Source organism: Eubalaena glacialis, chromosome 1 (genome assembly GCF_028564815.1).
Source record: "Eubalaena glacialis isolate mEubGla1 chromosome 1, mEubGla1.1.hap2.+ XY, whole genome shotgun sequence".
Classification (NCBI taxonomy): domain Eukaryota; kingdom Metazoa; phylum Chordata; class Mammalia; order Artiodactyla; family Balaenidae; genus Eubalaena; species Eubalaena glacialis.
The window spans coordinates 137,908,272-137,980,360 of NC_083716.1; positions in this window are offsets into that span (position 1 = coordinate 137,908,272).

A 72,089-nucleotide genomic window follows, 5' to 3' on the forward strand; every position below is an offset into this window, starting at 1 on the left:
TCTTTCCAAAAGTCACCTCATTAACGTAAAAACACACCTTTGTTGTCCTTATCACTTAGGAAATTCCAAGACTTTTAGGAGATTTGTGGCAGGAGCAGGGTTTGAAGACTGAATATATACTTTTTATTGTAAATTGCAACATAACACTCACCAAAATAGCTTTCAACATTATAGACTGTGAACTCTATGAGGAAAGACAACTTGATTTAGCCAATTAAGTTTTTGGTGCTGTAGTTTACAGAAAAAAATATAACCCTGAATTGTGGTGCTAATGCCACCTGGTTCAATTTTCTCTATCAGCTGACCTCAACTTCATAATCCCATACCTTATACACAGTTTTGTTAACTCCAAGAGTTTGCTTTTGTAACAGGCCCTCACAAACAGTAAAGTATTAAGGACATCACTGAAAAGAAAAATTCCGTTGAGATAATTTTTAAGTGCATGACACCTCTGCCTCCTAGTAATCCTAGTTCCTTCACATAAATTGTGTTCAAGTGAGAGAATATAATTTTATTTATTATTTTTTAAAATATTTATTTATTTATTGGGCTGTGACAGGTCTTAGTTGTGGCATGAGGGATCTTTTTGTTGCGGCATGTGAACTCTTAGTTTTGGCATGTGGTATCTAATTCCCTGACTAGGGATCGAACCTGGGCCCCCTGCATTGAGAGCACAGAGTCTTAGCCACTGGACCACCAGGGAAGTCCCAAGAGAACGTAATTTTAATAATAAATCACAAAATTGGATGTGCGTTAGCAAGCTGGGGAAAAAACAAATTCCCGAAGTAGCAACCAGGAGGATTCCCTCCAAGCAGGACAGAGGAAGACTTTGCTTGGGAATTTGAGCAGCCCCAGAGGAAAGCTCTAAATACACCAACATGAGGATTTCCACAAGGAAATGTCCCCGCCAGATCACTCTACATAAAGACCACAGTTTAAGCAATTCATCTGCTCTCAGAGTTTCCATTTGGGTTTCTAATGTACCACTCTTAACTATGAGCAAACAGGCAAGCAATAAAACAGGTAGAAAAAAAAGAAAAAGAAAATATGAATTAAGTGGAGAGAAGAGAAACATTATTAAAATAGCATAAGTATCCTCAGAGCCATAAGATATTGCATTCATAAACTAAAATGGACGCTTTGAAAAAGTAACATTCAAAGAACTAATAGAGATATTTTGAAAATTGAAACTATTAGAGCAGAAAAGAAAAATTCACAAGATTTAGAATATGAAGTCAACAATTCTCGCATAAACTAGGGTAAAGAAGCAAATAAATAGGAAACAGTGAGGGGGAAAAAGAAAGGAAACAGTCCAAGAGACCTGATAGAAATTTCCAAAAAGAGAAAAAGTCCATAGAAAGGATAAAGTCATGAATAAAATAATTTTCAAAAGATTAGCAGATCTGGAGAATATAAGTTTGCACTCAAAAGGGATTTACACACAGAGTGCCTAACATAATGGAAGGAAACAGAGCCCATCAAAGTATATACCTGCGAAATAGAGGAATATTGACAAGGTGAGAGAGAAAGAGAGAGAGAGACAACCAGGTTTCAAAGAAAAGATAAGAATTTGAATGATTTCAGTCACATTTGGGCCTAGAAGACAGCAGAGAAATACCTTCAAAATTTTGTGAGACGCCAGTTTCCAATCTAGTGTTCTATACTTTGCCAAACTATTAAGTAGAAAGATGATAGAATAAGGGAATATTCACATATGTAAATTCTCAAAAAATGTTTCACATGCATCTCTTTATTAGGAATATGCTGGAAGATATATTTCACCCAAACAGGAAGTAAACAAACAAACAAACACTCCCTTCTTCCCCAACAGGAGATGGAACCCAGGAAATAGGAGATCCTACAAAAGAGACAGGCGAAGGGAATTAAAATGATAGTGAAGTGTGTCCAGGACCAAAGGTGGGCACAGAGAGGAACGAGTCCAGATTGTAGCAGCTTAGAAGTTTCCAGGAAAGTTATTTTTTAGTAAGAAGAGAAAATTCGGAGAAGACCTAATGTGTTTGGATATAATAAGAAGTTTATTATACAACAGACGGAGGCTTTGGAGTTGAATTAGTGAAGAGTACATATAAAGTTGATAGAATATGAAAGAGAGAAAATATTAGCTCAAAGTTAAACAAAATGTACAAGAAAAAGTGATCATAGTATACTGGATTCAGTCCTAAAAAACAAAACCAAAATTTCACTCTTACCAAGTTGAAAGGATGTGTATGTGTGTGTGTTTGTGTGTGTGTGTGTGTGTGTGTGTGTGTGTGTGTGTGTGTGTGTGTAGTGGGGGTTGAGAAGGGATTGTGAAAAAATATAAATCCTCACCTTCCAAAAATGAGAAGTCAAAAGGTAATTTCAATGAGAAAATACAGGAAGTAGAAACATGTATAAACATGTTACATGGAGATACAGAGGTAAACACCAAAAGATCAAGTTGAAAAATTCAAAGCGGTTGCCACTTGGAAGCAGGAAGTGGGATGGTAGAAGCTTAACAGAGTCATTAGAAACTTCAAGCTTTGGGCCAGTCTTTCCATAAATAACAACCTCAAATAAAGGGAGGAAAGAAAAAGGAAGTGAAAAAATAATAAAATCTGGAAGAATATAACGAAAAACGATTCTATGCCTTTCTCTATGGCTTGAATATGTAGCAACGAAGGTATATCATATTTATAATAAAAGACTTATTTTTAAAATTAAGTATATACATAAATAAACAAGTAATGCACAAACACACTGGCCTAGACAGCCTATGGTATAGTGAACATATCATTATTAGCAGCAGCTTTTGGAAACAAAACCTTATTGTTCCTTTCATTTTATCATTATGAGATTAACATTTTAAAAGGCAAAGAAGCATAAAGACATAGAAATTTTCTCCCACTGCTGTAAATACTATTCTTCTCTCATTGCCTTTCATGTGACAGTAACATGTTCTCCAATGATCACAGTGATTTGTGTACTTGAATAGTACTTTTACTTAATTGCCTGATTCTGCTCATGACACTTCTTTTAAAAATTAGACTAGTTTTCTGATATGGGGGGAATTTTCACATTCTCTAAATTTCACTTTTTAAGGTGTATTGAGTATCAGAAAGTTATAGTCTTCCTATCTTAATACAGACATAGACTTTGGAACATGATGAGACAGGTTTAAATACTAGCTCTGCCATTCAATAGCTGTGTAACTCTGCTCAGATTATATTGTATTTCTGAGTTTCAATTTCCTCATTTAAAAAATGGCAATTATAATGCCTATATTGTAGGTGTATTATAAAGATTATAAATAATTTGCATAACACAGTAGGTGCTCAATAAATGATTACTTTTGCTATTAATTTAGGTTAGCTAGGAAAGGGAAAAAATGCATCTTATATCCAAATTTTCTAAAACATGATGTCTCAAATTGATAGAGATCATGCTTTTTTTTGACATAAAATACAATGGAATAGTATTGGGGTGTTCTTCATGAACTGCAAACAGCCTGTTTTCTGTTTCCCACAGGAACTGCTTTGGGGATGCTTTTAGGACAGCCTGAGTGGCATATTGGTGGTACTAATGGTATAAAGTATTGATTTGGGTTTATATTAAATGCAATTTTATTTAAACAGGGGAACCCCCTCCCCCCCACCCCCTCCAAATACACTCTCTGCATAAAGACAGAAGTCTCCACAAAATATTGAGAGGTAGAAGTAGGGAAGGGTGCATTTGTATGGGATGTTGACATCTTTTATCTATATAACTATGTATAAGTGAATAGAAAACTAAAACACTTTAAATCTAGATTTTGCTATTAAGGACAAACGATGAAAGCAGAAAGCTGAAGACCCAAAGCTGTCAGAAAAATCTGACTAAGCCTCATTAGTCATTTAAGAAATAAATCATAAATAGATCACAATAGAAAGGCTGTCGACTCTGAGGGACTGCTGAGCATACACTTTGTGCATCTTTGTGCATATTTAAAGTGATGAAAGGGAAAAAACCTACAACCAAGATTACTCTACCCAGCAAGGATCTCATTCAGATTTGACAGAGAAATTAAAACCTTTACAGACAAGCAACAGCTAAGAGAATGCAGCACCACATAACCAGCTTTACAACAAACGCTAAAGGAACTTCTCTAGGCAGGAACCACAAGAGAAGGAAAAGACCTACAATAACAAACCCAAAACAACGAAGAAAATGGTAATAGGAAAATACATATCGATAATTACCTTAAATGAAATGGATTAAATGCTCCAACCAAAAGACACAGACTGGCTGACTGGACACAAAAACAAGACCCGTATATATGCTGTCTACAAGAGACCCACTTCAGACCTAAGGACACATACAGACTGAAAGTGTGTTGATGGAAAAACATATTCCATGCAAATGGAAATCAAAAGAAAGTTGGAGTAGCAATTCTCATATCAGACCAAATAGACTTTAAAATAAAGACTATTACAAGAAACAAAGAAGGACACTACATAATGATGAAGGGATCAATCCACAAAGAAGATATAACAACTGTAAATATTTATGCACCCAACAAAGGAGCACCTCAATACATAAGGCAAATGCTAACAGCCACAAAAGGGGAAATTGACAGTAACACAATCATAGTGGGGGACTTTAACACCCCACTTTCACCAATGGACAATTCATCCAAAAGGAAAATAAATAAGGAAACACAAGCTTTAAAGGATACATTAAACAAGATGGACTTAATTAATATTTATAGGACATTCCATCCAAAAACAACAGAATACACTTTCTTCTCAAGTGTGCATGGAACATCCTCCAGGATAGATCTTATCTTGGGTCATAAATCAAGCCTTGGTAAATTTAAGAAAATTGAAATCATATCATGTATCTTTTCTGACCACAACGCTATCAGACTAGATATGAATTACAGGAAAAAATCTGTAAAAAAATACAAACACATGGACGCTAAACAATACACTACTTAATAACCAAGAGATCACTGAAGAAATCAAAGAGGAAATAAAAAAATACCTAGAAACAACTGACAATGAAAACACAATGACCCAAAATCTAAGGGATGCAGCAAAAGCAGTTCTAAGAGGGAAGTTTATAGCAATACAATCCTACCTCAAGAAAAAAGAAAAATCTCAAATAAACGACCTAAACTTACACCTAAAGCAATTAAAGAAAGAATAATAAAAAAACTCCCACAGTTATCAGAAGGAAAGAAATCATAAAGATGAAATCAGAAATAAATGAAAAAGAAATGAAGGAGGGCTTCCCTGGTGACGCAGTGGTTGAGAATCTGCCTGCCAATGCAGGGACACAGGTTCGAGCCCTGGTCTGGGAAGATCCCACATGCTGCAGAGCAGCTAGGCCCGTGAGCCACAACTACTGAGCCTGCATGTCTGGAGCCTGTGCTCCACAACAAGAGAGGCCACGATAGTGAAGAGGCCCGCGCACCACGATGAAGAGTGGCCCCTGCTTGCCGCATCTAGAGAAAGCCCTCGCACAGAAACGAAGACCCAACACAGCCAAAAATAAATATAAAAATTAAAAAAACAAAAGTTAAATAAAAAGAAATTAATAAAACAATGCATAAAGGCTGGATAAGGTGTGGAGAAAAGGAAAACCTCCTGCACTGTTGGTGGGAATGTAAACGGATACAGCCATTATGGAGAACAGTATGGAGGTTCCTTAAAAGCTAAAAATAGAACTACCATATGACCCAGCAATTCCACTACTGGGCATATACCCAGAGAAGACCATAATTCAAAAAGATACATGTACCACAATGTTCACTGTAGCACTATTTACAATAGTCAGGACATAGATGCAACCTAAATGTCCATCAACAGATGAATATATAAAGAAGACGTGGCACATATACACAATGGAGTATTACTCAGCCATAAAAAGGAACAAAATTGAGTTATTTGTAGTGAGGTGGTTGGACCTAGAGTCTGTATTACAGAGTGAAGTAAGTCAGAAAGAGAAAAACAAATACCGTACGCTAACACATATATATGGAATCTAGAAAAATGGTACTGACGAACCTAGTGACAGGGCAGGAATAAAGACACAGATGTAGAGAACGGACTTAAGGACACAGGGGGGAAGGGGAGACAGGGACGTAGTGAGAGAGAAGCACTGACATATATACACTACCAAATGTAAAATAGCTAGTGGTAAGCTGCCGCATAGCACAGGGAGATCAGCTCGGTGCTTTATGTCCCCCAGAGGGGTGGGACAGGGAGTGTGGGAGGGAGGCTCAAGAGGGGAGGATATGGGGAATATATGTATACATATAGCTGATTCACTTTGTTGTAAAACAGAAACTAATACAATGTTATAAAGCAATTATACTCCAATAAACATGTATTTTAAAAACCCACAGCATTGTAAATCAACTACACTTGAAGATATTTCTTTAGTGCAAAAAATTTTTTGAATGTAAGTTTTATTGTGTGTGTGTACCACAGGTTAAATATATATGAATTATGTCAAATTGATTACATTGTTTTTCAAAATAAAGGATTTCTGATACTTTACATCAGCTTCATAATATAAATGCAGAAAAATTATATTATTTTTTTCTAAAGTTCAGAAATAGCCATTTTGTTCATTCGGTACACTATAAACCACTAACTTTATTAAAAAGGGATTCGTGACCGACCTCTTCCTTCCAAAGAAATATTTCTCCACTCACACAAGTTTAATAGAATGTTCCGCCATAAACTGACTTCCCACCTTAGAGACACGAGATTTGCATCCTGAAATCTCTTTCTTGCAAAAATGTCCAATTAGCATCCTAGCATTACAGAAAAGAAATGCTTTTTTTCCAGATCTCAAATTCCATACAACTTTAGTCAAGACATCATGTATTTTTTCACACACACACACTGTATTTTATTTTTACAAGAGATAAATCAACTGACACCAAGCATTGTAAATGGATGACCACAACAAAAGCAACAATGATTGCAATTACCAAACACGAAACACACTCATACTATGTCATAATATTGACATTCAGTCCAGTAATCCTCCACTGTAACAGCTCCTTTACTTTGTAGTGAAAGACATCATGTATTTTTAAATTATCAGCACTCACCTGAGGTCTTTAAAAATCAACAAAAACATAATTTTGTGTTCTCTTTCATTTATCCTGGTTCTAAGTGGTCATTTCTAAACGAAAGTATTTAAGTATGTTAACGTCATCTTATAACATCATATTTCAAATAACTACCGTCTCTCCAAAGATGAAATATGAGGAACTCATAATTAGGCTCTCTAAAGTTTTACTCTCTGAATCTGTATTACCCTTCTGCTGAACTCCACACTGTTCATTATTCTCTGAGAATATTCTTTTTCTTGTATGGCCATCTCACATGCTCTTTCATTTCATGAAGTTTTTTCCTACAATTTTATGCCTAGTTTATTTCCGAGAAAATGCATTATTTCAGAGTGATATTTATAGACACAAAGACTTCTCTATAATTCCCTCAGAGTTTCAAGAACTCCTTTTTCTTTTTTTTTTAATACCTAGATTCTGAAGCTCTCCACAAAGCATTATTAAAATTGCATTTACATAAGTATCTACATATTAATCACACATTAATGCATTTACAATTGTATTATGATTTATTGTTAATTTTGGAGCATAAACGTAGCTGTCTTATTTACCACCCTCTTGGAAATCACTTTAACATTTGCACTTAGGACTTGAAAGAGAATGGATAAATAAAAACCTGAAGAATATGCAGGTACAATTTATATATTTCCCATAAAATTAGGTGATTATCTAAACTTTATCCAGAAAAAAGAAGAGCCCAGATACTCTGCAGGCATGATACTCGAGAATGTATGGTCTTCTAGCAGGAAAACATGCAGCAATCCATGTGGCAGAGTTTACCTGTGACCAGCTGGGGTTAGTGACCTATGCATTCCTTACATGCAACATATCAGGAGTGGAAAAATGGAATTTGTCAGTTGTGGCAATAAGTATAATGAAGTTTTGTAGCAGGTCATGCTCATATATTCAACACAGGTACAGTCAAAATTTTGCTCAATTCTGATAAATCTAAGTCTGTATCTGTTACCATGTCTTTAACGAGGAAATGTCAGAACTGACTTACCAAAAAAAAAAAAAACTGTTTTGTTTGTTTGTTTGTTTTAATTACAGTCACGGTGAGTAAGACGTAGCTCAGAACAGCTAATGTGACTTAGTGATTCTCTCATCAGGAAATACAGTTTCTACTTCTCTGTTTATTCTCCACATCCTGTAGTAAGTAAAGTTTCAATGATAGATAAATCTACAGGGCGAAAAGAAAAGAAAACTTACATGTGTGGATAAGATCATTTTGAAAGGTTGTACCACGTATGTCAGTGTTTCTGGGGATGGACACAAACCAGAGCTCCCTACTCTGACATTTTCACTGATGTCATTCCCCTTGATCCTCAATTTGAAAGTGGATAAAAATGTTTTCTATGTTTTCTTCTTTAAGAAATTAAATAAAGAATGCTTTCTAGACATGATTCTCTAATGATTTTCAGTCAGTGGTCATCAACAGAGGAAAAGCACAGAATCTCATCCTCACAGAAGGGTGACATTCAGTCAGGTAAGAAAATTCTCCCCGAAATGAGAGCTTCATCTTTAACATGCAATCAAAGGCTTTCACAGGTTCTTCATCACTCTGCACTCAGCCCTACCATATGGGATTCGCTCAGAATCTCACATCAGATGACTGACAAACATGTCATAGTACACTGATCTGGTACCAGATCCTACCTCTCTTAATCATCTCCCGCAGGGACATTGGAATATTCTAGGATATTTCCTGGAGCCCTCTACTCTATACAGGTACACTTCCAAGTAGAAACAGAGGCTTTGATTTTCACTGGGACCCCTGCTCTGTCCAACCAACCTCTCTAGAAATATGATCTTCTAATCTCTCCTGATTAGATCATTTCAAGGTCTCTCCCTGTGCTAATTTAGTAAAGGTAAAAGAGAAACAAGAAAGAGCAAACTATGCAGGGAGCAATATATAAGATTCCTTTACTTAATGTATTTACCTGATATACCCAAATATTGAGAAATATAGATTCATTTCATAATGGTCAAGAAAAGAGGAGGAGGAACCTCCATTCCAACAGTATATATAAAATGGAATCAATATTGCATAAGCTTCTGCTTAAGCTTAGGTACGAGGTACTAACTCTTCTCATAAAGAAGCAATAGTTCTCCATCATTTGAAGCACACTGAGGACTCAGAGAGCTGGACACTGAGGGTGTAGTCTCCTCACTCGAATTCTGTACCTGCATCACAGAGCCATGAAATATTCCCAAAGAATTATTAAGGATGGTGGGGGGGAGCCAAAATAAAAAAGATGAATCCATAGTCTGCCCAACCATCTGTTCTGCTGGATATTACCACCATCTTGGCCCGATATGACCTTCCCACTTCTCTCTGGGCCTCCCTACTTTCCACCTCCGTCCTCTCATTATATCTTACCTACACTTGGAAATGACTCTAGTTTTTCCACTTATCTTTATCAACAAGTAATCCAAATAGCAACTCTGTATATAACTCTTTAGAAACATCAGGTCTGACTCAGTAATAACACATGACCTTCGAAGTCCAAAGTTTTCCTAATTCCCTTTATTATTTTTTTTCTAATTTCCATGTACTTACACTCTTAAGACCTCCACTGTTCTCAGGTTCGTCTTCCCTGCAAAATCTGCCAACCTAGACATAGACTTAAGTACCACCCTCTAATTATCTCCTAGGGAATCCAGTTTTTAAAAAAGCCTCAGCAAGCCTTATGGACTTTATTAAAGACTCTTTAAGATAACCCATGGGAGATAGCAGTACACCCACAGATATCTATCTAATACACCCTCAGAGTAATTTTTTTTTCTTTTTTATAAAGTCTCTTCTGGCCAATGAAGACTCTCAGCTCTTCTTCTTCAACATATGCAGTGTCTCACCCTTCTGATTACTCTCTGCTCTATCCCAGGTCCACTCCCTTTCCTGATATTACATTCTTTCCCAATTGTGTATGTTGGTAAAATCAAATAACATAAAATATAACATTGTAATTATTATAAAGTGCACCGTTCAGTGATATTAAATACATTCATATTATTGGGCGATCAACATCACCATTTATCTTTCTAATTCTTTTCTTCGTTTTAAAACTGTAACTCTATATCCTTTAAACATAACTTTCCTTTTTGTTCCATAACCACCTGAAAAGCATCATTACCCTCCCAATTTCTATGGTTTTGACTACACTAAGTACCCCATATAATTGAAATAAGTAGTTGTATTGTTATGACTCACTAAAAGTCACAAAAATGGCATTTTTGGTACATAAATTTCCTCAAGATTCATCCATGTTGTAGGATATTCCTAGATCTTTTCCTTCTTAAGCCTGAATAATATTGTATTATATGGGTATACCACACTTTGGTTATCCAGGAACTAGTGGATAAACACTTAGGTTGCTTTCATATTTTAGCTACTGTGATTATTACTGCTCTAAACACTGGAGTACAAATATTTCTTTAAGACCCTGATTTCAAATCCTTTGGGTATACCTCATAGTAAATTTCCTGGATCATGTAGTAATTCTATTTTTCAATATCTGAAAAATTGCCATACTCTTTCGCAAAGCAGCTGTATCATTCTACATTCCCACTGGCATAGCACAATGGTTCCAACTCCCTCACATCCTCACCAATACTTGTTTTCTGCTTGTGTATGTGTGTGTGTGCTTGTCTGTGTATGCATGCACACAAATATATAAACATGCATTTAGTGATATGGAGCATCTATTCAAGTGCTTAGTCATTTGTACATCTTTTTGAAGAACCATCTATTCAAGTCTTTTATCCAGTTTTGAATCAGGGTGTTTGCTTTTTGTTGAGGTGTAGGAGTTCTCTGTATATTCTGAATAGAAATCTCTTGTCAGATACATGGCTTTCAAATATTTTCTCCCATCTTGTGGGTTGCCATTTTATTCTGTTTACATTTCTTTGATACACATTTTTTTAAAATTATGTACTGCAAATTGTTTATTTTTTTGTTAGCTGTACCTTTGTTGTTCCTTCGTTTCATATTGAGGAAAACACTGCCAAATCCAATGTCATGAAGCTCTTATCCTGTGTTTTCTTCTAAGACTTTTTATTTTATTAGGTCTTATATTTAGTTTCTTGATACGTTTTCATTAATTTTTGCATATGATGTTAGGTAAGGGTCCATCTTCCTACTTTTGCATGTTGACAACATGACTTCTCAGCACCATTTGTTGAAAATACTATCCTTTCTACTTTGAAAAGTCTTGGCAACTTGTCAAGAATCATTTGGCCATATATCAGGGTTTATTTCTGGGTGTTCTACTCTATTCTATTGGTCTTGAATAAGGTAGAAAATAGTATAACCTACCCAGGTTGATGAAGAACATAAAGAAAGACCAGGACTGAGAATTAGGAGGGCAATATAAAACAGCAGGGAGTAAAAGACAGCGTGAGAGAAGATCTTGTATTTACGAGTTCATGGAAATAGGATCATGCTAAAACCACTAAACGCCTGACTTTGAACAATACGGTAAATATGCTAGCAAGAAACATAACACTTACCCATTTCTGGGAAATATAGTATGGGCATAAAGATAAACTACACACAAATAGATTAAACAGGGAAGGGTTTTCATGGTGTGAAAATATTGTGGGATTTGAAATACAATTTACTTCTGTTCTACCATTGTCTCTAAAATTTATCAAAGTGTATATACAAGCAATTCCAATTCTGGTAATGTGCTTGACAGGTTTATATATGAACTTCAGCAGACCAGTAAATGTACATTCATAGTAGGACTGTTCCCTAAACCAAAACACAAAACTCAAAAACTGGAAATACTAGAGTTCACTTTTTCAACACACATACAGATGCAATGATGGTTAACGGTCCAAAATCAGAAAGTGAGCATGGGTGGAAGAGGTTAATCCCTAGGCTGGGGTGGGGTGCAGAGCTTGAGGGTAACACAGGTAGAAAAGGCTTTTGTCCTATCCTTGATTTTTGAGGTATGGAAATTCACAGGTCACTACCTTCATTTCAAAATGAATGAATGCACTATTCAATTTCTTTAAACAGGCATAGTAAACATGAGTGATAATAAATTTCAAACTGTCGCTAATCAAATAAGATACTAAGAAAAATTAAATAATATAATTTAAGAATGAAGTGGACAGATTGTCCAAGATGATAGCATTCAAAGACCCAAAGCTTGATGCCTCTCATGGGCACACCAAAGTCACAACAGTTTATAGAACAGCAATTGATGAAAAAGGCCGGGACCTACCATAAAAGATGTTTTACAGCTAAAGACATAAGGAAGGCGCCTCAACAAGACAGGAAGGAAGGGCAAAATCTCAATAGAGTCAAGACCCATACCACCAGGTGGGTGGCCCACAAATGGGAGAATAATTACAATTTCAGAGGTGCTCCCAGGTAGCAAGGTGTATGAACCCAACATCAGGCTCCTAAGCCCAGGGATCCTGTTCTGGAAAGAAGAGTTCCTAGAAAGTTGGGTTTTGAAGACCAGTAGTGCTTATTTTCCAGAGAGCCAGAAGGTTGTGGGAAATAGAGATTCCACTCTTAAAAGATGCTCACAAAATCCCACATGATCCGAGAATCAGAACAGAAGCAGTCATTTGAAAGGATCCCGGGTCACACCTACCTCCTGATCTTAAAGAGTCTCCCAGAGAGGCAAGAGACAACTACAGCACAGCCTCAGGGACAGAGACACTGGCAGCAGCCACTCGGGGGAGCTCCTTCTACCTCATGGACACTGGTACCAGCAAGCATAATTTCAGAATCCTCCCTCTATCTTTTTAGCCTCAGGACCTAGCCCTACCCATTTCCACCAGACTATAGACACAAGTACTAGGATGCTGCAGGCCAAGCAAATAACTGAGCAGGGGCATAGCCCCATCCACCAGCAAACAGGCTGCCTTCAGACCCTCTCACTGCACAGCTGGCCTTGGACATGGGTCCAGCCACCAAAAGCCCCAGGACCAGCCTCCACACCTCAGTGGACACGCACCAGCCCCAGAGTCCCTGGCCCCTCTGACAAGTGAGCCTACTCTGGCCTTGGAGTCAGCCTCACCATCGGCAGGTGATTACTGCACAGGGACTGGATGGAGCTTGGACCTACCCAACAGCAAACCTGCTCTAGCATTGGGATCAGCCTCATACACCAACAGGCACACACCAGCTCCAGGGATACCACAGCCCAGCAGCCTGTGTGACCAGAACACTCACTTGCAGGCCAGAAGCAGCCATGGACTCAGCTGGGTCCTGACCCTGCCCAGCAGAATGCCAACACAAGATTAGGGATACCCCAGACCCTGCAGATAGCTGTGTCAGGAACACTGATCCAACATCAACTCTGCGACTCCTGGGCCCTGCAGCCAGAACTCAGGACCTGTCTCTTCCTGCCAGTAGCCAGCATAGCCCCAGGACCAGTGACTGGGCACTAGCCCTGATATCACCTGGACTGCAATTCTACCCATAAGTGAACCAGCACTAGATTTGGTGTCCCCCAGAGATGTGCAGCCAGCTGCCTTATGATTTAGTCTCACCAAGCAGCACAGACAGCCTCCATACAAGGCAGAGCCTGGCAAACAAGCAGTCTGGGGGCAACCAAGCCTACCAGACCACCCACAGTAGTCAGCCCACCACAACAGAAGAGCCCAAGCAGCCCACATAGGGGGTACACCTAGAACATATAATTCTAATGACCAAGGGACAGTGGGCTGCTGGGACACATAGGACCTCTCCTACAAAAGGCAATTTCTCCAAGGTCAGGAAATATAACGAACCTACTACATACATAGCAATAAAAACAGGAAGTTAAGAAAAATGAGGTGACACAGAAACACGATCCAAATGAAGGAACAAGATAAGAACTCAGAAGAAAATCTAAGTGAAGTGGAGATAGCCAATCTACTCAAGAAAGAGTTCAAGGTAATGACGGTAAAGATGATCAAAGAACACAGGAGAAGAATGGACAACCAGAGCAAGAAGTTAGAAGTTTTTAAAAAAGAGTTAGACCATTAAAGAACAACAAAACAGAGATGAGGAATGCAATAACTGAAATGAAAAATGCACTAAAAGGAAACTACTGTAGACTAAACGATACAGAGGAATGAATCAGAAAACTGAAGGACAGAGTAGTGGCAATTACTGAAGATGAACAGTAAAACAATAGATTAAAATGAAATGAGGAAAGTTGAACAGACTTGTGAAACAACATCAAGTGTACTAATATTTGCATTATACTGGCCCCAGAAGCAAAAAGGGAAGAGAAAGCAGTGTAGAACATACCTGAAGACATACGAGCTGAAAACTTCCCTAACCTGGGAAAGAAAACAGACATCCAAGTCCAGTAAACACAGTAAGGCCAAAACAGGATCAACCCAAAGAGGACCACACCAAGACTCACTGTAATTAAAATGGCAAAAAAAAATAAAGATAAAAAGACACTATTAAAAGGAGCAAAGGAAAAGCAACAAGTTACAAATATGGGAACTTGCATAAAGTTATCAGCTGACTGGGAACTTGCATAAAGTTATCAGAGGATAACCTCTGCATGCCAGAAGGGAGTGGCATGGTATATTTAAAGTCATGAAAGGGAAAAGCCCATAACCAAAAATACTCTACCCAGCAAGGCTCTCCTTCAGATTTGATGGAGAGATCTAAAGTTTTACAGAGAAACAAAACTAAAAGAGCTCAGCATCGCCAAACCAGCTTTATGAGAAATCTTAAAGGGGCTTTTCTATGTGAAAAAGAAAAGGCCACGACTGAAACATAAAAATTAGGAAAGGAAACTTACTAAAGGAAAAACCTCATTGGTTAAGGCAAATATTCAACAAAGGTAGTAAATCAACCATGTACACAGCTAATAGGAAGGATGAAAGAAAACAGTAATAAAATCATCTATATTCACAATAAGAAGTTAAGGGACACACAAAACAAGTAGATGTAAAATATAAGGTCAAATTCAGTAACTGCGGGGGAGCAGAGTAACAATGAAGGGTTGGTAGTGTCCATGTGAAATTAAGAGCTCAGCAACTTAAATAATCACACACACACACTCACACACACACACATACACAAAACTGAAAGAAATCCAAACATAATATTAAAGATAGTCCTCACATCACAGATGAAGGGAATAGAAGGGGAAGAAAGGAACACTGAAGAAATTAAAGAGGGATTCTAAAAATACCCAAGACAAATGAAAATGAACACACAATGATCCAAAATCTATGAGACACAGCCAATGCAGTTCACGGGGGAAGTTATAGTGACACAAGCTTATTCTTAGGAAACAAGAAAAATATCAAATAAACAACCTAACATTACACCTGAAGGAATTAGAAAAAGAAGAAAAAACAAAACCCAAAGCTGTCAGAAAGAAAAATTAAGAAAACTATACCATATGCAATCACATCAAAAAGAATAAGATACCTAGGAATAAACACACCTAAGCAGGTAAAAGACATGTGCTCAGAAATCTATCAGCCATTGGTGAAAGAAGTTGAAGGCAACACAAAAAGATGGAAAAACATAGCATGTGCATGAACTGGAAAAATTAAAACTCTTAAAATAACCATACTACCAAAGACAATCTACAGATTTAATGCAATCCCTATCAGAATACCAAAGCATTTGCACAGAACTTGAAAAAGTAATTTTAAAATTTGTATAGAAACACAAAGACCCCAAATAGCCAAACAATCTTGAGAAAGAACACAGCTGGAGGCATCACGCACCTTGACTTCAGACTATACTGCAAAGCGACAGTAATCAGAGAGAATCGTACTGGAGCAAAAACAGACACAAAGATCACTGGAAGAGAATAGAGATCCCAGAAATAAGCCCACACACTTATATTTAATTGATTTATGACAAAGCAGGCAATATGGAGAAAAAACTGTCTCTTCAATAAGTTGTACTAGGAAAACTGGTCAGCTACATGGAAAAGAATAAAATTAGATTATTTTAGCACACCATATATAAAATAAATGCAAAACTGAATAAACACCTAAATGTAGGACCAGAAACCATAAAACCCCTAGAGGAAAATACAGAACATTCTTCAACATAAATGATAGCAACAGTTTTAGGTTCAGTCTACTCAGGCAAATGAAACAAAAGCAAAAATAAACAAATGGGACTTCACTAAACTTAAAAGATTTTGCACAACAAAGGAAACCACAGACAAAATGAAAAGACAACCTGCTGAAGGAGAGAAAATATTTGCACATGATAAGAGGTTAACACCAAAAAGATGACTAAGCAAGGGTTCATATCTAAACGACAGAAACAGCACATACAACTCAATATCAAAAAAAACACCCAAAATCTTTTTTAAAAAAATGAGAAGACGTAAATAGACATTTTTCCAAGGAAAAAATACAGATAGACAGCCAGAACTCACAAAGATGCTAAACATAGCTAATCGGCAGTAAAATGCAAATCAAAACTATGAGATATATCACCTCAGTCTTGTCAGAATGGCTGTCATCAAAAAGATCACAAATAACAAAGGTTAGTGAGGATGTGGAGAAAGGGAAACTCTTGTACACTCTTGATGTGAATGTGAAGTAGTGCAGCTACTGTGGACAGCAGAATGGAGGTTCCACAAAAAACTAAAAATAGAACTACCATAATATCCAGCAGTTTCACTCTTGGGTATATCAGAAGAAAATAAGAACACTATTTCAAAAAAATAACTGTACCCCAATGTTCATAACAGTGTTATTTGCCATAGCCAAGATATAGAGTCAAACTAAGTGTTCATCAATAGGTTAGTGGATAAAAAAGATTTTTTATGATGACTTCAGCAAAAAATGAAATTTTGCCATTTGCAAGAACATGGATGGACTTGGAGGGTATTATGCTTAGTAAAATAAGCTGCAGAGAAAACAAGCATGGTATGTTATGAGAAAACAAGCATGGTATGTTATCACTTACACGTGGCATCTGAAAAATTGAATACAACAACAACAACAAAAAAACAGACTCAAAGATTAAAAAACAGACTAGTGGTTACCAGCAGGGAGAGATAGGGTGGAGGAGCAAAATAGTAGTAGGAGATTTTGAAGTACAATCCACTATGTATAAAATCAATAATCTACAGTGGTGTACTGTATAGCATGGGGAATATAGCCACTCTTTTATAATAACTATAAATGGATAAGAACCTAAACATTTATGAATCACTGTTGTACCTCTGAAACTAATATAACAATGTAAATTAACTATAGATCAATAAAATATAAAGTAAGGAACAATAAAGGGGAGACAGATTATTAGATAGAAATCAATTAAATAAACACAAGTTTTGGAAATCAAGGAATTAAAACACAACATGTAAGACACAACATTAGCATTTAAAGTGTACAATCTATTCATTTAAAAGAAATCATTTAAGTGGTAAAAAATGGTACCCATTCTCACAATTTTGTATATCTAGGATAAATTATTATCTACAAAAATATGTTACAAATATTCACTCAAAAAGAAAGAGAAAATTTGGATAAACCCATTTTAGTATACAAATTTAATATCAAAGTCTCTATGTAAAATTGATTTGAATAAGTTCTGTTAGCCACTTCTAGTTTCTTTGTGATGTAAAATCTTCTAAAGCATAAAAATCAGCCTTTCTACATTATTCCATTAGACATACATGGAAGTTAAAAGAAATGAGAAGACAGAACAACCAACCAGGAAGGTGAATTTACTGAGAAACAGTCATTCGTTCTCCCTCCTCCTTTTCTTTTCCTCCTTTTCCAGGTCTCTTTCGGTTCCAATCAAGAGAAGTCTTGAGAGTTCTGAGAATATTTCTTTGAGGGCTTCAAATCACCATACCTACATCCTCTGACACAACTACACACACGAGAACAAAAATAAACCTCTGCTATCTACTCATGTAGGAGGGATTCATGCAAAATTAACTCCTACATGGAGACCAACAGGTGAGTTTTCTACCTGTTCTTTATAACGTCCTTCCATTATAGTAAATCCCACACATTATGAGGAAGAAGCGGTTATGTGAGCTTTTCCTTGAAGTCAAAAATCTTGCATTCATTTCAAGTACCTGGTGATCATAGGGTACAGCCAGGGAAGGTGCCATCCCCCCTGGGGGTGCGGGGTGGCGGTGAATGGGCTCCCCCACCCATGCACCTCCTGATGTACAGATTCTGGAGAAACGAAGGGCGATCACACCGCAGTCAGCCTGTCAGGCTGTCGGGCCACTGGGCAACCCGACCAGCCTGGAAGTGTCCCATCAGTTGCTGAAAGCAAAACTCTGTCTCCCCTGTGAAGTCAGGCAATTTGGGCCAGAGAGTCAGAGGATAATCAGAGGTAATCAACTCCTCCTCTCTGCTCACCTCCTTGGGGTTACAGCAACCCCATCTCCAAACCCAAATCTGACCCTGGAGTGCCAAACTGGGAGTGGCAGGTGGGCTCTGCCGGTGCTTCAGCGCCCTCTGGAGGTTGTCTGCTCTAATGGCAACTCTCAGCCCTTCGTCCTCTTCCTTCCCTAGTCCTGGGGGCTGCCTTGGCCTCCTGCAGCTGCTGGCCTGATTTCATTCTTCTTTTTTCTCCAATTACAATGAAGTGTCTTACAGAGGTTTGGAATCTCTTGAAGAAGGAAGATCTTTTAGTCAATACACCTTAACTGTGAGAAGTTGGTATCAAGAATGAACCTGAAATACTGTACTTTTCTCCTGATGATTCCAAGGAGAGACAGCTTAAGTTTTCTAAATCATAAGAAGAACCAAGGTAAATATGATATTCTGAGCCAGAGATGAAAAAGCAGTTTTTAGCACCCCTTCCTCATGTCATTTAACTGGGATTTAAATCAATCAACTGCCACTGGTTTTTAAATCACATGACCCAACTTTAAATCAATCAGCTGCTTCCCTGTAACTCACGTGACTTGGCTTTGAATAGTAAGACATGCAGAGGTATAAAAATGATGTTCTGAACAATAAATGGAAAAACAACATTTTAGAAGGTTTTTTTCTTTTCGAATGGACCATTCATTGTCTACAGAATAAAGGATTCTCTTGTGGATTTCTTGAACTGTAAACACATACAATGTCTCCGTTGGCTTCATTGACTTAGATTTTGGGGGTTTTTTTGTTGTTGTTGTTAACATATTTATTGGAGTATAATTACTTTACCTTGTTGTGTTAGCTTCTGCTGTATAACAAAGTGAATCAACTATTCATATACATATATCCCCATATCCTCTCCCTCTTGTGTCTCCCTCTCACCTTCCCTATCCCACCCCTCTAGGTGGTCACAAAGCACTGAGCTGATCTCTCTTGTGCTATATGCAGCTGCTTCCCAATAGCTATCTATTTCACCTTTGGTAGTGTATATATGTCCATGCCACTCTCTCACTTCATCCCAGCTTACCCTTCCCCCTCCCTGTGTCCTCAAGTCCGTTCTCTACATCTACGTCTTTATTCCTCCGCAGCGACTCCTGCTAGGGATGGATACTTCCTTTTATGCTCAGGGAAATCCCCTAGTTTGAATATGATTTGAGTTTGATCCTGTGAAACCATCAGAACTTCCCACCAGAGATAAATGAGGAGATTCTGGCCTTTATTAGTATGCACGATGAACATGGGTGTCCTGGCTGTACTTGCCAACCCTCCTATTTTACCCACCTATTTTTATCCACCTTCCTCCCTGTGAGTACCTTTGACCAACCCTGAGCTCAGACTCCTAACCTATTCCAGTGATTTTGTCAGTCTTTCTTTAAAAATGGACAGGTAATAAAATGAATTTAACCTAGAAGCAGCAGCTCAGTAAGGGAAATAAAATCATCAGAAGTTATCTAATCACAGCCACAGCCATCCAGGGCTCTGTCTTATCTGCTGGGTCATAAGAATGGTACCTTCCTAAACTTGAAGGGCATCCAATCAAATAAGAAGAGGTGTTGCTCACCTCTGGCTCTTGGAGGGATTGCTAGGCAGTCTACCCAGTGTATACTAACTGCAAAACACTGTCATGGTTGTGAAACACCTATGTTCCAGGAAAGCTTTTTGGGGTGCATGGGGAAGGTTTCTTTTTGACATCAAGCAAAAAATAAATCACCAAGCTCTTTGAGCACAGGGGTTCTTAAGAGGGCAGTAGAAGGAAGGAATGGGCAGAAAAGATGATCTCCAATGAAGTGAAGGACAATTTTTCCAAAAGAGTAGGATTTAGTCTCAGTTTAAGGAGAACACTTTTAAATAGCTGGGACAGCTCCAAACTGCAGTTTAGGGAACGAGTGCTTCAAAAGAACAGTGCTTTAAAAGTCCTGGCAAGGCAGCAAGAGGATGAAGAGTTGGTTTTGCATAGTTTTGAACACAGGAGTAAAGAAGCAGAGGCATCTCTGACTAAAAGGCCCTGAGATCCTATGGCATCAACGGGTCAGTTGCAGGGGCAGGGGGTGTGGGGGGCGATATTTCTCTCTCAACGTCTCCCAGGGCAGCCACCCCTCCCGACCCCACCCCCCCACTCCCTTCACCCTTCCTCCCTCCACTGTTGGGTCCCCAGGGACAGCACTTCTCAAGCTGGAGCGCTCAGGCACCATCTCTGCAGTCTGGATTCTTCCTGGAGCCTGGCAAGCTCTGGGACAGGAAGGCGGGTCTGCAAGGCCGCTGCGGTGCAGTCGGACCTGGAGGCCTGGAGGGGAACTGGAGCGCTGAAGCCCACCCACGTCCTTGAAGCCGAGGGAGGAACACGTCCTCCTAACAGTACTTCTCAGGGGTCAGCGTGCTCCCCACCCGACGGTGATCCATACTCACTTGAGGCAGCCAGGACTGCCTCTAACTGGCCCCCTCGATTCCGCCTTAAGTGTCCTCGCACATGTGTGATAGCGTAGGCCCCGGATCTCTTTAGTCAGCTGAGGCCAGTGCTGCTGGCATCCCTCCAGTCCCATCCCCCAGCCCCTCCCTCTGGGACTGTATCTAATAGAAGAAAGAGCACAGAGGAATTGGCTGAATCAAGGGGCCTGGGAGCCTGGGTATGAGTTTGAAGACTGAGAACCTAAGGCGCAATTACATATTATTGGAAACTCTTGTGGAGTGTGTGGGGGGAGGTTAGGAGGCTGAGAGGCTGAGTCGACCTGGTGAGTCCAGCCCCAGGACACCACACAGCCCTGCCCCCCTTTCCCTGCCATCAGACAAGGGGTGCCGCAGCTCCAGCCGGGACTCTGCGCTTCCCCCTCCCTGATTCTCCAGAAGAGCAGGTGGCCCCCCTCTGAGGGCAGGGGCAAGACAACGGACCAAGTCCCCCTGCACTAAGGCGCTACTGGAAGCTCTTCCTGAACAGCAGTGCTGGCTTGGAGCGAACCCGTGCACCGCCAAAGTTGGTCTCGTCCTGCAGCTGAGGGACGCAGGCTTTAAGTCAGCTGCCTTGGCTTTAAATCAGTCAGTCCCCCCTTTAAGTCAGGTGACCCGACTTTAAATCACTGTGTGCCCTTCAAGCCTGCAACTTCAAAAGTTGGGAACTTCACTTTGATCCCAGCACCTCACACAGCTGAATGCACACTGTAGTCACCCCCAAGCCTGGCTTAGGGGCAGGATATAAGGTAAGGGGATGGGCTGCACACATGGTGAGGAGGCTGCACTTCATGTACCAGAAGGGTCCAGGTACTCTGGGTACAGCAAGCAGTGCACGATACAGCAGATCCCTGGCAAAGCTGGTGATGCACAGGGGGAGCAGGCACACCCAGGCATGCAGAGGTTCCAGGCCGGGAGCTGGGGCACAGCCAGCCGGGAGGGTGTGAAAGCCGAGGATCTGAGCCTTCTTGAGAAAGGCAGACACAGAGGATGGATGAGAAACAAAGACCAGATGAAACATGGATTTGAAAAACACACCCTGCTCTTGAAATTGGGGTGGGGGGCACCCCAGATTTGAATCTTCTTACTCCCCAGTACCTAGTGCTTTGGCATTTGCCCAATTACTTATAAAATGTGACTGATAATATCTAACCCATAGAATACTGCATTTGGAGTGGTTTTGCGTGTTTATGTTTCTATAGTGGAATAATCTTTTCCACAAGAAAAATGTACACAATCTGACATAAATTAAAACCCCTCTTTAAAAAGTACTATATTGGACTTCCCTGGTGGCACAGTGGTTAAGAATCTGCCTGCCAAGGCAGGGGACATGGGCTCGAGTCCTGGTCAGGGAAGATCCCAAATGCCGTGGAGCAGCTAAGCCCATGCGCCACAACTACTGAGCCTGGAGGCCACAACTACTGAAGCTGCCTGCCTAAACCCAGTGCTCCACAACAAGCGCAACAAGAGAATCCACCGCAATGAGAAGCCCATGCACCGCAACAAAGAGTAACCCCCGCTCACTGCAACTAGAGAAAGCCCACACGCAGCAACGAAGACCCAACGCAGCCAAAAATAATTAAATGAATTATTTTTTTAAAAAAACTACTATATCCTTCTATACATCTTCTCTGGGAAGAACAGAGAGAAGGAGTGGGAGAGTGAGAAAGACCAATACTTAGTGCATATCCCTGATGCAGGTGCTCTGCTGCCTCAGATAGTTTTATCCCCACTTTACAAAGGAGGAAGTAAGCTCAGAGAGGTTTAGTAATTTTCCCAAAGCCAAACAGCTATTGAATGGCAGAACCAGGATCTGAACCAAGTCTGTTACCTTCAAAGCCTAAGCCCTCATCACAACAAAACTCAATTAATATTTACATTTATCGAATTACATTCAACCTGGGGAGTTCTTGGCACAGTCCTGAATAAGAATGAGAACGAAAGAAATAGCATTGTTCATCCAGTCAACCAAAATTTTTGAAGCAGCTGCTAGATGCCTGGCTCTGTTTGGAGTTCAGCAGTGATCAAGACAGGAAGAGTCCTGCTTTCATGAACCATGTAGTGGGGAGGAGAGACAGGTGCAACTTGGGTGAGGGATTTCACCTTGCTGGGCCTCTGTATTCTCATCTGGAAAATGGGATGGGTGTTTCTCATTTTCTGGGATTGTCCAGCCCTCACATTCTCTGATTCCATAAGAAGCATTTGTTTTCCTGTTTCTTAAAAATTCAATCAGGCCATGAGCTCTGATGAATGTCGTTAGCTGCTCCCCAAATCACTCTATTTCCACCCATTTCCTGTGATCAGGTCTTTCCCCCAACATGACTCATAATCAATCAAGTCACAGAAGCTAAGGGGCACCCAGCAGAAGAATTCCAACCCTGGCTCCTCAGGAGCTCTGCGGTCTACCTGGCCAGGTAAACTTCACTCACCTGGCACAAGGTGGCCATCCCTGGTTTCGCATCAACATGATCTCAGGCACAAACCTCCTTGTTTTTCCATTTTGTCTTTAAGTTACTTGCTGAAACAACTGCACAAATATGAAAAAGATATAAAATCAGGCATCCTCTGCCCTCAGTGCCTACTAATAAATGATTTTCTGCCACTTTAATGATAAAGATACAACATTTCAGCATTCCGCTGCCCTTATTATTTTTCATTTTGTTGATATTTCTACTGAATACATCTTTCAATATTTTAACAATGGAACATGTATTTAGGTTGTTCCACACACAGCCTTTAGTGGTAAGGGTTTTGTTGTTATATTTCTATTATGTTTCCTTTAAAAATCATTATCCTGTTTAAATGGATTACGTCAATTTTATACGCATTTATCATATGATATTGATGAAATTAATACATAGAGGGCAGTAGTACAAATTGATTGGAATTGAGAGCCTCCATTAGCACACTTAAATATAAATATTATATATAAGCCAAATTACATGCTGAGTGAGATTCTCCTACTCTTTTTCACTCTCTGCCCCTCAAGCCTGTGAGAAATGGAATATTTCTTGCCATATCAGTAAACAAAGGAAGTCACAGTCATCAGCACTTGCAGCCCTCCAATGTGAGCCGGTGGGCCCTGAGGAACTCAGGATAGGCAAATACAGAATGCAGGCCCCAGAGAGCTGAGGTGCATGTCAAAGGAAGGATTTCAGTGAGCCCAGACGCTTGCATCTTCCCATACAAAGAAAAGCGCTACATTCCTCACCTTGGGAGAGTGGGTTTTCCTTAGTTAACAATCATCTTTTGATGTTCCCCATTACCTGCGCCATTGCCCTCACCTGTCCCGTCCCCCAGTACGTTAGCTCAGGGAGGAAGGAGCGCAGAGAGACTCGGCTAAACAAGGGGCCTGAGAGCCTGGGGATGTGTTTTCAGCCGCTTTCCCCGCAGTCAGGAGGAGGGGCGCTGACGCTCCAACCGGAACCTGCGCCTCCCTTTCCCCGTTTCCCCTCAGGACGCTCAGGCCAACCCACTCCCCACGCCCACCAGGCCCCGCGAGCCAGGCCGAGGGCAGGGGCGAGAGGAGGGACCGACGTTCCCCGGGACCAGAACGCTGGGGGCCGCTCTTTCTGCACAGCAGCGGCGGGTGGCAGCGAACCCCTGCCCCTCAGAAGCTGGTCTTGCACTGACGCCCCGGCACCTGACCAGGAGTAGGGTCGACGCCCACTTACCCGGCCCGCGGTCCCCAGGACTGTCGCGGCTTCGGCCACAGGGGCCCCTCCAGAGCCAGCAGCCTCAGTGAGGCCGCCCTCCCCTCGGGCTCCGGGGCAGTTCCGTGACGGCAGAGGGAAGAGACCCCGAGCCCGGAGTTCCAGCTCTGCGGAAACGCGGGCTCCGTTCTGGGCGAGGAGGTGGGACCGCTCTGCCCCGAGGCCTTCCGGGAGGGAGGGCGGCGCCGGGGGAGGAGCCGCCTGGAGCCGCCAGGAGCCCTTCCGGGGGTCCTGGAGGGGCGGCCCGGCTTGGGGGCCCCGCCCACTGTGGCCGCAGCCCAGGCTTTTTCCCTGGAATCCTACACAAAAAAGAAAGGTACACAGTCTATAGTAAATATTCACAAATGATTGTTGCTGCTGTGCTTACTATTTATTAAAGGTGTAAAATCCATAAAACACCTTAAGTTCAAAGTTAAATATGAATTTTTACCTTTCTAATTATGTCTCTGCTATTCCCAACTGTGGTTAATGAATCAGAGACTGTGGCATCACTAGTTAAAAATGAGCTTGAGAAAAAAATAGAACTCAGGCCCACCAGACCTACTGAATCACGATCTGCACTTTTACAATCTCCCCAGTGTACTTGTGTACCCATGAATAGTTGAAAGGTACATTTCTACCTCGACATGTCTTTTCTGTCTGAGAAATACACACATTTTATCCAGTTTGATATAAATAAAACACTCAAAAATGCATATGCCTGTGTTGAAACCATCATTTTATCATTTCTTTTCCAGGCAAGTATAGTCTCTACACTGGTTTTGTGGATCACATGCCATACTCTTTTCTTGTAGTTAGAAATAAGGTAGAAAAAGTTACTTTGTAAATATATATATATATATATACACACATATATATATATATATATGTATATATATATATATATATATATATATATATATTAGTGGATAATTGAAGACAGTCTTCTAAATTAAAACCAGTTCTCTTAACTTGCTGTTTTCTTCTTGGGTCACATTATGAACTCTTCCCGTGGCCACATGGCATGTGTACTTTTAATTTCAGGGACTGCTGACATTCCAGGATGTGGCCATAGATTTCTCTCAAGAGGAGTGAGAATGCCTGGACCAAGATCAATGGGAATTGTACAGGGATGTGATGTTAGAGAAGTATAGGAACCTGCTCTCCTTGGGTGAGGATACTTTCCTTCCAGAATTCCTTATCCAACCACAGGGTTTAGAGTCCTTCATTTGTAGAATGTCTCCTGGAATCTTCTGCTTCCTACAATAGGGTTTCAGATTGCAACGTTTCAGGAAAGATTGGGAGTTTGTGGGTATAATTTTTCTTATTCTTTTAAAATTGCTGCCTCCCTTTTAATATACTTTGTAACTGCTTGGGATGTGTCTATATGAACTGTGTACTATATGCTTCTGTTATAGTCCTTACAATATTTTATTGTCTTATTTTCTGTAACAATTTTCCATGGATTCTTTGGGCTTAATGTATATTAAAAGGGAGACTGCAATTCTGGGACTTCCCTGGTGATGCAGTGGTTAAGAATTCACCTGCCGATATGGGAACATATGTATATGTATAACTGATTCACTTTGTTATAAAGCAGAAACTAACACACCATTGTAAAGCAATTATACTTCAATAAAGATGTTTAAAAAAAAAAAAAAAGAATTCACCTGCCAATGCAGGGGACAGGGATTCGATCCCTGGTCCGGGAAGATCCCACATGATACGGAGCAACTAAGCCAGTGGACCACAACTACTGAGCCTGCACACCACAACTACTGAAGCCAGTGCGCCTTGAGCCCGTGCGCCATTTATTTTTTGGAGAATAAAACCACTGCTGAGTGATTAAAATTTAGACCAGCTAGTCAAAATACTTTATCACCTGTTCTTCTAAAACACTGATCAACGGAACAAGTTTTACTAGGGATTACAGTGTGATTGTATTCTGGAGTTCATATGGGCAACATGGTTTATGACCTTGATGTTGGATCACGACATTTCAATGGTATAACTGCTATTAATTGTCTGTTTGTTCAACGATTAAAGTCTCACGTGATCTGAGTTCAGACTGGAGTCATCCTGGTTGGTTTCTGTCTATTGCAGATTTCTTCCAGTATGAAAGTACAAGAGCAATTCGGCTTACTTTACAAAATGTCTTCCAACTAAATGATGATATAATCTACATTCAATTAATTTATACATACCCTACTGTAGAACAGGGTTTGTTACGGTGGCAGAGCCCGGTAATTATGTAAAACTGAAACTTTTTCTGCACTGCTTCAAGTCCTCTTCCTAAGAATATGTTTATAATCAACATTCTTTCACAAAGTCCCCAATTTAATTCACCATAGCATTCCTCATATTAACTAAATGGAGAATCCTAGGCTATATACAAATCCAGAAAGGGCCAAAAATCATCAGCCCCCACGGATTATTACAACCCATTGTTGAGGCATTCAAATTACTTATTAAAGAACCACTATGTCCATCAACATCATCAATTTATATATTATTGCCCCAATGCTAGCCTTAACCCTGGCTCTCACAACATGAATTCTTCTTCCCATATCTTATCCACTAATTAATATAAATGTAGGCATATTATTTATATTAGCCATATCACACCTAGCCATTTATTCCATCCTCAGATCTGGATGAGCTTCACATTCAAAATACTCACTCACTGGAGCTCTAGGGACAGTAGCACAGACAATCTCATATGAAGTAATGTAGCAGTTATTCTATTCTCAGTCTTACTGATAAATGGATCATTTACACTTTCAACAGTAATTATTACACAAGGACAACTATGACTAATTTTCTCCTGACCCCTACCCAGAATTTGATTATATCCGCAGTAACAGAAATCCAATGAACCCCACTTGATTTAACAGAAGTAGAATCAAAACCTGTATATAAATGATAACTCTCATCCACAAATATATTGAGGGAAGGCAACGAAGAGGATTGGAAAGCAAGACAGAATTGCAGGAAACCTATTTCAGGAGGTAGATTCGACTCGCATTTAAAGCACATGAAAACCGGCAAAACGTCCACAATGATGCGCTTGGCCAAAAAGGGCGTATGCGTTTTTTCCTGAATATATTCAAGAAAAAACGCATACGCACTTTTTGGCCAACCAAGCAAGTGGGAAATGCAAATCAGCACTACAAAGAAGTCTCACTTCCTACTGGTCAAAAGGGCCATCCTAAAAAAGTGTAAAACCAGAAATGCAGGACAGGCCAGGGAGAAATGGGAGCTTTGTTACGCTGATGGGCGGGATGTAAGTTGCCAATGGCCACTCTGGAGAAGTGTATGGTGTTTCCTAAAACATCTAAAAAAACAGCTTGAGAGCATAGGGCACTTCCACTCATGGTCGTACAAATTGGGAAAACTAAAAATCAACAAGACACAGCCACCCCAAACTTTAGGGCTGCTCTGTTTACAAGAACCTCCACTTCAGTACACCTCAAATATCCCAGGAAAGAGAAAAATGGATAAAGAAGTTCTGGTACTTATGTACAATGGAATATCACTCAGCCATGAAATCAATGACATAAGGCTACTAGCAGCATGATCAGTGGATTAAGGTACGATGATTCTAAGTGAAATAAGTCACACAGAAACAAACACTTATCATAAGATATCACTTACAGAGGGAATGTCAAAATCGCTACACATGAACTGAATTACAAAACAGAACAGAGTCACACATTTAAAAAACACACTATGGCTGCTTAACGGGAAAGGTGAGGTGGGGTGATGCATAAAACAAGGGTTTGAAATTAGTACAGATACCATTCCGAAAACCAAATATATAATAGACAAGACCTATTCCTTGCTCAGTGAACTGGACTCAACACCCCCTATTCACCGCACAAGAATATATCTGAGTAGTAAGAATCTTAAAACCTATGTATTGATATCTCTCTGAAAGTGCATGAAGTGGGTTTAAAGAGGCATAAACACAGCAGTGAAAATCAGCTAAACCCCATTATAAAAATAAATTACAAAAAAAACAAAACAAAGACAGTCAAAGAGAGAGAAATTCTTACAAAATTCATTCAGGGGCTGTGATACAACCTGGATTGACCATATCTATACCCACAGCTGAATGAGACATAAGGCTGGACACTCTTGGGGCTGAGAGGATTGGTGAGGTTGGGGGAACAAATGCAGACCCTTTAAAGTACTACTGCGTGGTACCCATTCCATGGGTCCCAAACCTCCAGGTTCAAGGGAATCTTCCTACAGCGAAAACATGCATGGGAAACCCAGAGGATGGTACACCGTGTGATCAGGAAAGGTTTCTAAAAGACACCTCATTACACATCTCCTGGTGCTCGGGTTCGCCATTCCAGCCGCTTTACTAACAATCTCCCCACTTGGAGAATAAGCACCTTTAACCTCCTGTTTCCTACAGGTTGCAATTTGACCTGAGGATGAACGGGAAGAGGGGGAACCAATGAGAGACTAGCTCTAGGTGTTGGGACAGGCACAGGTCACTCTAATTTCCCATCAGGAAGAAGAATTAACCACAGGCTCAGCCTGCCCCCCGGAACCAGAATAGGGCCTGAAGCAATCCTGCCGTTTTGCAGCCAGCTCCCAAAAAAGCGAGTTGAAAAATGGAGCTCAGGGGCACTGCAATTCACAGAACTGCAGAGTTATAAATGATAACTATCGTCTAAAAATATATTGAGGGAAGGCAAAGAAGAGGATTTAAAAGCAAGGCAGAATTGCAGGAAACCGATTTCAGGAGGTAGATTCGACTCGCCTTTAAAGCACATGAAAAGCGGCAAAACGTCGACAATGATGCCCTTGGCCAAAAAGGGCGTATGCGTTTTTTCCTGAATATATTCAGGAAAAAACGCATACGCCCTTTTTGGCCAACCAAGCAAGCGGGAAATGCAAATCAGCACTATAAAGAAGTCTCACTTCCCATCAGTCAAAAGGGCCATCCTAGAGCTTCCCTGGTGGTGCAGTGGTTTAGAATATGCCTGCCACTTCAGGGGACACGGGTTAGAGCCCTGGGCTGGGAAGATCCCACATGCCACGGAGCAACTAGGCCCATGAGCCAAAATTACTGAGCCTGCACGTCTGGAACCTGTGCTCCGCAAGAAGAGAGGACGCGATAGTGAGAGGCCCATGCACCGCGATGAAGAGCGGCCCCCGCTTGCCGCAAATAGAGAAAGCCCTCGCACAGAAACTAAGACCCAACACAGCCATGAATGAATGAATGAATGAATGAATGAATGAATGAATGAATATATATATATATATATATACATACACATATATATTAAAAAAAAAAAAGGACCATCCTAAAAAAGTGGAAAAACCAGAAATGCAGGACAGGGCAGGGAGAAAAGGGAGCCTTTTTACACTGATGGGCAGGATGTAAATTGCCAACGGCCACTCTAGAGAAGTGTACGGTGTGTCCTGAAACATCTAAAAAACACAGCTAGAGAGCATAGGGCACTTCCACTCATGGGCGTATGAACTGGGAAAACTAAAAATCAAAAAGACACAGGCACCCCAAACTTTAGGGCTGCTCTGTTTACAAGAACCTCGACTTCTGCTCACCTTAAACATCCCAGGAAAGAGAAAAATGGATAAAGAAGTTCTGGTACTTATGTACAATGGAATATCACTCAGCCATGAAATCAATGACATAAGGCTACTAGCAGCATGATCAGTGGATTTAGGTACGATGATTCTAAGTGAAATAAGTCACACAGAAAAAGACACTTATCCTAAGATATCACTTAGAGAGGGAATGTCAAAATCGCTACACTTGAACTGAATTACAAAACAGAACAGAGTCACACATTTAGAAGACACACTATGGCTGCTTAACGGGAAAGGTGAGGTGGGGTGATGCATAAAACAAGGGTTTGAAATTAGCTCAGATACCGTTCCATAAACCAAATATGTAATAGACAAGACCTACTCCTTGCTCAGTGAACTGGACTCAACACCCCCTATTCACCGCACAGGAATGTATCTGACTAGTAAGAATCTTAAAACCTATGTATTGATATCTCTCTGGAAGTGAATGAAGTGGGTGTAAAGCGGCATAAACACAGCAGGGAAAATCAGCTAAACCCCATTAAAAAAATAAATTACAAAGAAAAAAACAAAACAAAGACAGTCAAAGAGAGAGAAATTCTTACAAAATTCATTCAGGGGCTGTGATGCAACCTGGATTGACCATATCTAGACCCACAGCTGGATGAGACATAACGCTGGACACTCTTGGGGCTGAGAGGATAGGTGAGGTTGGGTGAGTAAATGCAGACCCTTTAAAGTACTACTGCGTGGTACCCATTCCATGGGTCCCAAATCTCCAGGTTCAAGGGAATCTTCCTACAGCGAAAACATGCATGGGAAACCCAGAGTATGATACACCGTGTGATCGGGAAAGGTTTCTAAAAAGCATCTCGTTTCTCATCTCCTAGTGCTCAGGTTGGCCATTCCAGCCGCTTAACTAACGATCTCCGCTTTTGGAGAATCAGCACCTTTATCCTCTTGTTTCCTACAGGTTGCAATTTGTCCTGAGGATGAACGGGAAGAGGGGGAACCAATGAGACTAGATCTAGTTGGTGGGACAGGCACAGGTAATTCTAACTCTAACCCTAAACCTAATCATAACCCTAACCCTAAATCTAAACTCCCCTTTACTGCTTTTGCCTCCAATAGATTTCCTAAGCACTAGTGTTTTAAGGAACAGGTTAAAAAGAAAATCCTAATGTGATTCCTTTATAATGTGTGTGTTCCTTATCTTATCCTAGTGTCTAAAATCTTCTCCATGGCTGGACGCCAAATAATATTCCTTTACGTGCTAAGTGGTATCTAGAGAGTGGGATAGATTTAATAAATACCCTAACCCTAACGCATACCCTAACCCTAACCCATACCCTAACCCTAATCCGTACCCTAATCCTAACCCGTACACTAAACCTAGCCCTAACCCTAAAACTAACCCTAACACTAAACCTAATTCACGCCCTAGGCCATATCCTAACCCGTACCCTAATCCGTACCCTAACCCGAACCCTATCCCTAAACTACACTTTACTGATTCGGCCTCCAATAGATTTCCTAAGAACTAGTATTTTAAGGAACAGGTTAAAAAGAAAATCCTAATGTGATTTATTTATAATGTGTGTGTTCTTTATGTTATCCTAGTGTCTAAAATCTTCTCCATGGCTGGAACCCAAATAATATTGCTTCACGTGCTAAGTGGTATCTAGAGAGTGGGATAGGTTCAATAAATACCCTAACCCTATTCCGTACCCTAATACTAACCCATACGATAAACTTAGCCCGAACACCAAAACTAACTCAAACCCTAACCCTAACCCTCAATCTATGCTGTACCCTAATCCGTACCCTAAGCCGTACCCTAACACTAACCCTAACCCTAACTCTACGCTGTACCCTCACTCTTACCCTAACCCATACCCTAAGCCGTAACCTAAACCTAACCCTAACCCTAACCCATACCCTACGCCATACCCTCACCCGTAACCTAACCCGTACCCTAACCGAACCCTAAGCCTAACCCTAACCCTAACCCATACCCGATGCGTACCCTCACACGTACCCTAACCCATGCCCTAAGTCGTACCCTAACCCTAACCGTAACCCTAACCTATATACTACGCCGTACCCTCACCCGTACCCTAACCCGTACCCTAAGCCGTACCTAACCCTAACCCTAACCCTAAACCTAACACTAACCCTAACCCTAACCCTCACCCTAAGCTACACTTGACTGCTTCTGCCTCCAATAGATTTCCTAAGCACTAGCGTTTTAAGGAACAGGTAAAAAAGAGAATCCGAATGTGATTTCTTTATACTGTGTGTGTTTATTATCTTATCCTAGTGTCTAAAATCTTCTCCGTGGCTGGACGCCAAATAATATTCCTTTACGTGCTAAGTGGCATCTAGAGAGTGGGATAGGTTTAATAAATACCCTAACCCTAACGCGTACACAAACCCTAACCCATAACCTAACCCTAACACGTACCCTATCCCTAACCCATACCCTAACTCTAACACGTACCCTAATCCTAACCTGTACCCTAAACCGATCCCTAACCCTAAAACTAACACTGACTCCAAGCCATAACCTACGCCGTACCCTACGCCATACCCTAACCCGTACCCTAAGCCGTACCCTAACCCTAACTCTAATCCTAAACCTAACCCTAAGCTACCCGTCACTGCTTCTGCCTCCAATGGATTTACTAAGCACTAGTGTTTTAAGGAACAGGTTAAAAAGAGAATGCTAATGTGATTTCTTTATAATATGTGTGTTTCTTATCTTATCCTAGTGTCTAAAATCTTCTCCATAACCCATACACTAACACTAACACGTACCCTAATCCTAACCCGTACCCTAAACCGAGCCCTAACCCTAAAATTAACCCTAACACTAACCCTAAGCCATACCGTACGCTGTACCCTAACCCGTACCCTAACCCGTACCCTAAGCCGTACCCTAACCCTAACAATAACGCTAAGCTACGCTTGACTGCTTCTGCCTCCAATAGATTTCCTAAGCACTAGTGTTTTAAGGAACAGGTTAAAAAGAGAATCCTAATGTGATTTCTTTATAATGTGTGTGTTCCTTATCTTATCCTACTGTCTAAAATCTTCTCCATGGCTGGACCCCAAATAATATTCTTTGAGTGCTAAGTGGTATCTAGACATTGGGATAGGTTTAATAAATTCCCTAACCCTAACGCGTACTCTAACCCTAACCCATGCCCTGACCCTAACACGTACCCAAATCCTAACCCGTACCCTAAACCGAGCCCTAACCCTAAAATAAACCCTAACACTAACCCTAAGCCATACCCAATGCCGTAACCTGTGCCGTACCCTAACCCATACCTTAAGTTGTACCCTAACCCTAACCCTAACCCTAACCCTAACCCTAAGCTATCCTTGACTGCTTCTGCCTCCAATAGTTTCCTAAGCACTAATGTTTTAAGGAACAGTTTAAAAAGCGAAACCTAATGTGATTTTTTATAATGTGTGTGTTCCTTATATTATCCTACTGTCTTCTCCATGGCTGGACCCCAAATAATATTCTATAAGTGCTAAGTGGTATCTAGAGATTGGGATAGGTTTAATAAATACAGTAACCCTAACGCGTACCCTAACCTTAACGCATACCCTGACCCTAACACGTACCCAAATCCTAACCCGTACCATATACCGAGCCCTAACCCTAAAACTAACCCTAAGCCTAACACATACCCTACGCCGTACACTAACCCGTACCCTAACCCGTACCCAAACCCGTACCCTAAGCCGTACCCTAAACCTAATCCTAACCCTAACCCTAACCCTAAGCTACCCTTGACTGCTTCTACCTCCAATTGATTTCCTAAGCACTAGTGTTTTAAGGAACAGGTTAAAAAGCGAATCCTAAGGTGATTTGTTTATAATGTGTGTGTTCCTTATCTTACCCTAGTGTTTAAAATCTTCTCTATTGCTCGACACCAGATAATAATCCTTTGCGTGCTAAGTGATATCTAGAGACAGGGATAGGTTTAATAAATACCCTAACCCTAACGCGTAACCAAAACCTAACCCATACCCTAACCCTAACACGTACCCTAATTAGAACCCGTACCCGAAACCGAGCCGTAACACTAAAACTAGCCCTAAACCTATCGCTATACCATAACCTAAACCGTACCCTAAGCCGTACCCTAAACCTAACCCTAACCCTAACCCTAACCCTAAGCTACCCTTGACTGCTTCTGGCTCCAGTAGATTTCCTAAGCACTAGTGTTTTAAGGAACAGGTTAAAAAGAGAATCCTAATGTAATTTCTTTATAATGTGTGTGTTCCTTATGTTATCCTAGTGTCTAAATCTTCTCGATGGCTGGACCCGAAATAATATTCATTTACGGTTAAGTGGTATCTAGAGATTGGGATAGGTTTAATAAATACCCTAACACTAACAGGTACCCTAACCCTAACCCATAACCTAATCCTAACCCGTACCTTAAACCGATACCTAAACCTAAAACAAACCCTAACCCTAAGCCATACCCTACGCCGTACACTAACCCGTACCCTAACCAGTACACTAAGCCGTACCCTAACCCTAACCCTAACCCTAAGCCTAACCCTAAGCTACCCTTGACTGCTTCTGCCTCCAATAGATTTCCTAAGCACTAGTGTTTTAAGGAACAGGTTAAAAAGAGAATCCTAATGTGATTTCTTTCTAATGTGTGTGTTACTTATCTTATCCTAGTGTATAAAATCTTCTCCATGGCTGGACCCCAAATAATATTCCTTAAGTGCTAAGTGGTATCTAAAGATTGGGATAGGTTTAATAACTACCCTAACCGTAACGCGTACCCTAACCCTAACCCATACCCTAACACTAACACGTATCCTAATCCTAACCCGTACCCTAAACCGAGCCCTAATCCTAAAACTAACCCTAACACTAACCCTAACCCATACCCTACGCCGTACCCTAACACGTACACTAACCCGTACCCTAAGCCATACCCTAAACCTACTCCGAACCCTACCCCTAACCCTAAGCCATACCCTACGCCTTACCCTATCCTGTGAACTAAGCCGTACCCTAACCCTAACCCTAACCCTAACCCTAAGCTACCCTTGACTGCTTCTGCCTCCAGTAGATTTCCTAAGCACTAGTGTTTTAAGGAACAGGTTAAAAAGAGAATCCTAATGTGATTTCTTTATAATGTGTGTGTTCCTTATCTTATCCTAGTGTCTAAAATCTTCTCCATGGCTAGACCACAAATTATATTCCTTTACGTGCTAAGTGGTATCTAGAGATTGGGATAGGTTAAATAAATACCGTAACCCTAACGCGTACCCATACCCTAACATATACCCCAACACTAATATGTTCCCTAATCCTAACCCGTACCCTAAACCGAGCCATAACACTAACACTACCCCTAACCCTAACCCTAAGCCATACCCTCCGCCATACCCTAACTCGTACCCTAAGCCGTACCCTAACCCTAACCCTAACCCTAACCCTAAGCTACCCTTGACTGCTTCTGCCTCCAGTAGATTTCCTAAGCACTAGTGTTTTAAGGAACAGGTTAAAAAGAGAATCCTAATGTGATTTATTTATAATGTGTGTGTTCCTTATCTTATCCTAGTGTCCAAAATCTGCTCCATGGCTAGACCACAAATTATATTCCTTTACGTGCTAAGTGGTATCTAGAGATTGGGATAGGTTAAATAAATACCCTAACCCTAACGCGTACCCATACCCTAACACATACCCCAACACTAATATGTTCCCTAATCCTAACCCGTACCCTAAACCGAGCCCTAACACTAACACTACCCCTAACCCTAACCCTAAGCCATACCCTACGCCATACCCTAACTCGTACCCTAAGCCGTACCCTAACCCTAACCCAACCCTAACCCTAAGCTACCCTTGACTGCTTCTGCCTCCAGTAGATTTCCTAAGCACTAGTGTTTTAAGGAACAGGTTAAAAAGAGAATCCTAATGTGATTTCTTTATAATGTGTGTGTTCCTTATCTTATCCTAGTGTCTAAAATCTTCTCCATGTCTGGACCTCAAATAATATTCCTTAAGTGCTAAGTGGTATCTAGAGATTGGAATAGGTTTAATAAATACCGTAACCCTAAGGCGTACCCTAACCCTAACCCATTCCCTGACCCTAACACGTACCCAAATCCTAACCCGTACCCTAAACCGAGCCCTAACCTTAAAACTAACCCTAAGCCTAACCCATACCCTATGCCGTACCTTAACCCGTACCCTAACCCGTACCCTAACCTGAACCCTAAGCCGTACCCTAACCCTAACCCTAAGCGTAACCCTAACCCTAAGCTACCCTTGACTGCTTCTGCCTCCAATAGATTTCCTAAGCCCTAGTGTTTTAAGGAACAGTTAAAAAGAGAATCCTAATGTAATTTTTTTTATAATGTGTGTGTTCTTTATCTTATCCTACTCTCTAAAATCTTCTCCATGTCTGGACCCCAAATAATATTCCTTAAGTGCTACGTGGTATCTAGAGATTGGGATAGGTTTAATAAATACCCTAACCCTAACGCATGCCCTAACCCTAACCCATACCCTAACCCTAACACGTAACCTAATCCTAACCCGTACCCTAAACCGAGCCCTAACCCTAAAACTACCCCTAATCCTATCCCTAAGGTATACCCTACGCCATACCCAAAGCCGTACCCTAAGCCGTACCATAACCCTAACCCTAACCCTAACCCTAAGCTACCCTTGACTGCTTCTGCCTCCAGTAGATTTCCTAAGCACTAGTGTTTTAAGGAACAGGTTCAAAAGAGAATCCTAATGTGATTTCTTTATAATGTGTGTGTTCCTTACCTTATCCTAGTGTCTAAAATCTTCTCCATGGCTGGACCCCAAATAATATTCTTTAAGTGCTAAGTGGTATCTAGAGATTGGGATAGGTTTAATAAATACCGTAACTCTAACGCGTACCCTAACCCTAACCCATACCCTGACCCTAACACGTACACAAATCCTAACCCGTACCCTAAACCGAGCCCTAACCCTAAAACTAACCCTAACCCTAACTTTAACCCATACCCTACGCCGTACCCTAACCCGTACCCTAACCCGTACCCTAAGCCACACAATAAACCTAATCCGAACCCTAACACTAACCCTAAGCTACCCTTGACTGCTTCTGCCTCCAATAGATTTCCTAAGCACTAGTGTTTTAAGGAACAGGTTAAAAAGAGAATCCTAATGTGATTTCTTTATAATGTGTGTGTTCTTTAGCTCATCCTAGTGTCTATGATCTTCTCCATGGCTGGACCCCAAATAATATTCCTTTACCTGCTAAGTGGTATCCAGAGAGTGGGATAGGTTTAATAAATACCCTAACCCTAAAGCGTACGCAAACCCTAACCCATACTCTAACACTAACACGTACCCTAATCCTAACCCGTACCCTAAACCGAGCCCTAAACATAAAACGACCCCTGAACCTAAACGTAAGCCATACACAACGCCGTACCCTAACCCGTACCCTAAGCCGTACCCTAACCCGTACCCTAAGCCGTACCATAAACCTAATCCAAACCCTAACCCTAACCCTAAGCTACCCTTGACTGCTTCTGCCTCCAATAGATTTCCTAAGCACTAGTGTTTTAAGGAACAGGTTAAAAAGAGAATCCTAATTTGATTTCTTTCTAATGTGTGTGTTCCTTAGCTTATCCTAGTATCTATGATCTTCTCCATGGCTGGACCCCAAATAATATTCCTTTACCTGCTAAGTGGTATCCAGAAAGTGGAATAGGTTTAATAAATACTGTAACCCTAAAGCGTACTCAAACCCTAACCCATACTCTAACACTAAAACGTACCCTAATCCTAACCCGTACTATAAACCGAGCCCTAACCATAAAATTACCCCTAACACTAAACCTAAGCCATACCCTACGCCGTACCGTAACCCTAACCCTAACACTAACCCTAAGCTACCCTTGATTTCTTCTGCCTCTAATAGATTTCCTAAGCACTAGTGTTTTAAGAAACAGGTGAAAAAGAGAATCCTAATGTGATTCCTTTATAATGTGTGTGTTCCTTATCTTATCGTAGTGTCTAAAATCTTCTCCATGGCTGAACCCCAAATAATATTCCTTAAGTGCTAAGTGGTATCTAGAGAGTGGGATAGGTTTAATAAATACCCTAACCCTAACGCGTACCCTAACGCTAACACATACCCTAACCCTAACACGTACCCTTATCCTATCCTGTACCCTAAACCGAGCCCTAACCTTAAAACTAACCCTAACCGTAACCCTAACCCATACCCTACGCCATACCCTAACCCGTACCCTAACCCGTACCCTAAGCCGTACCCTAACACTAACAGTAAACCTAACGCTAACCCTAACCCTAACCCTAAACCTAACCCTAACCCTAAGCCTAACCCTAAGCTACCATTGACTGCTTCTGCCGCCAATAGATTTCCTAAGCACTAGCATTTTAAGGAACAGATTAAAAAGAGAATCCCAATGTGATTTCTTTCTAATGTGTGTGTTCCTTATCTTATCCTAGTGTCTAAAATCTTCTCCATGGCTGGACCCCAAATAATATTCCTTTACGTGCTTAGTGGTATCTAGAGAGTGGGATAGGTTTAATAAATACCCTAACCCTAACGTGTACCCGAACCCTAACCCATACCCTAACCCTAACACGTACCCTAATCCTATCCCGTAACCTAAACCGATCCCCAACCCTAAAACTAACCCTAACCCTAAGCTATACCCTACGCCGAACCCTAACCCATATCCTAAGCTGTACCCTAACCCATACCCTAACCCTAACACGTTCCTAATTAGAACCTGTACCCGAAACTGAGCCGTAACCCTAAAACTACCCCTAATCCTATCCCTACGCCATACCCTACACCATACCCGAACCCGTACCCTAAGCCTTACCCTAACCCTAATCCTAACACTAAGCTACCCTTGAGTGCTTCTGCCTCCAATAGATTTCCTAAGCACTAGTGTTTTAAGAAACAGGTGAAAAAGAGAATCCTAATGTGATTTCTTTATAATGTGAGTGTTCCTTATCTTATCCTAGTGTCTAAAATCTTCTCCATGGCTGGATTCCAAATAATATTCCTTTACGTGCTAAGTGGTATCTAGAGAGTGGGATAGGTTTAATAAATACCTTAATCCTAACACGTACCCTAACCCTAACCCATACCCTAACCCTAACACGTACATAATCCTAACCCGTACCCTAAACCGATACCTAAACCTAAAACTAACCCTAACCCCAAGCCATACCCTACACCGTACCCTAACCCGTACCCTAACCGGTACCTAAGCCGTACCCTAACCCTAACCCTAACCCTAAGCCTAACCCTAAGCTACCCTTGACTGCTTCTGCCTCCAATAGATTTCCTAAGCAGTAGTGTTTTAAGGAACAGGTTAAAAAGAGAATCGTAATGTGATTTCTTACTAATGTGTGTGTTCCTTATCTTATCCCAGTGTCTAAAATCTTCTCCATGGCTGGACCCCAAATAATATTCCTTAAGTGCTAAGTGGTATCTAGAGATGGGGATAGGTTTAATAAATACCGTAACCCTAACGCGTACCCTAACCCTAACCCATACCCTGACCCTAACACGTATCCAAATCCTAACCCGTACCCTAAACCGAGCCCTAACCCTAAAACTAACCCTAACCCTAACCCTAACCAATACCCTACGCCGTACCTTAACCCGTACCCTAACCCGAACCCTAAGCCGAACCCTAATCCTAACCCTAAACCTAAACCTAACCCTAAGTTACCCTTGACTGCTTCCGCCTCCAATAGATTTCCTAAGAACTAGTGTTTTAAGGAACAGTTTCAAAAGAGAATCGTAATTCGATTTCTTTATAATGTGTGTGTTCCTTATCTTATCCTAGTGTCTAAAGTCTTCTTCATGGCTGGACCCCAAATAATATTCCTTTACGTGCTAAGTGGTATATAGACAGTGGGATAGGTTTAATAAATACCCTAACCCTAACGCGTACCTAACCCGATCCCAAACCCTAACCCTAACACGTACCCTAATCCTAACCTGTACCCTAAACCGAGCCCTAACCCTAAAACTAACCCTAACACTAAGCCTAACCCATACGCTATGCCGTAACCTAACCCGTACACTAAACTGTACACTAAGGGGTACCCTAAACCTACTCCAAACCCTAAGCCATACCCTACGCCGTACCCCAGCCCGTGAACTAAGCCGTACCCTAACCCTAACCTTAACCCTAACCTAATCCTAACCTGTACCCTAAACGGAGCCCTAACCCTAAAACTTCCCCGAACCCTAACCCTAACCCATACCCTAAGCCGTACCCTAAACCGTACCCTAACCCATACCCTAACCCTAACACGTACCCTAATCCTAGCCTGTACCCTAAACCGAGCCCTAACCCTAAAACAAACCCTAAAACTAACCCTAAGCCATACCCAATGCCGTACCCTGTGCCGTACCCTAACCCGTACCCTAAGTCGTACCCTAAATTAACCCTAACCCTAACCCTAACCCTAAGATACCCTTGACTGCTTCTGCCTCCAGTGGTTTTCCTAAGCACTAGTGTTTTAAGGAACAGTTTAAAAAGCGAAACCTAATGTGATTTTTTATAATGTGTGTTCCTTATCTTATCCTACTGTCTAAAATCTCTCCATGGCTGGACCCCAAATAATATTCTTTAAGTGCTAAGTGGTATCTAGAGATTGGGATAGGTATAATAAATACCGTAACTCTAACACGTACCCTAACCCTAACCCATACCCTGACCCAAACATGTACCCAAATCCTAACCCATACCCTAAACCGAGCCCTAACCCTAAAACTAAAACTAACCCTAACCCATACCCTACGCCGTACCCTAACCCGTACCCTAAACCGTACCCTAAACCTAATCTTAACCCTAACCCTCACCCTAAGCTTCCCTTGAATGCTTCTGCCTCCAATAGATTTCCTAAGCACTAGTGTTTTAAGGAACAGGTTAAAAAGCGAATCCTAATGTGATTTGTTTATAATGTGCGTGTTCCTTATCTTATGCTAGTGTCTAAAATCTTCTCTATGGCTGGACCCCAGATAATAATCCTTTACGTGCTAAGTGGTATCTAGAGATTGGGATAGGTTTAATAAATACCCTAACCCTAACGCGTACCCAAACCCTAACCCATACCCTAACCATAACACGTACCCTAATCAGAACCCGTACCTGAAACCGAGCCGTAACCCTAAAACTACCCCTAACCCTATCCCTAAGCCATACCGTACGACATACCCTAACCCGTACCCTAAGCCGTACCCTAACCCTAACCCTAACACTAACCCTAAGCTACCCTTGACTGCTTCTGCCTCCAGTAGATTTCCTAAGCACTAGTGTTTTAAGGAACAAGTTAAAAAGAGAATCCTAATGTAATTTCTTTATAATGTGTGTGTTCCTTATGTTATCCTAGTGTCTAAATCTTCTCCATGGCTGGACCCGAAATAATATTCATTTACGGTTAAGTGGTATCTAGAGATTGGGATAGGTTTAATAAATACCCTAACACTAACAGGTACCCTAACCCTAACCCATAACCTAATCCTAACCCGTACCTTAAACCGATACCTAAACCTAAAACTAACCCTAACCCTAAGCCATACCCTACGCCGTACACTAACCCGTACCCTAACCAGTACACTAAGCCATACCCTAACCCTAACCCTAACCCTAAGCCTAACCCTAAGCTACCCTTGACTGCTTCTGCCTCCAATAGATTTCCTAAGCACTAGTGTTTTAAGGAACAGGTTAAAAAAAGAATCCTAATGTGATTTCTTTCTAATGTGTGTGTTACTTATCTTATCCTAGTGTATAAAATCTTCTCCATGGCTGGACCCCAAATAATATTCCTTACGTGCTAAGTGGTATCTAAAGATTGGGATAGGTTTAATAACTACCCTAACCGTAACGCGTACCCTAACCCTAACCCATACCCTAACACTAACACGTATCCTAATCCTAACCCGTACCCTAAACCGAGCCCTAACCCTAAAACTAACCCTAACACTAACCCTAACCCATACCCTACGCCGTACCCTAACACGTACACTAACCCGTATCCTAAGCCGTACCCTAAACCTACTCCGAACCCTACCCCTAACCCTAAGCCATACCCTATGCCTTACCCTATCCTGTGAACTAAGCCGTACCCTAACCCTAACCCTAACCCTAACCCTAAGCTACCCTTGACTGCTTCTGCCTCCAATAGATTTCCTAAGCACTAGTGTTTTAAGGAACAGGTTAAAAAGAGAATCCTAATGTGATTTCTTTATAATGTGTGTGTTCCTTATCTTATCCTAGTGTCTAAAATCTTCTCCATGGCTAGACCACAAATTATATTCCTTTACGTGCTAAGTGGTATCTAGAGATTGGGATAGGTTAAATAAATACCCTAACCCTAACGCGTACCCATACCCTAACACATACCCCAACACTAATATGTTCCCTAATCCTAACCCGTACCCTAAACCGAGCCCTAACACTAACACTACGCCTAACCCTAACCCTAAGCCATACCCTACGCCATACCCTAACTCGTACCCTAAGCCGTACCTTAACCCTAACCCTAACCCTAACCCTAAGCTACCCTTGAATGCTTCTGCCTCCAGTAGATTTCCTAAGCACTAGTGTTTTAAGGAACAGGTTCAAAAGAGAATCCTAATGTGATTTCTTTATAATGTGTGTGTTCCTTACCTTATCCTAGTGTCTAAAATCTTCTCCATGGCTGGACCCCAAATAATATTCTTTAAGTGCTAAGTGGTATCTAGAGATTGGGATAGGTTTAATAAATACCGTAACTCTAACGCGTACCCTAACCCTAACCCATACCCTGACCCTAACACGTACACAAATCCTAACCCGTACCCTAAACCGAGCCCTAACCCTAAAACTAAACCTAACCCTAACTTTAACCCATACCCTACGCCGTACCCTAACCCGTACCCTAACCCGTACCCTAAGCCACACAATAAACCTAATCCGAACCCTAACACTAACCCTAAGCTACCCTTGACTGCTTCTGCCTCCAATAGATTTCCTAAGCACTAGTGTTTTAAGGAACAGGTTAAAAAGAGAATCCTAATGTGATTTCTTTATAATGTGTGTGTTCCTTAGCTCATCCTAGTGTCTATGATCTTCTCCATGGCTGGACCCCAAATAATATTCCTTTACCTGCTAAGTGGTATCCAGAGAGTGGGATAGGTTTAATAAATACCCTAACCCTAAAGCGTACGCAAACCCTAACCCATACTCTAACACTAACACGTACCCTAATCCTAACCCGTACCCTAAACCGAGCCCTAAACATAAAACGACCCCTGAACCTAAACGTAAGCCATACACAACGCCGTACACTAACCCGTACCCTAAGCCGTACCCTAACCCGTACCCTAAGCCGTACCATAAACCTAATCCGAACCCTAACCCTAACCCTAAGCTACCCTTGACTGCTTCTGCCTCCAATAGATTTCCTAAGCACTAGTGTTTTAAGGAACAGGTTAAAAAGAGAATCCTAATTTGATTTCTTTCTAATGTGTGTGTTCCTTAGCTTATCCTAGTATCTATAATCTTCTCCATGGCTGGACCCCAAATAATATTCCTTTACCTGCTAAGTGGTATCCAGAAAGTGGAATAGGTTTAATAAATACTGTAACCCTAAAGCGTACTCAAACCCTAACCCATACTCTAACACTAAAACGTACCCTAATCCTAACCCGTACTATAAACCGAGCCCTAACCATAAAATTACCCCTAACACTAACCCTAAGCCATACCCTACGCCGTACCGTAACCCTAACCCTAACACTAACCCTAAGCTACCCTTGATTTCTTCTGCCTCTAATAGATTTCCTAAGCTCTAGTGTTTTAAGGAACAGGTTAAAAAGAGAATCCTAATGTGATTCCTTTATAATGTGTGTGTTCCTTATCTTATCGTAGTGTCTAAAATCTTCTCCATGGCTGAACCCCAAATAATATTCCTTAAGTGCTAAGTGGTATCTAGAGAGTGGGATAGGTTTAATAAATACCCTAACCCTAACGCGTACCCTAACGCTAACACATACCCTAACCCTAACACGGACCCTTATCCTATCCTGTACCCTAAACCGAGCCCTAACCTTAAAACTAACCCTAACCGTAACCCTAACCCATACCCTACGCCATACCCTAACCCGTACCCTAACCCGTACCCTAAGCCGTACCCTAACCCTAACCCTAAGCGTAACCCTAACCCTAAGCTACCCTTGACTGCTTCTACCTCCAATTGATTTCCTAAGCACTAGTGTTTTAAGGAACAGGTTAAAAAGCGAATCCTAAGGTGATTTGTTTATAATGTGTGTGTTCCTTATCTTACCCTAGTGTTTAAAATCTTCTCTATTGCTGGACACCAGATAATAATCCTTTGCGTGCTAAGTGATATCTAGAGACAGGGATAGGTTTAATAAATACCCTAACCCTAACGCGTAACCAAAACCTAACCCATACCCTAACCCTAACACGTACCCTAATTAGAACCCGTACCCGAAACCGAGCCGTAACACTAAAACTACCCCTAACCCTATCCCTAAGCCATACACTATGCCATAACCTAAACCGTACCCTAAGCCGTACCCTAACCCTAACCCTAACCCTAACCCTAACCCTAAGCTACCCTTGACAGCTTCTGGCTCCAGTAGATTTCCTAAGCACTAGTGTTTTAAGGAACAGGTTAAAAAGAGAATCCTAATGTAATTTCTTTACAATGTGTGTGTTCCTTATGTTATCCTAGTGTCTAAATCTTCTCCATGGCTGGACCCGAAATAATATTCATTTACGGTTAAGTGGTATCTAGAGATTGGGATAGGTTTAATAAATACCCTAACACTAACAGGTACCCTAACCCTAACCCATAACCTAATCCTAACCTGTACCTTAAACTGATACCTAAACCTAAAACTAACCCTAACCCTAAGCCATACCCTACGCCGTACACTAACCCGTACCCTAACCAGTACACTAAGCCGTACCCTAACCCTAACCCTAACCCTAAGCCTAACCCTAAGCTACCCTTGACTGCTTCTGCCTCCAATAGATTTCCTAAGCACTAGTGTTTTAAGGAACAGGTTAAAAAGAGAATCCTAATGTGATTTCTTTCTAATGTGTGTGTTATTTTTCTTATCCTAGTGTATAAAATCTTCTCCATGGCTGGACCCCAAATAATATTCCTTAAGTGCTAAGTGGTATCTAAAGATTGGGATAGGTTTAATAACTACCCTAACCGTAACGCGTACCCTAACCCTAACCCATACCCTAACACTAACCCGTATCCTAATCCTAACCCGTACCCTAAACCGAGCCCTAACCCTAAAACTAACCCTAACACTAACCCTAACCCATACCCTACGCCGTACCCTAACACGTACACTAACCCGTACCTTAAGCCGTACCCTAAACCTACTCCGAACACTACCCCTAACCCTAAGCCATACCCTATGCCTTACCCTATCCTGTGAACTAAGCCGTACCCTAACCCTAACCCTAACCCTAACCCTAAGCTACCCTTGACTGCTTCTGCCTCCAATAGATTTCCTAAGCACTAGTGTTTTAAGGAACAGGTTAAAAAGAGAATCCTAATGTGATTTCTTTATAATGTGTGTGTTCCTTATCTTATCCTAGTGTCTAAAATCTTCTCCATGGCTAGACCACAAATTATATTCCTTTACGTGCTAAGTGGTATCTAGAGATTGGGATAGGTTAAATAAATACCGTAACCCTAACGCGTACCCATACCCTAACATATACCCCAACACTAATATGTTCCCTAATCCTAACCCGTACCCTAAACCGAGCCATAACACTAACACTACCCCTAACCCTAACCCTAAGCCATACCCTCCGCCATACCCTAACTCGTACCCTAAGCCGTACCCTAACCCTAACCCTAACCCTAACCCTAAGCTACCCTTGACTGCTTCTGCCTCCAGTAGATTTCCTAAGCACTAGTGTTTTAAGGAACAGGTTAAAAAGAGAATCCTAATGTGATTTCTTTATAATGTGTGTGTTCCTTATCTTATCCTAGTGTCTAAAATCTTCTCCATGTCTGGACCTCAAATAATATTCCTTAAGTGCTAAGTGGTATCTAGAGATTGGGATAGGTTTAATAAATACCGTAACCCTAATGCGTACCCTAACCTTAACCCATTCCCTGACCCTAACACGTACACAAATCCTAACCCGTACCCTAAACCGAGCCCTAACCTTAAAACTAACCCTAAGCCTAACCCATACCCTACGCCGTACCCTAACCCGTACCCTAACCCGTACCCTAAGCCGTACCATAAACCTAATCCGAACCCTAACCCTAACCCTAAGCTACCCTTGACTGCTTCTGCCTCCAATAGATTTCCTAAGCACTAGTGTTTTAAGGAACAGGTTAAAAAGAGAATCCTAATTTGATTTCTTTCTAATGTGTGTGTTCCTTAGCTTATCCTAGTATCTATAATCTTCTCCATGGCTGGACCCCAAATAATATTCCTTTACCTGCTAAGTGGTATCCAGAAAGTGGAATAGGTTTAATAAATACTGTAACCCTAAAGCGTACTCAAACCCTAACCCATACTCTAACACTAAAACGTACCCTAATCCTAACCCGTACTATAAACCGAGCCCTAACCATAAAATTACCCCTAACACTAACTCTAAGCCATACCCTACGCCGTACCGTAACCCTAACCCTAACACTAACCCTAAGCTACCCTTGATTTCTTCTGCCTCTAATAGATTTCCTAAGCACTAGTGTTTTAAGGAACAGGTTAAAAAGAGAATCCTAATGTGATTCCTTTATAATGTGTGTGTTCCTTATCTTATCGTAGTGTCTAAAATCTTCTCCATGGCTGAACCCCAAATAATATTCCTTAAGTGCTAAGTGGTATCTAGAGAGTGGGATAGGTTTAATAAATACCCTAACCCTAACGCGTACCCTAACGCTAACACATACCCTAACCCTAACACGTACCCTTATCCTATCCTGTACCCTAAACCGAGCCCTAACCTTAAAACTAACCCTAACCGTAACCCTAACCCATACCCTACGCCATACCCTAACCCGTACCCTAACCCGTACCCTAAGCCGTACCCTAACACTAACAGTAAACCTAACGCTAACCCTAACCCTAACCCTAAACCTAACCCTAACCCTAAGCCTAACCCTAAGCTACCATTGACTGCTTCTGTCGCCAATAGATTTCCTAAGCACTAGCATTTTAAGGAACAGGTTAAAAAGAGAATCCCAATGTGATTTCTTTCTAATGTGTGTGTTCCTTATCTTATCCTAGTGTCTAAAATCTTCTCCATGGCTGGACCCCAAATAATATTCCTTTACGTGCTTAGTGGTATCTAGAGAGTGGGATAGGTTTAATAAATACCCTAACCCTAACGTGTACCCGAACCCTAACCCATACCCTAACCCTAACACGTACCCTAATCCTATCCCGTAACCTAAACCGATCCCCAACCCTAAAACTAACCCTAACCCTAAGCCATACCCTACGCCGAACCCTAACCCATACCCTAAGCCGTACCCTAACCCATACCCTAACCCTAACACGTTCCTAATTAGAACCTGTACCCGAAACTGAGCCGCAACCCTAAAACTACCCCTAACCCTATCCCTAAGCCATACCCTACGCCATACCCTAACCCGTACCCTAAGCCTTACCCTAACCCTAACCCTAACACTAAGCTACCCTTGAGTGCTTCTGCCTCCAATAGATTTCCTAAGCACTAGTGTTTTAAGAAACAGGTGAAAAAGAGAATCCTAATGTGATTTCTTTATAATGTGAGTGTTCCTTATCTTATCCTAGTGTCTAAAATCTTCTCCATGGCTGGACTCCAAATAATATTCCTTTACGTGCTAAGTGGTATCTAGAGAGTGGGATAGGTTTAATAAATACCCTAATCCTAACACGTACCCTAACCTTAACCCATACCCTAACCCTAACACGTACATAATCCTAACCCGTACCCTAAACCGATACCTAAACCTAAAACTAACCCTAACCCCAAGCCATACCCTACACCGTACCCTAACCCGTACCCTAACCGGTACCTAAGCCGTACCCTAACCCTAACCCTAACCCTAAGCCTAACCCTAAGCTACCCTTGACTGCTTCTGCCTCCAATAGATTTCCTAAGCACTAGTGTTTTAAGGAACAGGTTAAAAAGAGAATCGTAATTTGATTTCTTACTAATGTGTGTGTTCCTTATCTTATCCCAGTGTCTAAAATCTTCTCCATGGCTGGACCCCAAATAATATTCCTTAAGTGCTAAGTGGTATCTAGAGATGGGGATAGGTTTAATAAATACCGTAACCCTAACGCGTACCCTAACCCTAACCCATACCCTGACCCTAACACGTATCCAAATCCTAACCCGTACCCTAAACCGAGCCCTAACCCTAAAACTAACCCTAACCCTAACCCTAACCAATACCCTACGCCGTACCTTAACCCGTACCCTAACCCGAACCCTAAGCCGAACCCTAACCCTAACCCTAAACCTAAACCTAACCCTAAGTTACCCTTGACTGCTTCCGCCTCCAATAGATTTCCTAAGAACTAGTGTTTTAAGGAACAGTTTCAAAAGAGAATCGTATTTCGATTTCTTTATAATGTGTGTGTTCCTTATCTTATCCTAGTGTCTAAAGTCTTCTTCATGGCTGGACCCCAAATAATATTCCTTTACGTGCTAAGTGGTATATAGAGAGTGGGATAGGTTTAATAAATACCCTAACCCTAACGCGTACCTAACCCGATCCCAAACCCTAACCCTAACACGTACCCTAATCCTAACCTGTACCCTAAACCGAGCCCTAACCCTAAAACTAACCCTAACACTAAGCCTAACCCATACGCTATGCCGTAACCTAACCCGTACACTAAACTGTACACTAAGGGGTACCCTAAACCTACTCCAAAACCTAACCCTAACCCTAAGCCATACCCTACGCCGTACCCCAGCCCGTGAACTAAGCCGTACCCTAACCCTAACCTTAACCCTAACCTAATCCTAACCTGTACCCTAAACGGAGCCCTAACCCTAAAACTTCCCCGAACCCTAACCCTAACCCATACCCTAAGCCGTACCCTAAACCGTACCCTAACCCATACCCTAACCCTAACACGTACCCTAATCCTAGCCTGTACCCTAAACCGAGCCCTAACCCTAAAACAAACCCTAAAACTAACCCTAAGCCATACCCAATGCCGTACCCTGTGCCGTACCCTAACCCGTACCCTAAGTCGTACCCTAAATTAACCCTAACCCTAACCCTAACCCTAAGATACCCTTGACTGCTTCTGCCTCCAGTGGTTTTCCTAAGCACTAGTGTTTTAAGGAACAGTTTAAAAAGCGAAACCTAATGTGATTTTTTATAATGTGTGTTCCTTATCTTATCCTACTGTCTAAAATCTCTCCATGGCTGGACCCCAAATAATATTCTTTAAGTGCTAAGTGGTATCTAGAGATTGGGATAGGTATAATAAATACCGTAACCCTAACACGTACCCTAACCCTAACCCATACCCTGACCCAAACATGTACCCAAATCCTAACCCATACCCTAAACCGAGCCCTAACCCTAAAACTAAAACTAACCCTAACCCATACCCTACGCCGTACCCTAACCCGTACCCTAAACCGTACCCTAAACCTAATCTTAACCCTAACCCTCACCCTAAGCTTCCCTTGAATGCTTCTGCCTCCAATAGATTTCCTAAGCACTAGTGTTTTAAGGAACAGGTTAAAAAGCGAATCCTAATGTGATTTGTTTATAATGTGCGTGTTCCTTATCTTATGCTAGTGTCTAAAATCTTCTCTATGGCTGGACCCCAGATAATAATCCTTTACGTGCTAAGTGGTATCTAGAGATTGGGATAGGTTTAATAAATACCCTAACCCTAACGCGTACCCAAACCCTAACCCATACCCTAACCATAACACGTACCCTAATCAGAACCCGTACCTGAAACCGAGCCGTAACCCTAAAACTACCCCTAACCCTATCCCTAAGCCATACCGTACGACATACCCTAACCCGTACCCTAAGCCGTACCCTAACCCTAACCCTAACACTAACCCTAAGCTACCCTTGACTGCTTCTGCCTCCAGTAGATTTCCTAAGCACTAGTGTTTTAAGGAACAAGTTAAAAAGAGAATCCTAATGTAATTTCTTTATAATGTGTGTGTTCCTTATGTTATCCTAGTGTCTAAATCTTCTCCATGGCTGGACCCGAAATAATATTCATTTACGGTTAAGTGGTATCTAGAGATTGGGATAGGTTTAATAAATAGCCTAACACTAACAGGTACCCTAACCCTAACCCATAACCTAATCCTAACCCGTACCTTAAACCGATACCTAAACCTAAAACTAACCCTAACCCTAAGCCATACCCTACGCCGTACACTAACCCGTACCCTAACCAGTACACTAAGCCGTACCCTAACCCTAACCCTAACCCTAAGCCTAACCCTAAGCTACCCTTGACTGCTTCTGCCTCCAATAGATTTCCTAAGCACTAGTGTTTTAAGGAACAGGTTAAAAAGAGAATCCTAATGTGATTTCTTTATAATGTGTGTGTTCCTTATCTTATCCAAGTGTCTAAAATCTTCTCCATGGCTAGACCACAAATTATATTCCTTTACGTGCTAAGTGGTATCTAGAGATTGGGATAGGTTAAATAAATACCCTAACCGTAACGCGTACCCATACCCTAACATATACCCCAACACTAATATGTTCCCTAATCCTAACCCGTACCCTAAACCGAGCCCTAACACTAACACTACCCCTAACCCTAACCCTAAGCCATACCCTACGCCATACCCTAACTCGTACCCTAAGCCGTACCCTAACCCTAACCCTAACCCTAACCCTAAGCTACCCTTGACTGCTTCTGCCTCCAGTAGATTTCCTAAGCACTAGTGTTTTAAGGAACAGGTTAAAAAGAGAATCCTAATGTGATTTCTTTATAATGTGTGTGTTCCTTATCTTATCCTAGTGTCTAAAATCTTCTCCATGTCTGGACCTCAAATAATATTCCTTAAGTGCTAAGTGGTATCTAGAGATTGGGATAGGTTTAATAAATACCGTAACCCTAATGCGTACCCTAACCTTAACCCATTCCCTGACTCTAACACGTACCCAAATCCTAACCCGTACCCTAAACCGAGCCCTAACCTTAAAACTAACCCTAAGCCTAAACCATACCCTATGCCGTACCTTAACCCGTATCCTAACCCGTAACCTAACCTGAACCCTAAGCCGTACCCTAACCCTAACCCTAAGCGTAACCCTAACCCTAAGCTACCCTTGACTGCTTCTGCCTCCAATAGATTTCCTAAGCCCTAGTGTTTTAAGGAACAGTTAAAAAGACAAACCTAATGTAATTTTTTTATAATGTGTGTGTTCCTTATCTTATCCTACTCTCTAAAATCTTCTCCATGTCTCGACCCCAAATAATATTCCTTAAGTGCTACGTGGTATCTAGAGATTGGGATAGGTTTAATAAATACCCTAACCCTAACGCATACCCTAACCCTAACCCATACCCTAACCCTAACACGTAACCTAATCCTAACCCGTACCCTAAACCGAGCCCTAACCCTAAAACTAAACCTAACCCTAACTTTAACCCATACCCTAGGCCGTACCCTAACCCGTACCCTAACCCGTACCCTAAGCCACACAATAAACCTAATCCGAACCCTAACACTAACCCTAAGCTACCCTTGACTGCTTCTGCCTCCAATAGATTTCCTAAGCACTAGTGTTTTAAGGAACAGGTTAAAAAGAGAATCCTAATGTGATTTCTTTATAATGTGTGTGTTCCTTAGCTCATCCTAGTGTCTATGATCTTCTCCATGGCTGGACCCCAAATAATATTCCTTTACCTGCTAAGTGGTATCCAGAGAGTGGGATAGGTTTAATAAATACCCTAACCCTAAAGCGTACGCAAACCCTAACCCATACTCTAACACTAACACGTACCCTAATCCTAACCCGTAACCTAAACCGAGCCCTAAACATAAAACGACCCCTGAACCTAAACGTAAGCCATACACAACGCCGTACACTAACCCGTACCCTAAGCCGTACCCTAACCCGTACCCTAAGCCGTACCATAAACCTAATCCGAACCCTAACCCTAACCCTAAGCTACCCTTGACTGCTTCTGCCTCCAATAGATTTCCTAAGCACTAGTGTTTTAAGGAACAGGTTAAAAAGAGAATCCTAATTTGATTTCTTTCTAATGTGTGTGTTCCTTAGCTTATCCTAGTATCTATAATCTTCTCCATGGCTGGACCCCAAATAATATTCCTTTACCTGCTAAGTGGTATCCAGAAAGTGGAATAGGTTTAATAAATACTGTAACCCTAAAGCGTACTCAAACCCTAACCCATACTCTAACACTAAAACGTACCCTAATCCTAACCCGTACTATAAACCGAGCCCTAACCATAAAATTACCCCTAACACTAACCCTAAGCCATACCCTACGCCGTACCGTAACCCTAACCCTAACACTAACCCTAAGCTACCCTTGATTTCTTCTGCCTCTAATAGATTTCCTAAGCTCTAGTGTTTTAAGGAACAGGTTAAAAAGAGAATCCTAATGTGATTCCTTTATAATGTGTGTGTTCCTTATCTTATCGTAGTGTCTAAAATCTTCTCCATGGCTGAACCCCAAATAATATTCCTTAAGTGCTAAGTGGTATCTAGAGATTGGGATAGGTTTAATAAATACCCTAACCCTAACGCGTACCCTAACGCTAACACATACCCTAACCCTAACACGGACCCTTATCCTATCCTGTACCCTAAACCGAGCCCTAACCTTAAAACTAACCCTAACCGTAACCCTAACCCATACCCTACGCCATACCCTAACCCGTACCCTAACCCGTACCCTAAGCCGTACCCTAACCCTAACCCTAAGCGTAACCCTAACCCTAAGCTACCCTTGACTGCTTCTACCTCCAATTGATTTCCTAAGCACTAGTGTTTTAAGGAACAGGTTAAAAAGCGAATCCTAAGGTGATTTGTTTATAATGTGTGTGTTCCTTATCTTACCCTAGTGTTTAAAATCTTCTCTATTGCTGGACACCAGATAATAATCCTTTGCAAGCTAAGTGATATCTAGAGACAGGGATATGTTTAATAAATACCCTAACCCTAACGCGTAACCAAAACCTAACCCATACCCTAACCCTAACACGTACCCTAATTAGAACCCGTACCCGAAACCGAGCCGTAACACTAAAACTACCCCTAACCCTATCCCTAAGCCATACACTATGCCATAACCTAAACCGTACCCTAAGCCGTACCCTAACCCTAACCCTAACCCTAACCCTAACCCTAAGCTACCCTTGACAGCTTCTGGCTCCAGTAGATTTCCTAAGCACTAGTGTTTTAAGGAACAGGTTAAAAAGAGAATCCTAATGTAATTTCTTTACAATGTGTGTGTTCCTTATGTTATCCTAGTGTCTAAATCTTCTCCATGGCTGGACCCGAAATAATATTCATTTACGGTTAAGTGGTATCTAGAGATTGGGATAGGTTTAATAAATACCCTAACACTAACAGGTACCCTAACCCTAACCCATAACCTAATCCTAACCTGTACCTTAAACTGATACCTAAACCTAAAACTAACCCTAACCCTAAGCCATACCCTACGCCGTACACTAACCCGTACCCTAACCAGTACACTAAGCCGTACCCTAACCCTAACCCTAACCCTAAGCCTAACCCTAAGCTACCCTTGACTGCTTCTGCCTCCAATAGATTTCCTAAGCACTAGTGTTTTAAGGAACAGGTTAAAAAGAGAATCCTAATGTGATTTCTTTCTAATGTGTGTGTTATTTTTCTTATCCTAGTGTATAAAATCTTCTCCATGGCTGGACCCCAAATAATATTCCTTAAGTGCTAAGTGGTATCTAAAGATTGGGATAGGTTTAATAACTACCCTAACCGTCACGCGTACCCTAACCCTAACCCATACCCTAACACTAACCCGTATCCTAATCCTAACCCGTACCCTAAACCGAGCCCTAACCCTAAAACTAACCCTAACACTAACCCTAACCCATACCCTACGCCGTACCCTAACACGTACACTAACCCGTACCTTAAGCCGTACCCTAAACCTACTCCGAACACTACCCCTAACCCTAAGCCATACCCTATGCCTTACCCTATCCTGTGAACTAAGCCGTACCCTAACCCTAACCCTAACCCTAACCCTAAGCTACCCTTGACTGCTTCTGCCTCCAATAGATTTCCTAAGCACTAGTGTTTTAAGGAACAGGTTAAAAAGAGAATCCTAATGTGATTTCTTTATAATGTGTGTGTTCCTTATCTTATCCTAGTGTCTAAAATCTTCTCCATGGCTAGACCACAAATTATATTCCTTTACGTGCTAAGTGGTATCTAGAGATTGGGATAGGTTAAATAAATACCGTAACCCTAACGCGTACCCATACCCTAACATATACCCCAACACTAATATGTTCCCTAATCCTAACCCGTACCCTAAACCGAGCCCTAACACTAACACTACCCCTAACCCTAACCCTAAGCCATACCCTCCGCCATACCCTAACTCGTACCCTAAGCCGTACCCTAACCCTAACCCTAACCCTAACCCTAAGCTACCCTTGACTGCTTCTGCCTCCAGTAGATTTCCTAAGCACTAGTGTTTTAAGGAACAGGTTAAAAAGAGAATCCTAATGTGATTTCTTTATAATGTGTGTGTTCCTTATCTTATCCTAGTGTCTAAAATCTTCTCCATGTCTGGACCTCAAATAATATTCCTTAAGTGCTAAGTGGTATCTAGAGATTGGGATAGGTTTAATAAATACCGTAACCCTAATGCGTACCCTAACCTTAACCCATTCCCTGACCCTAACACGTACACAAATCCTAACCCGTACCCTAAACCGAGCCCTAACCTTAAAACTAACCCTAAGCCTAACCCATACCCTACGCCGTACCCTAACCCGTACCCTAACCCGTACCCTAAGCCGTACCATAAACCTAATCCGAACCCTAACCCTAACCCTAAGCTACCCTTGACTGCTTCTGCCTCCAATAGATTTCCTAAGCACTAGTGTTTTAAGGAACAGGTTAAAAAGAGAATCCTAATTTGATTTCTTTCTAATGTGTGTGTTCCTTAGCTTATCCTAGTATCTATAATCTTCTCCATGGCTGGACCCCAAATAATATTCCTTTACCTGCTAAGTGGTATCCAGAAAGTGGAATAGGTTTAATAAATACTGTAACCCTAAAGCGTACTCAAACCCTAACCCATACTCTAACACTAAAACGTACCCTAATCCTAACCCGTACTATAAACCGAGCCCTAACCATAAAATTACCCCTAACACTAACTCTAAGCCATACCCTACGCCGTACCGTAACCCTAACCCTAACACTAACCCTAAGCTACCCTTGATTTCTTCTGCCTCTAATAGATTTCCTAAGCACTAGTGTTTTAAGGAACAGGTTAAAAAGAGAATCCTAATGTGATTCCTTTATAATGTGTGTGTTCCTTATCTTATCGTAGTGTCTAAAATCTTCTCCATGGCTGAACCCCAAATAATATTCCTTAAGTGCTAAGTGGTATCTAGAGAGTGGGATAGGTTTAATAAATACCCTAACCCTAACGCGTACCCTAACGCTAACACATACCCTAACCCTAACACGTACCCTTATCCTATCCTGTACCCTAAACCGAGCCCTAACCTTAAAACTAACCCTAACCGTAACCCTAACCCATACCCTACGCCATACCCTAACCCGTACCCTAACCCGTACCCTAAGCCGTACCCTAACACTAACAGTAAACCTAACGCTAACCCTAACCCTAACCCTAAACCTAACCCTAACCCTAAGCCTAACCCTAAGCTACCATTGACTGCTTCTGTCGCCAATAGATTTCCTAAGCACTAGCATTTTAAGGAACAGGTTAAAAAGAGAATCCCAATGTGATTTCTTTCTAATGTGTGTGTTCCTTATCTTATCCTAGTGTCTAAAATCTTCTCCATGGCTGGACCCCAAATAATATTCCTTTACGTGCTTAGTGGTATCTAGAGAGTGGGATAGGTTTAATAAATACCCTAACCCTAACGTGTACCCGAACCCTAACCCATACCCTAACCCTAACACGTACCCTAATCCTATCCCGTAACCTAAACCGATCCCCAACCCTAAAACTAACCCTAACCCTAAGCCATACCCTACGCCGAACCCTAACCCATACCCTAAGCCGTACCCTAACCCATACCCTAACCCTAACACGTTCCTAATTAGAACCTGTACCCGAAACTGAGCCGCAACCCTAAAACTACCCCTAACCCTATCCCTAAGCCATACCCTACGCCATACCCTAACCCGTACCCTAAGCCTTACCCTAACCCTAACCCTAACACTAAGCTACCCTTGAGTGCTTCTGCCTCCAATAGATTTCCTAAGCACTAGTGTTTTAAGAAACAGGTGAAAAAGAGAATCCTAATGTGATTTCTTTATAATGTGAGTGTTCCTTATCTTATCCTAGTGTCTAAAATCTTCTCCATGGCTGGACTCCAAATAATATTCCTTTACGTGCTAAGTGGTATCTAGAGAGTGGGATAGGTTTAATAAATACCCTAATCCTAACACGTACCCTAACCTTAACCCATACCCTAACCCTAACACGTACATAATCCTAACCCGTACCCTAAACCGATACCTAAACCTAAAACTAACCCTAACCCCAAGCCATACCATACACCGTACCCTAACCCGTACCCTAACCGGTACCTAAGCCGTACCCTAACCCTAACCCTAACCCTAAGCCTAACCCTAAGCTACCCTTGACTGCTTCTGCCTCCAATAGATTTCCTAAGCACTAGTGTTTTAAGGAACAGGTTAAAAAGAGAATCGTAATGTGATTTCTTACTAATGTGTGTGTTCCTTATCTTATCCCAGTGTCTAAAATCTTCTCCATGGCTGGACCCCAAATAATATTCCTTAAGTGCTAAGTGGTATCTAGAGATGGGGATAGGTTTAATAAATACCGTAACCCTAACGCGTACCCTAACCCTAACCCATACCCTGACCCTAACACGTATCCAAATCCTAACCCGTACCCTAAACCGAGCCCTAACCCTAAAACTAACCCTAACCCTAACCCTAACCAATACCCTACGCCATACCTTAACCCGTACCCTAACCCGAACCCTAAGCCGAACCCTAACCCTAACCCTAAACCTAAACCTAACCCTAAGTTACCCTTGACTGCTTCCGCCTCCAATAGATTTCCTAAGAACTAGTGTTTTAAGGAACAGTTTCAAAAGAGAATCGTATTTCGATTTCTTTATAATGTGTGTGTTCCTTATCTTATCCTAGTGTCTAAAGTCTTCTTCATGGCTGGACCCCAAATAATATTCCTTTACGTGCTAAGTGGTATATAGAGAGTGGGATAGGTTTAATAAATACCCTAACCCTAACGCGTACCTAACCCGATCCCAAACCCTAACCCTAACACGTACCCTAATCCTAACCTGTACCCTAAACCGAGCCCTAACCCTAAAACTAACCCTAACACTAAGCCTAACCCATACGCTATGCCGTAACCTAACCCGTACACTAAACTGTACACTAAGGGGTACCCTAAACCTACTCCAAAACCTAACCCTAACCCTAAGCCATACCCTACGCCGTACCCCAGCCCGTGAACTAAGCCGTACCCTAACCCTAACCTTAACCCTAACCTAATCCTAACCTGTACCCTAAACGGAGCCCTAACCCTAAAACTTCCCCGAACCCTAACCCTAACCCATACCCTAAGCCGTACCCTAAACCGTACCCTAACCCATACCCTAACCCTAACACGTACCCTAATCCTAGCCTGTACCCTAAACCGAGCCCTAACCCTAAAACAAACCCTAAAACTAACCCTAAGCCATACCCAATGCCGTACCCTGTGCCGTACCCTAACCCGTACCCTAAGTCGTACCCTAAATTAACCCTAACCCTAACCCTAACCCTAAGATACCCTTGACTGCTTCTGCCTCCAGTGGTTTTCCTAAGCACTAGTGTTTTAAGGAACAGTTTAAAAAGCGAAACCTAATGTGATTTTTTATAATGTGTGTTCCTTATCTTATCCTACTGTCTAAAATCTCTCCATGGCTGGACCCCAAATAATATTCTTTAAGTGCTAAGTGGTATCTAGAGATTGGGATAGGTATAATAAATACCGTAACCCTAACACGTACCCTAACCCTAACCCATACCCTGACCCAAACATGTACCCAAATCCTAACCCATACCCTAAACCGAGCCCTAACCCTAAAACTAAAACTAACCCTAACCCATACCCTACGCCGTACCCTAACCCGTACCCTAAACCGTACCCTAAACCTAATCTTAACCCTAACCCTCACCCTAAGCTTCCCTTGAATGCTTCTGCCTCCAATAGATTTCCTAAGCACTAGTGTTTTAAGGAACAGGTTAAAAAGCGAATCCTAATGTGATTTGTTTATAATGTGCGTGTTCCTTATCTTATGCTAGTGTCTAAAATCTTCTCTATGGCTGGACCCCAGATAATAATCCTTTACGTGCTAAGTGGTATCTAGAGATTGGGATAGGTTTAATAAATACCCTAACCCTAACGCGTACCCAAACCCTAACCCATACCCTAACCATAACACGTACCCTAATCAGAACCCGTACCTGAAACCGAGCCGTAACCCTAAAACTACCCCTAACCCTATCCCTAAGCCATACCGTACGACATACCCTAACCCGTACCCTAAGCCGTACCCTAACCCTAACCCTAACACTAACCCTAAGCTACCCTTGACTGCTTCTGCCTCCAGTAGATTTCCTAAGCACTAGTGTTTTAAGGAACAAGTTAAAAAGAGAATCCTAATGTAATTTCTTTATAATGTGTGTGTTCCTTATGTTATCCTAGTGTCTAAATCTTCTCCATGGCTGGACCCGAAATAATATTCATTTACGGTTAAGTGGTATCTAGAGATTGGGATAGGTTTAATAAATACCCTAACACTAACAGGTACCCTAACCCTAACCCATAACCTAATCCTAACCCGTACCTTAAACCGATACCTAAACCTAAAACTAACCCTAACCCTAAGCCATACCCTACGCCGTACACTAACCCGTACCCTAACCAGTACACTAAGCCGTACCCTAACCCTAACCCTAACCCTAAGCCTAACCCTAAGCTACCCTTGACTGCTTCTGCCTCCAATAGATTTCCTAAGCACTAGTGTTTTAAGGAACAGGTTAAAAAGAGAATCCTAATGTGATTTCTTTATAATGTGTGTGTTCCTTATCTTATCCTAGTGTCTAAAATCTTCTCCATGGCTAGACCACAAATTATATTCCTTTACGTGCTAAGTGGTATCTAGAGATTGGGATAGGTTAAATAAATACCCTAACCGTAACGCGTACCCATACCCTAACATATACCCCAACACTAATATGTTCCCTAATCCTAACCCGTACCCTAAACCGAGCCCTAACACTAACACTACCCCTAACCCTAACCCTAAGCCATACCCTACGCCATACCCTAACTCGTACCCTAAGCCGTACCCTAACCCTAACCCTAACCCTAACCCTAAGCTACCCTTGACTGCTTCTGCCTCCAGTAGATTTCCTAAGCACTAGTGTTTTAAGGAACAGGTTAAAAAGAGAATCCTAATGTGATTTCTTTATAATGTGTGTGTTCCTTATCTTATCCTAGTGTCTAAAATCTTCTCCATGTCTGGACCTCAAATAATATTCCTTAAGTGCTAAGTGGTATCTAGAGATTGGGATAGGTTTAATAAATACCGTAACCCTAATGCGTACCCTAACCTTAACCCATTCCCTGACCCTAACACGTACCCAAATCCTAACCCGTACCCTAAACCGAGCCCTAACCTTAAAACTAACCCTAAGCCTAAACCATACCCTATGCCGTACCTTAACCCGTATCCTAACCCGTAACCTAACCTGAACCCTAAGCCGTACCCTAACCCTAACCCTAAGCGTAACCCTAACCCTAAGCTACCCTTGACTGCTTCTGCCTCCAATAGATTTCCTAAGCCCTAGTGTTTTAAGGAACAGTTAAAAAGACAAACCTAATGTAATTTTTTTATAATGTGTGTGTTCCTTATCTTATCCTACTCTCTAAAATCTTCTCCATGTCTCGACCCCAAATAATATTCCTTAAGTGCTACGTGGTATCTAGAGATTGGGATAGGTTTAATAAATACCCTAACCCTAACGCATACCCTAACCCTAACCCATACCCTAACCCTAACACGTAACCTAATCCTAACCCGTACCCTAAACCGAGCCCTAACCCTAAAACTACCCCTAACCCTTTCCCTAAGGTATACCCTACGCCATACCCAAAGCCGTACCCTAAGCCGTACCGTAACCCTAACCCTAACCCTAACCCTAAGCTACCCTTGACTGCTTCTGCCTCCAGTAGATTTCCTAAGCACTAGTGTTTTAAGGAACAGGTTCAAAAGAGAATCCTAATGTGATTTCTTTATAATGTGTGTGTTCCTTACCTTATCCTAGTGTCTAAAATCTTCTCCATGGCTGGACCCCAAATAATATTCTTTAAGTGCTAAGTGGTATCTAGAGATTGGGATAGGTTTAATAAATACCGTAACTCTAACGCGTACCCTAACCCTAACCCATACCCTGACCCTAACACGTACACAAATCCTAACCCGTACCCTAAACCGAGCCCTAACCCTAAAACTAACCCTAACCCTAACTTTAACCCATACCCTACGCCGTACCCTAACCCGTACCCTAACCCGTACCCTAAGCCACACAATAAACCTAATCCGAACCCTAACACTAACCCTAAGCTACCCTTGACTGCTTCTGCCTCCAATAGATTTCCTAAGCACTAGTGTTTTAAGGAACAGGTTAAAAAGAGAATCCTAATGCGATTTCTTTATAATGTGTGTGTTCCTTAGCTTATCCTAGTGTCTATGATCTTCTCCATGGCTGGACCCCAAATAATATTCCTTTACCTGCTAAGTGGTATCCAGAGAGTGGGATAGGTTTAATAAATACCCTAACCCTAAAGCGTACGCAAACCCTAACCCATACTCTAACACTAACACGTACCCTAATCCTAACCCGTACCCTAAACCGAGCCCTAAACAGAAAACGACCCCTGAACCTAAACGTAAGCCATACACAACGCCGTACCCTAACCCGTACCCTAAGCCGTACCCTAACCCGTACCCTAAGCCGTACCATAAACCTAATCCGAACCCTAACCCTAACCCTAAGCTACCCTTGACTGCTTCTGCCTCCAATAGATTTCCTAAGCACTAGTGTTTTAAGGAACAGGTTAAAAAGAGAATCCTAATTTGATTTCTTTCTAATGTGTGTGTTCCTTAGCTTATCCTAGTATCTATAATCTTCTCCATGGCTGGACCCCAAATAATATTCCTTTACCTGCTAAGTGGTATCCAGAAAGTGGAATAGGTTTAATAAATACTGTAACCCTAAAGCGTACTCAAACCCTAACCCATACTCTAACACTAAAATGTACCCTAATCCTAACCCGTACTATAAACCGAGCCCTAACCATAAAATTACCCCTAACACTAACCCTAAACCATACCCTACGCCGTACCGTAACCCTAACCCTAACACTAACCCTAAGCTACCCTTGATTTCTTCTGCCTCTAATAGACTTCCTAAGCACTAGTGTTTTAAGGAACAGGTTAAAAAGAGAATCCTAATGTGATTCCTTTATAATGTGTGTGTTCCTTATCTTATCGTAGTGTCTAAAATCTTCTCCATGGCTGAACCCCAAATAATATTCCTTAAGTGGTAAGTGGTATCTAGAGATTGGGATAGGTTTAATAAATACCCTAACCCTAACGCGTACCCTAACGCTAACACATACCCTAACCCTAACACGTACCCTTATCCTATCCTGTACCCTAAACCGAGCCCTAACCTTAAAACTAACCCTAACCGTAACCCTAACCCATACCCTACGCCATACCCTAACCCGTACCCTAACCCGTACCCTAAGCCGTACCCTAACACTAACAGTAAACCTAACGCTAACCCTAACCCTAACCCTAAACCTAACCCTAACCCTAAGCCTAACCCTAAGCTACCATTGACTGCTTCTGCCGCCAATAGATTTCCTAAGCACTAGCATTTTCAGGAACAGGTTAAAAAGAGAATCCCAATGTGATTTCTTTCTAATGTGTGTGTTCCTTATCTTATCCTAGTGTCTAAAATCTTCTCCATGGCTGGACCCCAAATAATATTCCTTTACGTGCTTAGTGGTATCTAGAGAGTGGGATAGGTTTAATAAATACCCTAACCCTAACGTGTACCCGAACCCTAACCCATACCCTAACCCTAACACGTACCCTAATCCTATCCCGTAACCTAAACCGATCCCCAACCCTAAAACTAACCCTAACCCTAAGCCATACCCTACGCCGAACCCTAACCCATACCCTAAGCCGTACCCTAAACCATACCCTAACCCTAACACGTTCCTAATTAGAACCTGTACCCGAAACTGAGCCGTAACGCTAAAACTACCCCTAACCCTATCCCTAAGCCATACCCTACGCCATACCCTAACCCGTACCCTAAGCCTTACCCTAACCCTAATCCTAATACTAAGCTACCCTTGAGTGCTTCTGCCTCCAATAGATTTCCTAAGCACTAGTGTTTTAAGAAACAGGTGAAAAAGAGAATCCTAATGTGATTTCTTTATAATGTGAGTGTTCCTTATCTTATCCTAGTGTCTAAAATCTTCTCCATGGCTGGACTCCAAATAATATTCCTTTACGTGCTAAGTGGTATATAGAGAGTGGGATAGGTTTAATAAATACCCTAACACTAACGCGTACCTAACCCGATCCCAAACCCTAACCCTAACACGTACCCTAATCCTAACCTGTACCCTAAACCGAGCCCTAACCCTAAAACTAACCCTAACACTAAGCCTAACCCATACGCTATGCCGTAACCTAACCCGTACACTAAACTGTACACTAAGGGGTACCCTAAACCTACTCCAAACCCTAAGCCATACCCTACGCCGTACCCCAGCCCGTGAACTAAGCCGTACCCTAACCCTAACCTTAACCCTAACCTAATCCTAACCTGTACCCTAAACGGAGCCCTAACCCTAAAACTTCCCCGAACCCTAATCCTAACCCATACCCTAAGCCGTACCCTAAACCGTACCCTAACCCATACCCTAACCCTAACACGTACCCTAATCCTAGCCTGTACCCTAAACCGAGCCCTAACCCTAAAACAAACCCTAAAACAACCCTAAGCCATACCCAATGCCGTACCCTGTGCCGTACCCTAACCCGTACCCTAAGTCGTACCCTAAATTAACCCTAACCCTAACCCTAACCCTAAGATACCCTTGACTGCTTCTGCCTCCAGTGGTTTTCCTAAGCACTAGTGTTTTAAGGAACAGTTTAAAAAGCGAAACCTAATGTGATTTTTTATAATGTGTGTTCCTTATCTTATCCTACTGTCTAAAATCTCTCCATGGCTGGACCCCAAATAATATTCTTTAAGTGCTAAGTGGTATCTAGAGATTGGGATAGGTATAATAAATACCGTAACCCTAACGCGTACCCTAACCCTAACCCATACCCTGACCCTAACATGTACCCAAATCCTAACCCATACCCTAAACCGAGCCCTAACCCTAAAACTAAACCTAACCCTAACCCATACCCTACGCCGTACCCTAACCCGTACCCTAAACCGTACCCTAAACCTAATCTTAACCCTAACCCTCACCCTAAGCTTCCCTTGAATGCTTCTGCCTCCAATAGATTTCCTAAGCACTAGTGTTTTAAGGAACAGGTTAAAAAGCGAATCCTAATGTGATTTGTTTATAATGTGCGTGTTCCTTATATTATGCTAGTGTCTAAAATCTTCTCTATGGCTGGACCCCAGATAATAATCCTTTACGTGCTAAGTGGTATCTAGAGATTGGGATAGGTTTAATAAATACCCTAACCCTAACGCGTACCTAACCCGATCCCAAACCCTAACCCTAACACGTACCCTAATCCTAACCTGTACCCTAAACCGAGCCCTAACCCTAAAACTAACCCTAACACTAAGCCTAACCCATACGCTATGCCGTAACCTAACCCGTACACTAAACTGTACACTAAGGGGTACCCTAAACCTACTCCAAACCCTAAGCCATACCCTACGCCGTACCCCAGCCCGTGAACTAAGCCGTACCCTAACCCTAACCTTAACCCTAACCTAATCCTAACCTGTACCCTAAACGGAGCCCTAACCCTAAAACTTCCCCGAACCCTAACCCTAACCCATACCCTAAGCCGTACCCTAAACCGTACCCTAACCCATACCCTAACCCTAACACGTACCCTAATCCTAGCCTGTACCCTAAACCGAGCCCTAACCCTAAAACAAACCCTAAAACTAACCCTAAGCCATACCCAATGCCGTACCCTGTGCCGTACCCTAACCCGTACCCTAAGTCGTACCCTAAATTAACCCTAACCCTAACCCTAACCCTAAGATACCCTTGACTGCTTCTGCCTCCAGTGGTTTTCCTAAGCACTAGTGTTTTAAGGAACAGTTTAAAAAGCGAAACCTAATGTGATTTTTTATAATGTGTGTTCCTTATCTTATCCTACTGTCTAAAATCTCTCCATGGCTGGACCCCAAATAATATTCTTTAAGTGCTAAGTGGTATCTAGAGATTGGGATAGGTATAATAAATACCGTAACTCTAACACGTACCCTAACCCTAACCCATACCCTGACCCAAACATGTACCCAAATCCTAACCCATACCCTAAACCGAGCCCTAACCCTAAAACTAAAACTAACCCTAACCCATACCATACGCCGTACCCTAACCCGTACCCTAAACCGTACCCTAAACCTAATCTTAACCCTAACCCTCACCCTAAGCTTCCCTTGAATGCTTCTGCCTCCAATAGATTTCCTAAGCACTAGTGTTTTAAGGAACAGGTTAAAAAGCGAATCCTAATGTGATTTGTTTATAATGTGCGTGTTCCTTATCTTATGCTAGTGTCTAAAATCTTCTCTATGGCTGGACCCCAGATAATAATCCTTTACGTGCTAAGTGGTATCTAGAGATTGGGATAGGTTTAATAAATACCCTAACCCTAACGCGTACCCAAACCCTAACCCATACCCTAACCATAACACGTACCCTAATCAGAACCCGTACCTGAAACCGAGCCGTAACCCTAAAACTACCCCTAACCCTATCCCTAAGCCATACCGTACGACATACCCTAACCCGTACCCTAAGCCGTACCCTAACCCTAACCCTAACACTAACCCTAAGCTACCCTTGACTGCTTCTGCCTCCAGTAGATTTCCTAAGCACTAGTGTTTTAAGGAACAAGTTAAAAAGAGAATCCTAATGTAATTTCTTTATAATGTGTGTGTTCCTTATGTTATCCTAGTGTCTAAATCTTCTCCATGGCTGGACCCGAAATAATATTCATTTACGGTTAAGTGGTATCTAGAGATTGGGATAGGTTTAATAAATACCCTAACACTAACAGGTACCCTAACCCTAACCCATAACCTAATCCTAACCCGTACCTTAAACCGATACCTAAACCTAAAACTAACCCTAACCCTAAGCCATACCCTACGCCGTACACTAACCCGTACCCTAACCAGTACACTAAGCCGTACCCTAACCCTAACCCTAACCCTAAGCCTAACCTTAAGCTACCCTTGACTGCTTCTGCCTCCAATAGATTTCCTAAGCACTAGTGTTTTAAGGAACAGGTTAAAAAAAGAATCCTAATGTGATTTCTTTCTAATGTGTGTGTTACTTATCTTATCCTAGTGTATAAAATCTTCTCCATGGCTGGACCCCAAATAATATTCCTTAAGTGCTAAGTGGTATCTAAAGATTGGGATAGGTTTAATAACTACCCTAACCGTAACGCGTACCCTAACCCTAACCCATACCCTAACACTAACACGTATCCTAATCCTAACCCGTACCCTAAACCGAGCCCTAACCCTAAAACTAACCCTAACACTAACCCTAACCCATACCCTACGCCGTACCCTAACACGTACACTAACCCGTACCTTAAGCCGTACCCTAAACCTACTCCGAACCCTACCCCTAACCCTAAGCCATACCCTATGCCTTACCCTATCCTGTGAACTAAGCCGTACCCTAACCCTAACCCTAACCCTAACCCTAAGCTACCCTTGACTGCTTCTGCCTCCAATAGATTTCCTAAGCACTAGTGTTTTAAGGAACAGGTTAAAAAGAGAATCCTAATGTGATTTCTTTATAATGTGTGTGTTCCTTATCTTATCCTAGTGTCTAAAATCTTCTCCATGGCTAGACCACAAATTATATTCCTTTACGTGCTAAGTGGTATCTAGAGATTGGGATAGGTTAAATAAATACCCTAACCCTAACGCGTACCCATACCCTAACACATACCCCAACACTAATATGTTCCCTAATCCTAACCCGTACCCTAAACCGAGCCCTAACACTAACACTACGCCTAACCCTAACCCTAAGCCATACCCTACGCCATACCCTAACTCGTACCCTAAGCCGTACCTTAACCCTAACCCTAACCCTAACCCTAAGCTACCCTTGAATGCTTCTGCCTCCAGTAGATTTCCTAAGCACTAGTGTTTTAAGGAACAGGTTCAAAAGAGAATCCTAATGTGATTTCTTTATAATGTGTGTGTTCCTTACCTTATCCTAGTGTCTAAAATCTTCTCCATGGCTGGACCCCAAATAATATTCTTTAAGTGCTAAGTGGTATCTAGAGATTGGGATAGGTTTAATAAATACCGTAACTCTAACGCGTACCCCAACCCTAACCCATACCCTGACCCTAACACGTACACAAATCCTAACCCGTACCCTAAACCGAGCCCTAACCCTAAAACTAACCCTAACCCTAACTTTAACCCATACCCTACGCCGTACCCTAACCCGTACCCTAACCCGTACCCTAAGCCACACAATAAACCTAATCCGAACCCTAACACTAACCCTAAGCTACCCTTGACTGCTTCTGCCTCCAATAGATTTCCTAAGCACTAGTGTTTTAAGGAACATGTTAAAAAGAGAATCCTAATGTGATTTCTTTATAATGTGTGTGTTCCTTAGCTCATCCTAGTGTCTATGATCTTCTCCATGGCTGGACCCCAAATAATATTCCTTTACCTGCTAAGTGGTATCCAGAGAGTGGGATAGGTTTAATAAATACCCTAACCCTAAAGCGTACGCAAACCCTAACCCATACTCTAACACTAACACGTACCCTAATCCTAACCCGTACCCTAAACCGAGCCCTAAACATAAAACGACCCCTGAACCTAAACGTAAGCCATACACAACGCCGTACACTAACCCGTACCCTAAGCCATACCCTAACCCGTACCCTAAGCCGTACCATAAACCTAATCCGAACCCTAACCCTAACCCTAAGCTACCCTTGACTGCTTCTGCCTCCAATAGATTTCCTAAGCACTAGTGTTTTAAGGAACAGGTTAAAAAGAGAATCCTAATTTGATTTCTTTCTAATGTGTGTGTTCCTTAGCTTATCCTAGTATCTATAATCTTCTCCATGGCTGGACCCCAAATAATATTCCTTTACCTGCTAAGTGGTATCCAGAAAGTGGAATAGGTTTAATAAATACTGTAACCCTAAAGCGTACTCAAACCCTAACCCATACTCTAACACTAAAACGTACCCTAATCCTAACCCGTACTATAAACCGAGCCCTAACCATAAAATTACCCCTAACACTAACCCTAAGCCATACCCTACGCCGTACCGTAACCCTAACCCTAACACTAACCCTAAGCTACCCTTGATTTCTTCTGCCTCTAATAGATTTCCTAAGCTCTAGTGTTTTAAGGAACAGGTTAAAAAGAGAATCCTAATGTGATTCCTTTATAATGTGTGTGTTCCTTATCTTATCGTAGTGTCTAAAATCTTCTCCATGGCTGAACCCCAAATAATATTCCTTAAGTGCTAAGTGGTATCTAGAGATTGGGATAGGTTTAATAAATACCCTAACCCTAACGCGTACCCTAACGCTAACACATACCGTAACCCTAACACGGACCCTTATCCTATCCTGTACCCTAAACCGAGCCCTAACCTTAAAACTAACCCTAACCGTAACCCTAACCCATACCCTACGCCATACCCTAACCCGTACCCTAACCCGTACCCTAAGCCGTACCCTAACCCTAACCCTAAGCGTAACCCTAACCCTAAGCTACCCTTGACTGCTTCTACCTCCAATTGATTTCCTAAGCACTAGTGTTTTAAGGAACAGGTTAAAAAGCGAATCCTAAGGTGATTTGTTTATAATGTGTGTGTTCCTTATCTTACCCTAGTGTTTAAAATCTTCTCTATTGCTGGACACCAGATAATAATCCTTTGCGTGCTAAGTGATATCTAGAGACAGGGATAGGTTTAATAAATACCCTAACCCTAACGCGTAACCAAAACCTAACCCATACCCTAACCCTAACACGTACCCTAATTAGAACCCGTACCCGAAACCGAGCCGTAACACTAAAACTACCCCTAACCCTATCCCTAAGCCATACACTATGCCATAACCTAAACCGTACCCTAAGCCGTACCCTAACCCTAACCCTAACCCTAACCCTAACCCTAAGCTACCCTTGACAGCTTCTGGCTCCAGTAGATTTCCTAAGCACTAGTGTTTTAAGGAACAGGTTAAAAAGAGAATCCTAATGTAATTTCTTTACAATGTGTGTGTTCCTTATGTTATCCTAGTGTCTAAATCTTCTCCATGGCTGGACCCGAAATAATATTCATTTACGGTTAAGTGGTATCTAGAGATTGGGATAGGTTTAATAAATACCCTAACACTAACAGGTACCCTAACCCTAACCCATAACCTAATCCTAACCTGTACCTTAAACTGATACCTAAACCTAAAACTAACCCTAACCCTAAGCCATACCCTACGCCGTACACTAACCCGTACCCTAACCAGTACACTAAGCCGTACCCTAACCCTAACCCTAACCCTAAGCCTAACCCTAAGCTACCCTTGACTGCTTCTGCCTCCAATAGATTTCCTAAGCACTAGTGTTTTAAGGAACAGGTTAAAAAGAGAATCCTAATGTGATTTCTTTCTAATGTGTGTGTTATTTTTCTTATCCTAGTGTATAAAATCTTCTCCATGGCTGGACCCCAAATAATATTCCTTAAGTGCTAAGTGGTATCTAAAGATTGGGATAGGTTTAATAACTACCCTAACCGTCACGCGTACCCTAACCCTAACCCATACCCTAACACTAACCCGTATCCTAATCCTAACCCGTACCCTAAACCGAGCCCTAACCCTAAAACTAACCCTAACACTAACCCTAACCCATACCCTACGCCGTACCCTAACACGTACACTAACCCGTACCTTAAGCCGTACCCTAAACCTACTCCGAACACTACCCCTAACCCTAAGCCATACCCTATGCCTTACCCTATCCTGTGAACTAAGCCGTACCCTAACCCTAACCCTAACCCTAACCCTAAGCTACCCTTGACTGCTTCTGCCTCCAATAGATTTCCTAAGCACTAGTGTTTTAAGGAACAGGTTAAAAAGAGAATCCTAATGTGATTTCTTTATAATGTGTGTGTTCCTTATCTTATCCTAGTGTCTAAAATCTTCTCCATGGCTAGACCACAAATTATATTCCTTTACGTGCTAAGTGGTATCTAGAGATTGGGATAGGTTAAATAAATACCGTAACCCTAACGCGTACCCATACCCTAACATATACCCCAACACTAATATGTTCCCTAATCCTAACCCGTACCCTAAACCGAGCCCTAACACTAACACTACCCCTAACCCTAACCCTAAGCCATACCCTACGCCATACCCTAACTCGTACCCTAAGCCGTACCCTAACCCTAACCCTAACCCTAACCCTAAGCTACCCTTGACTGCTTCTGCCTCCAGTAGATTTCCTAAGCACTAGTGTTTTAAGGAACAGGTTAAAAAGAGAATCCTAATGTGATTTCTTTATAATGTGTGTGTTCCTTATCTTATCCTAGTGTCTAAAATCTTCTCCATGTCTGGACCTCAAATAATATTCCTTAAGTGCTAAGTGGTATCTAGAGATTGGGATAGGTTTAATAAATACCGTAACCCTAATGCGTACCCTAACCTTAACCCATTCCCTGACCCTAACACGTACCCAAATCCTAACCCGTACCCTAAACCGAGCCCTAACCTTAAAACTAACCCTAAGCCTAACCCATACCCTACGCCGTACCCTAACCCGTACCCTAACCCGTACCCTAAGCCACACAATAAACCTAATCCGAACCGTAACACTAACCCTAAGCTACCCTTGACTGCTTCTGCCTCCAATAGATTTCCTAAGCACTAGTGTTTTAAGGAACAGGTTAAAAAGAGAATCCTAATGTGATTTCTTTATAATGTGTGTGTTCCTTAGCTTATCCTAGTGTCTATGATCTCCTCCATGGCTGGACCCCAAATAATATTCCTTTACCTGCTAAGTGGTATCCAGAGAGTGGGATAGGTTTAATAAATACCCTAACCCTAAAGCGTACGCAAACCCTAACCCATACTCTAACACTAACACGTACCCTAATCCTAACCCGTACCCTAAACCGAGCCCTAAACATAAAACGACCCCTGAACCTAAACGTAAGCCATACACAACGCCGTACCCTAACCCGTACCCTAAGCCGTATCCTAACCCGTACCCTAAGCCGTACCATAAACCTAATCCGAACCCTAACCCTAACCCTAAGCTACCGTTGACTGCTTCTGCCTCCAATAGATTTCCTAAGCACTAGTGTTTTAAGGAACAGGTTAAAAAGAGAATCCTAATTTGATTTCTTTCTAATGTGTGTGTTCCTTAGCTTATCCTAGTATCTATAATCTTCTCCATGGCTGGACCCCAAATAATATTCCTTTACCTGCTAAGTGGTATCCAGAAAGTGGAATAGGTTTAATAAATACTGTAACCCTAAAGCGTACTCAAACCCTAACCCATACTCTAACACTAAAACGTACCCTAATCCTAACCCGTACTATAAACCGAGCCCTAACCATAAAATTACCCCTAACACTAACCCTAAGCCATACCCTACGCCGTACCGTAACCCTAACCCTAACACTAACCCTAAGCTACCCTTGATTTCTTCTGCCTCTAATAGATTTCCTAAGCTCTAGTGTTTTAAGGAACAGGTTAAAAAGAGAATCCTAATGTGATTCCTTTATAATGTGTGTGTTCCTTATCTTATCGTAGTGTCTAAAATCTTCTCCATGGCTGAACCCCAAATAATATTCCTTAAGTGCTAAGTGGTATCTAGAGAGTGGGATAGGTTTAATAAATACCCTAACCCTAACGCGTACCCTAACGCTAACACATACCCTAACCCTAACACGTACCCTTATCCTATCCTGTACCCTAAACCGAGCCCTAACCTTAAAACTAACCCTAACCGTAACCCTAACCCATACCCTACGCCATACCCTAACCCGTACCCTAACCCGTACCCTAAGCCGTACCCTAACCCTAACCCTAAGCGTAACCCTAACCCTAAGCTACCCTTGACTGCTTCTACCTCCAATTGATTTCCTAAGCACTAGTGTTTTAAGGAACAGGTTAAAAAGCGAATCCTAAGGTGATTTGTTTATAATGTGTGTGTTCCTTATCTTACCCTAGTGTTTAAAATCTTCTCTATTGCTGGACACCAGATAATAATCCTTTGCGTGCTAAGTGATATCTAGAGACAGGGAT